The sequence below is a fragment of the Castor canadensis genome, chromosome 3 (assembly GCF_047511655.1).
Source record: "Castor canadensis chromosome 3, mCasCan1.hap1v2, whole genome shotgun sequence".
Taxonomy (NCBI): Eukaryota; Metazoa; Chordata; class Mammalia; order Rodentia; family Castoridae; genus Castor; species Castor canadensis.
Window position 1 is genome coordinate 170,121,855 of NC_133388.1, and position 72,089 is coordinate 170,193,943.

General features: G+C 34.1%; 1 pseudogene; it reads left to right on the forward strand.

Moving 5' to 3' along the window:
- The first annotated feature begins 42,578 nt into the window (after positions 1-42,578).
- LOC109674244 (putative heat shock protein HSP 90-beta-3) lies at positions 42,579-52,420 on the forward strand (annotated as a pseudogene).
- Positions 52,421-72,089: the final 19,669 nt, after the last annotated feature.

The window sequence follows — 72,089 nt, forward strand, 5'->3', positions numbered from 1 at the left end:
CTCATAAAGTGAATATTAATTACTTGTGTTCAGCTCTTAGAATCCTAAATTTAAGTTCCAATGAAGTGTCATGGTCATATTAATTAGCCTACTGATTCACTTGTTATTTATTATGTCCAAAAGCAGCTTTGATATTCAACTGTTTTCCATAGATGAATAGTTTGGCTAATTGGGCCATGAACAAAACTCCTAAAAATGATTTTCATTTGTTTGTAAGATATGATGGAGGGTTGACTATCATACTTTTTCCAAGTACTGTCTAATCAATGGACAAAGCTATGTTCTCTTGATTTATGCCTTTGCTTTTGTTCTCTAAGCACTATTTAAAGTTGTGTTAATGGTAGAGGTGACATGGTTTTCATTTGAGCATGTTTTTATGTGTCTCTTTTATGTTCTATCAGAAGAGAGTGAAGAATGGATGACATTTAAGATCTTTGGTTGCCAATATTCTATGATTACAGAAACTTCAACATACCTGTTTTTTAGTATTACCATGTTAACCAGCCTGTGGACAAAAAAGGAAATAAAAATGACATTCAACATTCTTATAGAAATCACTAAGCATCTGTCTTTCACAATAAAAATCTTATACTAAAGTTTCTAGTACATAGCAATAATGCCCATTTATATTTCTTAGAGTTTCTTTAGGCTTATTGTATAGTCAAATGTCTCAAGAGCATCATAAAAATTTGAGAAAAATCAAGGCATCCATCAGTCAATAGTTATATAACATCATGAACTGGTTTTTATTCAGTGCAGTTATTATTCCACACAAAACCATGATGGAGTTTGCAACTGGACTTCAATGTGTAAAAGCAGTAAAGTGCACATTTTCTTCTACCTCTATATGAGAACTGAGACAATAAAAAGAGGTCTGAGAATGAATAGTCTATGCTAATTATCTTACACTGTGGGTTTAAAAGAAAATATTTTGCCATAAGATAGTTTATAATTATAATTTTCCTATATCCAAGAGCTGACAAAAATCCAAACTGTAGAACATCTTAGCATAAAAAGTAAATACACATAAATATTGTGTATAAGGCGATCATCAGGGTGCCAATAAATAGTAAGCAATAATGTAATCCCTTTCAAAACCTTTCTCTTTTACCTTTAACCATGTCCTTAATTCCACTTTTTTTTCCCCAAAAAGAAACATGAGTCTGTGTCTTATACAAAAACACAGGAAATAAAGGAAGGAATATTAAGACATAAAGTGAGCTCCAAGATTTCTTCATCACAGGAATATTGGGCTTGAAACATTTCTTCTCATTAAACTACAATGAAAGTACAAAATATTATGCTTATTCCACCAGTCTTTAAAAAATTAAATATAGTTCGGTAGGCTGTAATGTGATTTAATCTTGGAGATAATGTGATTTAAAATTTAAAATGCATATTTGTAAAATGTGAATGTTTTCTCAATTTTAATTTCAAAAACCAACCTAAAAAGGTAATATTTAATTTCTTAAAATCTATTTGAACAAATTCTTATTTTTTTAATTGGTAATTGGGTATGAAACAAAGTGTATATGATTTAAAATGTGATGTTTTTCAAATGCTTCATAAGAACCAGTTAACATGGTTTCTGTGGTCCCATTAGTTTGGTCTCTTTCTTCCTGGATTTCCTCAAATTGATCTGATGATCATGTATGAACAGTAATATTATTAGAAACTGATAGAATGATTGCAGTTAGGCTATATCATTCTCCTGTGGAGGATAAACAATATCACAGACTGTTGACACAAAGGCATTATGGAACCCATAAAATACCAAACATTCCCTTCTTTCTCTAAATATGTAACTACTGTTTTTTTCCAATTATAGCTTTATCCTTGCTCTAGTTTGCCCTTTTGGAATGAGTATTATTGAGATACCATGTGGAAGAGTTTCCCCAACTTTCTGGCAACACTCAATCTAGAGTGAAGCTTAGCTTTTATAGACCCTATCTAAAACTACCAATCCAAAACCCAAATTCTTCACAGCTTCCTTATTATATAGGCCAAGTATCCATAATCTCTAAATCCCAAATTTTAAACACTTCAAAATCCAAAACTTTTTGGGTGCCTACATGATGACATAAATGAAAAGTTCACACTTGACTTCATGTGATGGATTTCACTCAAAACACAAATTCTATATAATATTGTTTTCAGTTTGTGTGTTTAATGTTTATAATGACACATTAATGAATATCATGTCCATCTTAGAGTTATGTAACTACATGTATGCAAATATTCCAAAATAAAAAGTACACAAAATCTGAAGCACTTCTCATTCCATCTTACTTTTTAGAAAGCAAAGCTGTATGATAAACTACATTACCAAAATTACCAAGCAGGTGTTTTGGTAAAAGAAGAATTATAACCAGTGGAGGTGAGTGAATAATGAACTGTTATACCTTCAATGGTCTGAGCAGGGACATTCAGTCATTTGGATGGAGGACAATCTTCTTGGAACATTGCTTCAAAGTGAGCTGCTGTGTATATTCTGGTTATTAGTTCCTTGTCTGATGTACAGCTGGCAAAATTTTCTCCCATTCTGTTGGGTGGTCTCAATTTAGAGACCATTTCTTTTGTTGCGCAGAGCTTTTTATTTTTATACACTCCCATTTGTCAATCCTTTCTCTTAGTTACTGAACCATTTGAGTTCTATTGAGGAAGTCATTGCCTATGCCTATTGCTTCCAGTGTATTCCCTCTTTCCTACATACACTACCTTCAGAGTTTTAAGTCTCATTTTGAGGTCCTTTATCCACTTTTGTTTGATATTTGTACATGGTGAAAGACATCGGTATAGTTTCAGTTTTCTGCCAGCAGATACCCAGTTTTCCCAGCAACATTTATTGAACAGCTTGTCTTTTCTCCATCATATGTTTGGGCATCTTTGTCAAAAATTAGGTGAGTATAGATATGTGGATTAATATCTGGGCCTTCTAGACCATTCCACCGGTCTTCATATCTGTTTTTGTGCTTTTGCTATGGCTCTTAACTACAGTTTGAAATCAGGTATTGTGATACCTTCAACGTTGTTCTTTTTGTTCAGCATTGTTTTGTGCTTCCAAATGAAATTTAGGATTGATTTTCAGTCTCTATAATTAGAATTTAGTGAGAATTGTGTTGAATATGTACATTGCTTTTGGTAATATAGCCATTTTCACTATGTTGATTCTACCAATCCATGAGCATGGGAGATTTTTCCATCTTCTGTAGTCCTCTTTAATTTTTTTCTTCAGTAGTTTATACTTTTCTTTGTAGAAGTCTTTCACATCCTTTGTTAAGTTTATTCCTAGGGTTTTAAAATTTATTTATTTATTTAATTTTTATTGTTGTGTTTGGGGTAGATTGTGGCATTTACAAAAATTCTCACAGTGTATCAAATATATCATACTTGAATTCACCTGACATCTTTCACATCTGTTAAATTCTTTCCTAGGTATTTTTTGATGCTATTTTAAATGGAATTATTTTCCTATAATATTTCTTGGTCTGTTCATTATTGGTGTATAGGAAGTCTCCTAAGTTTTGTAAATTGATTTTGTATTCTGGTACTTTGCTGAAATTGTTTATGGTGTCTCGGAGTTTGACCTAATGAAGAAATGGGCAAATACAAATTCCTAATACAAATGCAGGAATATGATGATGAACAGGTCACACTAGGGGAGGTCACATACGTGACGGGTAGAGTAAAAGAAGGTGAATATGGTTTATATACTCTCTATACAAGGATGAATGTAGAATTTTTAAACCTATTGAAACCACCATAAGAAAGGGACTAAAGTAGAAAAAAGAAAAATAGAAGAGATGATTCAACTGTTGTTATAATACATATATACATGGAAATACCACAAGGAAACTTCTGGCGTAGCTATCTTTATCTAAAACAAGCAAAAATATCACTTTTTTTCTTTTTTCTTCTACAAATTCAGAGAACAGGAGGGCGGAACATGTTCTTGGGGGGAGAGGAAGTGCTGATGAAAAGGTAAGTGGGAGGGGAGAAGTGCTGATGAAAGGGTAAATGTGGGTGAATATGAAATATGGTTCAAATGTTGTGTACAATGTATATAAATGCAAAAATGATACCTGTTGAAACTATTCTGAGAATGGGAGGAGGGGAGATAAAGAAAGTAATACAGGGGTAAATTAAAGTAGGATATATTTGGTACATTGTAAGAACTTTTGGAAATGCCACAATGTACCCCTACCAAGCACAACAATAAAAAAAGAGGGAGAAGCAGGAGTGAGAAAAATGTGAACTGCCACTCATGCTGAAGGAACATTTTGATACCACATTTGCTTTACTATCTGATAGGTATATTTCTTCTTTTGAGAGTAAATGTGTGAAAGCAAATTAATTCAAATATTTCTAGCCTAGGGCTATTCTACTTTTAAAAAATTTGCTTCTTTCTTCTGAAAATCATTATGCATAGATTTATGGGCCAAATCTCAGAAGGAATATCATTTCTTTGAAGACACCTAGTTTTTAAAACATATCCCTTTTATTCTCTACTGTTATATAGGATTTCATGCATGCAATAATATTATAATGTAGGTTAGTTCTTTGGTGACCTTTAATTTGCCTAATATTTTATCAGGAATTTAAGTAATTTTCCTGTTATACTGCATATGTCTCAAGTATGCCAAATCCATAGGGACACAAATGATCTCTATCAGTATTTTCAATCAAGATATACATTATTATATGGGCACATGAAAATATGGCATATTTCTTATTTATCCTTTAATAAATGTAATCCTAATATCTATTTTTCCTCTGGTCACTTTTTCTTTACATGTCCAAGTGGACACAGATAAAATTTCCAATTATTACTTTTGTCACATTGATGCTGACATTCTCTAATCATCACATTTTATTTCTTCTCTAAATTGTTTTTTGAGTCTTCTCTCTACTAACTGAAACTGTGTTCCTCTGACTTCTCCATGGAAATCACTTAAAACAAAACTTTCAGGACTGGAGATGTAGTTCATAGATAAGAGTGCTTTCTACCCTGTGTAAGGCCCAGGATTCAATTCACAGATCTGCAAAAGCAAAGTTAAAAAAAACAAACAAAACATTCCTGAAGTGTGATGATAATGGATTACTTCATATGCTACAGGAGAAATAAAACAAAGATTATATTATGCTGTATGCGATGAGTGACATTATACAATATTTTAATAAAGAAAATCATTATGAGATTTAACTTCTCTTAGTGTCCTTCAATTGCATCTATTATTATAATTAGCTTTTGTTGGATAAGCTTCCCACTCAGTCTCAACTCAATTTGAGGTGCTGTAAAATGCTATTCTAAATAGTAAAATGCTATATTTCCTTTATAACATTTTATCCTCTGTCCTAGGCTTCCCAAACACATGTTATATCATGTACAAGGTTAAATTACATATTTTGAAATTATAAATATGTATAGATAAATTCTAGCATCATGTCTTTAACCTTAGATGACATTTTAGTCATAATTCGTATTCATGAATACCATTGTTATACTAAATTAGAGAAAATAAGTATTAATTTTCCATGTATCTACCTGTTCTCCAAATTAGTTCTTCTAAGGAAAAAAAATAGTCTGTCACACTAAATAATTGTCCTTTCATTCTCGCATTGATCTCCAGCAGTAAATTGATTGCTTTTCATTAGGAGTTGTTCATAAATATTGATTCTATTCTAATATATAGGTATTAAAATAAGTATATACTATGAGGTTAATTTACTTTTTAGGAATACTTTTTGAGTGAGTTTAATTTCAAATATTATCCACGCAACCAGGACAAAAGCATGTTCACTTTATTGGGGGTTGTATTAGTAACATCGTGCATTCTAGACCATGTAAGTTATAAAAACTAAGGGGCAGAAACAAGTCTTGAACCATTAATATGATGGACATGACATATATGCAGTGTACAGCAAGGAATTTTCTGAGGTCTAATATTCCATTTCTAGGTGCAGTGTCTTCAGATCATCCATGTGGGAACTGTAGGGTGTGAACCTCTAAAGGCAAAACCATAATCAAACAGAACCAAATAGAATTATCACTCATTTTTTTTGTATTAGACTCTTAAATGTTTCTTCTATTGGATTCTTTCAGTGTATATGCAGTCTGGTGGTTTCCTTCTTTGTGAAACAGAGAACTGTGACCCCAAATTAGTTGAATGGTTAAATTTCATTGTAGTTCTTGGTTCCTTATTTCTCTATTCCTTGAACTATTGGAGACAATTCAATACCTTACAATAACAATTTAAAAACATTTTGTGAACACATTAATTTGAATTAGATATTTATCACTTGCAACCAAATATCTTCACAACAAAAAATATACTACTATGTTTTAACATTTTTGAAATAAGATTCTGGTTTTGAATCAAGTATATAATTACATGACAAAATACATTATTTTTAGTGGTTCTGGGGTTTGGATTCAGGTAGTTGTGCTTGCTAGGCAGACATTTTACTGCTTGACCCACCGTTTCAACCCTAAAATTCTTAGATATGAAACTTTGATTTTTAAGAGGATTAAAGCATAATAAAAGTTGATCAGCATTTATAATGAAAATATATTTTTCTGATCACATTCAAATCTCTTCATAACTATTATAGCACACAATAACTGGTAAAAATGCAATGTATGGGAATATTGACAGAAGAGGACAGATGCAGTGACTCCATATAACACCAATGTGTATAAGAAATTTTCATGTATTCTATCATATTTAATTTGACAAAACTCTTAGGGGTCTTTTTTCCATTTTATGTTTAAGATAACTGTGTCCATGAAATTATTAATGAATTATCACAACACTGCAAAACTGATAGGAGGAAAAAAGTGAATTTTATATCAAATTGGACTTAAATCAATGGTTTCATCATAATCACAAAAATTTTAATGAATTATGGAAGTGAATGATAGATCTCATTGTGTAATAGGGGCTGAAAAGATGTATATAAAACATGAAGTGCATAACATATTAGTGTATCTATGCAATAATAATTGTTACCTATCATTTATTTGATATACAAAGCATACTGCTAAATGATCTACGCTAAGTAGTCACTTAATCATTGAACAACCACATAATAATGTTTGTTGTACAGATGCTGAAGTTAATATTTATAAATATTAACTACTTAATCAAATGTCTCTTATAAAATAGTGGATTTTAAATTTCACTCACATTTCTAATTCACTTATCTGAGAACTAAGTCAAAACTAAGCAAAGGAAAATATATTTACTAATTCCTACATGTGAAGTACATCAATTTAGAAATAAAAAAACACAGATAAAAATATGAAAACTATTTAAACATAAATGATTAATACTGATAGTCATTAAAACAAGTACATGAAGTGCAGGATTACAGTTAATTCTCATGGCTCTGCCCTGCTGGACAACACACAGGAACTGTTTGGAACAGCATTTTGCCAATGAAGATGTTAGGAATGGTGAAGTAACTTGCTCCAACATGTGAAGGAACTTATATTTGATCCAAGGATTCCAGACTTTTGAAAGTAAAAAGTAAGGCATTTTATTGTATTGTAAAATTTAAATTTCTATAACAACATTCTTTGAAATAATGAAACAAGTCCTGTACAAGATTTAATCAAATTGCTCTAATGGACAAGTCAGTAATTTTGCATTATGAATTTCTTGATTAATCCAAGATTAAATAATTACCAACTATCACTTAGAGAGCAAATTTAGTGTTGGAATTGTAAAGCATAAATAGAAGTAAGGTTTCTACCTATATTGAATTGATGATCAGTTCAGGAATAGAGATAACAAAGAAGAAATCAGAAATGAACAAAATAATTGGCTACAGTGATTAATACTAATGAAGCAGGAAGAATAACTCAGATGAGAGTTTTCAATGATTTAGAGAGAGAAGAGAGAAAATGTGGAAAAAAATTGCAGAATAATTTAGATATAGAAAGTGAAAAGGATATGTTCACAGATCAGTTGTTTTACAATTTGAAACACAGGGTAGAATAGGCTTACTGTGCAGTGTAACAGAGTTGATAAGATTGCTTTTTAAAAAATCAGATTTATGACAACACCAATAAGAAATTACTCTGAACTTGAAAATATAAAAGCAGTGCTTCTCTTGTCCTCGTCAAGAGCATATAAAATATCAAGCATTATAGAGGGTATAATTTATACATTGATTTTGCATATCAAACTACATTATTTTGAGTTTTTTCCATGTGAAATTGAATAATTATAAAACATAAATGAAAATACTTCTGTAATTTAAGAGGGCCCATGAGTTACTTATTAAAAAGCAGGCATAAGGGCTGGGATGTAGCTCGGTGGTACAGCGCTTGCCTAGCATGCTGAGGCCCTGGGTTCTATCCCAGCACCAAAAAAGACAAAAAAAAAAAAACACCTCTCTCCAAAAAGCAGGCATAATTGTTTATGTAGTTTATGTTTCTTAAATACACAAATATACTTATTTCATAATTAAATACTATTTTTCAGAAATCTTAATGTGAACTAATAATTTTAGCCTATAAAGACCATAGACATGATCATTTGCACTGCCACAGTCAAAGAGTAGATAATTTTAGAAAATGAAAATATAAAATATAAGATTTAAAGAAGAAAAATTTTACTTTTAAACACTTTCTTCATATTCTTTAAGAATTTGCTGCTATGCTTTATATTTCATTAGAGTTGGAAACCAGATATTTGCTTCAGGAAATAAATTGAACATACCAAGAGCTATTAAATGCTGTGAAAAGTTGTTTACCTCAATTTTATTTACCACAGGTGTCTCTCTAATTATGAGATATTAACATTCATAGCACTCAATATCTTCCAGCATCATTTTTGAATGAGTTAGGACATCAATTAAATATTATTAAGATAACAAGATGACAATATTCCAAGTGGGTTGACTTCTAAGTTATACTTATTTAAGAGCCCATTATTTGGATCCTTGGGGTATTTTTTTCCAAGCAGCATATTAGCAGATAGATTGTTAAATATATGAAGAAACAAACTCTTTGTGAAGAAAAAAGCCAGTGACTTTAATCTGATTCATTCTAATATTTCGTGTTGCTTAGTGGGGATGCATGTTACAGTTGCCTTTGGCCAGGCACTGAACTGAGACTTACCATAGTTTCCATTGTCTACATGCTTACATTCTGACTTGCAAAGATTGTCAGATGCTCCTTATTAGTTAATCCTGGATACAAAAACAGAATACTGTTTTAGGAAATGCCAGACCAGAAATTTACTGATGAAATTGGAGAAATACCTTCGGCAAGGGTTGGGGGGAGCTTAGAAAAGTTAGACTCTGAATATGAGGAATACCTACAAATACTTCAATTTCCCTTTCTACTTCTGTTAAAATATGACATATTTTAACCCATCATACTACACAAAGTAATTTTTAAAACAAGTATAAAATCTCTCTTAGTAACTATAAAATAAATATATTTTCTTTTTGGGGACAGTACTTATAAAATAAATATTTTAAGTAATAAGAAAATGCTGTATTGTGTTTAACTGACAATCTCTTAAAATTTTATTTTTGCTATATATTATTATGATGTGTTTATGATTATGTCATAGATAAATTGAAATAAGGTGTTTGTAGAAGTGAGGTTCTTATTTTTTCTTTCTTTTTTCTCTATTCAGCAGATCATGTCCTCATGTAAACACAGATTTTGACATTTAGGTGAAAAGATCTTGCAAAAATCTCTCAGTGTTTACTTCCTTATTTCCTTAGTTCTGTTCCTTGTAGCATACTCTTTTTGAAGGAAAAGTACTTTAGTTATATTCTAATAACTTTGACCCAATAAAAAACCCGTGTTTTTTTTTTAAAAAAACACAAAAACAGGAAAATCTAACTGCCATAAATATAAACTTCAAAATTATTTCAACCCTTTTAGTGTTCCTATTTATTGTTACAATTAGTTCCTACAATTTAAGATTAATTATGATTTTGGTAGTAAAATTAATTAAGTTCTATTGAAAGTTTGGCAAAATAGTGTCACTTTCTGTTTGTGAGTTATCTGATTTTTCCCCTTTGCTATTTTCTTATATCTAATTAAAGATTTAAAATGCTTTTTAAAGAACTGGAAAGACAAGGCAAGACAGCCCTAGTATTCTGAATTATTTAATTATAAAATTTAATGTAGAGTATAGTGTCACCCTTATGAAAGAAACACTAAGAGTGATGTCAGATGCTATTGTTGTTCATAATACAGATTTTCTTCCTATTATTGAATTTAAAATTTCTGAGGGAGTGAGGTAATGACACTTGTGACTTTCAGAGTTCTCTTTCATAATATTTTTATTCTCTTCCAGTATAAGGGTTTGTTCTCAGGTCATCACTCATGAAAACTGTGTTTATTTCCCAGGCACACTGTAGGATAAAGAAAATTAATAACTATCAATCAATTATGTTGGGCAAACAAAAATTTAAAAACATATTATTTTCTCTCATGCACTTAGCACTTGTACCTCTTCACCAGCACACTATAGATATATGCTACACACTTTAACTAAACCATTTATGGGTAAAACATTTTCCCAATTGGGCACATAGAACAAATCATTTATTGGTTTCCTCTCTGTCTTATTGATATCTTAGGTATGCATGGGTTCAGTGAAAGATTAGATCTTACTGGCTGCCTTCAATGGTTTTGGAAACACATTTTGTTGATGCATGTGAACATAATCACATTCTTCTTTGTGCTTTGGGAAATTTAGAAAATACAAGTTCTACTGAAATTACCAACAGAAACCTGAGGAACTGATTTAAAAGAAACATGCTGGAAGTTTTATAAACTGCAAATAAAAAAAATAGGTACAAATTCTAAGTTCCTTTTTCTCTGGCCACTTTAGATAATGAAAAAGCTGTGTAAATTGTAAATGTTAATGTATTATATAACTATGACTTTATTTAGTGGTTATTTTACTTTGAGAATCTACTAGGTTAGACATAAGGGCAGAATCCAAACTGGCTAAAAATTTGTTTTTGAGTTCCAGTATGAACTTCTTAAGTCTGAATGTCAGCAGTAAATCAAAAACTGAGGAAAAGAAAATAACTTCAATGAAAGTATTCTCTGAAACAAGACATTCTTTTTTTAGATAGTATCCTTCAATCCTTTTCAGAGTTCTGAGCAAGATGGTGCTATGATCAGCAGAATTTGGCTCTAGTTTTTCCTAATTTCTACTAAAACAGTCAACTAGGGAAACAGGGGCTTACTTTTATCTATGCCAGAGACTAAATATTGTATATTCCATACATATGGTATTTCAAAAGGAAATTTCTGCTAATATTTTGTACATTGAAAATTTTGTTGGAAAATGGTGGTTAGGGTAGGGAATCAGAAATCCTAAGCCCCATGACTCCAGAAATCACCTTGAGATGTTAGAGCTACACTTGGGTGATTCTGATTGCTTCTTGCAAAAATAATAACTACCACCACATTAGGGGGCACATAAAATTCAAAGACTGACCTTTAAGTCAACCTTTAATTGCACCTAACAGTTGTGAGAAATCCCACATGTGGCACAACTGGCAAGGCATGTCCTGGCCTGGGAAAAAAAGACTCTGGACACTTTTTTTCTTTTTCTTTTTGTGTTTATTTTTCTCCCAACAAGCAGAACACAGAGCATCAATCAATCAACATCAAAGTATGTGACATTCTGGTCCTCTAACCCATGGAAAGCCTCCCTACATCATGCCCTTTTTCCCTGTCAGACAGATCCAAAGCTGCTGATGTGAATCTGAAGAATTAACATGTGAGCATCATGCACCACAGGTTACTCCCCTACACAACTCCTAGGAACATAATCCAGCATAGCCCCTGGATTATGCTAAAAAGTATTATCAGTAATCTAATGCCAACAGTGGAGGTAAGGGTGGAACACTGAACCTGCCCCAGAGAATGAGGATGGAGCAAGGAAATTAAGTATCAGTGTAGAACTTCCAATGAAAGAACACAGGAAGACCAACAAATAATGAGAGTGGGCACAGAGCAACAAGCCAACCTCCCAGAAGAGCCGCTAGCAGTAGAGGTTGAGAGAGGCACAAAGGCTGAGAGTGGGGGAAGGACAACAAGCCAACATCACAAAGGAGGTACCAGCACCAAGAAGAGGTTGGGAGAGACACAAAGGCTGAGAGAAGAGGTGTGGCTACATGCCAACGTTTCAAAGTTGGACAGGTGGTGGATCCCAAAGCTGATTTCATGGAAAAGAGGGCAGTATTCAAATCTAAATTGCCCCACCTTGCTGGCAGAGGAGCTCACCAAACAGAGTTATACCTGAAGGGCAATGCAGCTGCTGCCTGGTGAAAACAACAGTAGCTCTGACCACCCTGCACAAACTGGCAGACTTACTTTCATCCTCCAAATTACAACTTGCCCTGTGGACAGAAGGAACCAAATACTATTCACAAGCCAGTCACCTGGTAAGACCACATCAGAGTGCCTGCTTGACTGCCAATACCATGATTAGATGCCTAAGGAATATCTCCAGAACTTTTTCCAAAACACTGAAGTTTTTGTTGTTCTTGTACCTGTGGCTTTTTTTGTATTATTAACATCACCATCAATATTGTCTTATCCCTATTCTTACCCCCTTCACATTCCCTCCTTTTCCTGTGCTACAATCTATTGTTCTCTCTTCCATCTACTCTTTCTGTCCCTTCTCATCCACTCTTTCCCCCGCCTTCACCTCCCCCCATCCTTCCCCAACCTGTCACACTATACCTCCTTCCCACACACTCACCACCTGCTGACAAGCTACTGTACCAACTTTACTCAAGCTCAGCCTCCTGCAATCACTGACACCTCCAATACAAAAACAGAAATACACACAAACATGCACAAGAGGAACAAAACAGCAAGCACAGAGAACAGAGAAAGAATATTGAAGACTGTATGAGAGAAAAACAAATAACATATAAAAGTAAACCTATCAAAATAACAGCAGATTTCTCAATGGAAACTTTAAAAGCAAGAAGGGCATTGAGTGAGGTATTTCAGGCACAGAATGAAGATTAAGTTCATCCTTAGGATACTCTACACATTTAAAATTGATGGATCAATAAAAATCTTCTATGATATACAAAAATTAAAACAATATATGACCACCAAACCATCACTACAGAATAGTCTACAAGGAATTTTGCATCCAGAAGATGAAAGCAAACAAAACCACGAGAAGATGGGAAATATCAAACCACAGGGAAGACAAGTAATCAGAGAGTAGCATTGATTTGGCTGCACACAACCAAATCTTAAAACAATAAAAATAACTAAATGGCAGGAATCACCACACACCTATCAATATTAACAATGAATGCCAGTGGACTAAACTCCCCAATCAAAAGACACATCAGGCAAACTGGATTAAAAAGGTAGATCAAACAATCTGTTGTTAATAAGAGACCTGTCTTATTGACAGAAATGAACACTGGATTAGGGTGAAAGGCTGGAAGAAGATTTACCAAGCCAATGGCCCTGAAATGCAACTTCAAAATTGCATTATTCAAATGAGACAAAGAAGGACACTTCATACTAATTAAAGGGGCAACACATCAAAAGGAAATAACAATTATCAACCTATATGCACCTAATGTCCGTGCACCCAATTTCATCAAACATACACTAAAAGACTTTAAAGCTCATATTAACTCCAACACAGTGGTAGTGGGAAACTTTGATACCCCTCTATCACCAATAGATTGGTTATCAAAACAAAAAGTCAACAAAGAAATCCTAGAACTAAATGACACCATAGATCAAATGGACCTAACTGGTGTCTGCAGAGTATTTTATCCAACAACAGCACAATATGCATTCTTATCAGCAGCTCATAGAACTTTCTCCAAAATAGATCATATCTCAGTGCAAAGCAAGCTTTAGCAAATATGAAATAACCACCTGCATTTTACCCAATCACAATGCATTAAAACTAGAACTCAACAACAAAAACAAGAGCAGAAAATATGCAAATAATTGGAGGCTGAATAACACATTGCTCAATGATCGGTGGATCATAGATGAAATAAAAGAGGAAATTAAAACATTCCTGGAAGTTAAAGAAAATGAAAACATGACCTACCAGAACCTATGGGACACAGAAAAAGCAGTTGTAAGAGGAAAGTTTATATATTCAATTGAGTGCATATATTAAAAGGACAGAAAGATCTCAAATAAATGACCTAACTCTAAATCTGAAACTCCTACATAAACAAGAACAAGCAAAATCCAAAACATGAGGAGGGAGAGAAATAATAAAAACAAAGGATAGAGATTAAAAAAAAAAAACCACACAAAGAATCAATGAAACAAAAATTTGATTCTTTGAAACAGTAAACAAGATTGACAAGCACCTGGCAAATCTGAATAAAATGCGGAAGAAAATATCCAAAGAGGTAAAATAGGAATGAAAAAGGACAGATAACAGCAAACATCCAGGAAATCCAGGAATCATCAAAGACTACTTTGAGAACCTATATTCCAATAAATTAGAAAATTTTGAAAAAAATGGACAAATTTCTAGATAGTTATGAACATCCAAAACTGAATGGTTTGAGATAATATTTAAGAAATATTAACCACTTGAACAGATCTATAACACATAAGAAATTGAAGCAGGAATAAAGATTATCCCAAAAAAGAAAAATCCAGGACCTGACAATTTCTTTGCTGAATTCCACCAGACCTTTAAAGAAGAACAAATAGCAGTACTAATATTCCTTAAACTTTTCCACAAAATAGAAAGAGAAGGAATACTGCTTAACCTTCTATAAAGCCAGTGTTACACTCATCCCAAAACTGGACAAGGACACATCCAAAAAGGAGAATTTCAGGCCAATCTCCTTAATGAACATTGATGCAAAAAACCTCAATAAAATAATTACAAATCAAATCCAATAATATATCAGAAAGATCGTTCACCATGAACAAGTTGGCTACAGTCCAGGGATGCAGGGATGGTTCAACATATGCAAATCAACAAGTGTAATATAGCACATTAATAGAAGCAAAACCAAACAGCACTTGATCATATCAATACATGCATAAAAAGCCTTTGATAACATTCAACATGATTTCATCATGCAAACTCTAAGAAAACTTGGAATAGAAGGAATGTACCTTAATGATATAAAGCTATAGGTCATAAACCTATAAGCAACATCATACTTAATTGGGAAAAACTGAAACCATTCCCCCTAAAGTCAGGAAGGACATAAGGATACCTACTTTCCCCATTTTTATTCAACATAGTCCTGGAATTCCTACCCAGAGAAATAAGGAAAGAAGAAGAAATAAAAAGAATACAAATATGTAATGAAATAGTCAAAGTATCTTTATTTGCAGACTACATGATCCTGTACCTCAAAGACTCAAAAAACTTCACCCAAAAACTTCTAGACAGCATAAACAGCTCCAGCAATGTAGCAGAATTCAAAATCAACTTAAAAAAATACATAGCCTCTCTATACACCAACAATGAACAAATTGAGAAAGAATATAGGAAAACAATTCCATTTACAATAGCTTCAAATATATTCAAACAACTAAGAATAAGTTTAATAAAGGATGTTAATGACCTCTATAAGGAGAATTAGAAACCATTGGAGAAGGAGACGGAAGAAGATTGAAGAAGGTGGAAAGATCTCCAATGCTCATAAATTGGCAGAATCAACATAGTAAAAATGGCTCTACTACCAAAAGTAATCTACATGTTCAACACAATTCCCATTAAAATCTCAATGACATTCATCAAAGAGATTGAAAAATCTACCCTAAAGTTCATTTGGAAACATAAGAGACTGCAAATAACCAAGGAAATAATGAGCAAGAAGAGCAACACTGGAGGTATACAATACCCAACTTCAAACTATACTACAGAGCCATAGCAATAAAAACAGCATGGTACTGGCACAAAAACAGAAAGACCGGTGGAACAAAATAAAGGACTGGATATGAATCCACATAGTTGTGTCCACCTTATTTTTAACAAAGACGCCAAAACATACCATGGCAAAAGACTGCCTTTTTAACAAATGTTGCTGGGAAAAGTGGTTATCTGCCTGCAGGAAACAGAAACTAGATCCATACCGGTCACTCCATTCTAGTATCAACTCGAAGTTGATTTAGGACCTTAATATCACATCTGAAATCTTGCAGTTAATAAAGGAAAGAGCAGGGAATACTCTGGATGCAATAGGTACAGGCACTGATTTACTCAGTAGAACTCCAGCAGCCCAGCAACTAAGAGAAGGATGGATAAATGGGACTACATGAAATTAAAAAGCTTCTGCACAAGAAAAGAAATGGCCTCTAAATGAGGGGAATGCATGGATGCTGGTGGAATGTAAGCTAGTATAACCACTTTCAAAAACAAGGTGGAGACTTCTTAAAAAACTAAACATAGATCTGCTATATGATCCACAATACTATTCCTAGGGGTATACCCAAAAGAATGCGACTCAGATTATTACAAAGGCACCTGCACATACATGTTTATTGCAGCAATATTCACAATAGCTAATCTATGGAAACAGCCAAGATGCCCCATTACTGACAAATGGATTAAGAAAATGTGGTATTTATGCACAATAGAATTTTACTCAGCCACAAATGAGAATGAAATTTTGTCATTCACAAGTAAATGGATGGAAGTAGAGAACATCATACTAAGCAAAGTTAACCAGGCTCAGAAGGCCAAAAGTCAACATGTTGTCCCTCATATGTGGACTTTAGACCTAAAACAAATGCAGTAATATTATTAGACATGGGTCACACACTAGGGGGAGACCATGCACAGGAGGAATAGGAAAAGGGAAGAAAACCTAAAACTTGAATGTGGTTGATGTGCTTACTGTAAAGGAGCAAATATCATAATGCTAAACTGGCAGAGGCCACTATGGGAAGGGGACTAAGGAAGTAGTGAAGCTGTCTGGTAGAGATGAGCTAATTTGGGTTGTAATACACATGTGAATGGAAGCAATGCTAGAAATCTCTCTTTATAGCTATCTTTACCTCAAACTAGCAAAAATGTTATGTCTTTCTTATTATCTCTTATGTTTTCTTTTCAACAAAATCAGAGAGCAAGAGGGTGGAACAGGTTCTGCCAGGAAGTGGGGATGGGGGAGTGGAGAGGTTTAGGGTTTGTGTGTGGGTGAGGTGGTCTAAACAATGACTATGCATGTAAGTAAATGTAAAAATTATGAAATAAAAAAATAAAATTTTGATGAATTTAAATATGTGTTAAATGCCCCTACACCCACCCCCACTCCACTCCTAAGCAAGAATCTTAGTGATGAATGAAGGAAATGTTGGTTGATAGGTATTGACACCCTTAGAGGTTGAACATTCCTTACCTAGTTAGGAACATGCATAAGAGATTCATTCTTACAAATTAGTTCATTCCTTCCAGCAAAGTTGAAAGCACATGTAATAATTGCCTACAGCTTCATCTTCTGTCTCTTCTCATATACTGTGATCCCAGGTACCTATATACTACATATTAAGGCCACATATTCTTACTTCTAGACAGGTGCTCTATCACTTGTACCCTAGATCATCATGTTTCTTTCTTCACACATATTCAAAAACTTCAATAGTCATTTTATTCCATGGATGTCCTTACTGGAAGGGTGCAAATATACTACCTGTCATATAAAAAATATTCTATAATCAAAAAAGAAAAAGAATATTTAAAAGTAGCAGTTTAGTTTTAGGAACATTGAAAAATCTTAAAAATTATTGAAGACTGCAAAGCAGTTAGCACCTTTTTATGTGAATTATATTTATTTACATATATAATTTGGCTGGAAGAGGTTCGACAATGAATATAAAGATACAGTAAGATGAAGTTCTAATTTTCTCTTTCTTTTCAAAAATCTTGATAAAGTCTACTGCTCCTGGGAATGTGTATAATTATGCATGTCATACACTGCAGCTGAAATATTGATTAGAACAATTTTAGAACATTGGCAAAATGAATTAAAAATGGAAGCCATATACCTTTCAAACCAGCAATAATACCCCGGTCAATCTACTCTATATGCATAGAAGACCAAGTTCAATTGGATTGTATAATAAATATTTGACAGTATTTTTTAATGACCAAAATAAGTAAAATTATATGTGTTGAAACTGTTTGAGGAATGTGGGAGGGGGAAAAAGGAGAATGGTGCTTTAATGAATTAAAAATAGCATTTTCTTTTATTCAAATTCAGTACAACTGAAAATTCATAAAGCATATGCCAATATTTCTTCATTAAAATGAAGAAAAATGCACCCATAAACATGGGCTATCAACAAGTTCATACAAATACATATAAATATGTATATATGTGTGATTATTACCCATTTTCTAGAGAAACTCTTCAAATTTACTTACAATATTTACTACAATGAGTGACAACTTGCTAGCAAGATGCAGAGAGGTAGAGAGAAGATAGATTGAAGTATATTCTTAAACAAATAAGCAAAGGAATATTCCTATCCAAAAACTACCTACCTATATCAACAATGAGTGATATTTACTACAATGAGTGACAACTTGCTAGCAAGATGCAGAGAGGTAGAGAAAAGATAGATTGAAGTATATTCTTAAACAAATAAACAAAGGAATATTCCTATCCAAAAACTACCTACCTATATCAACATTGAGAAGGATTCCACCTGCTTCTAGTAGTTTTATAGTTTTAGTGTTTACATTTAAATTTCACATCCTACCTGTGTTAATTTTTATATATGGTGAGAAGTACAGCAGTAATTTTTTTCTTCTGAATGTGGATATCTACTTTTTTCCATAACAATTTATTGAAGATTCTGGCCTTTTCTCAATGTGTGTTCTTTGAACCTTCATTAAACATCAATGAGCTGTAAGCATGCTGAGTTATTTCTTTGTTGTCTATCCTGCTACACTGGGCTGTGTGTCTGTTTTTACACTAATACCATGCTGCTTTAGTTACTATAGCTTCACAGTATATTTTGATGTCAGGTATAGCTTGGAAGCAGTCAACACATACTTGAGGGAATTATTCAAAATTATTGCATGCAAAGGCAGAAATATTTACATTGATTTTCTTAGTGTCACTTTAAGACAGTTTATAAGGAACATAAAAATGCAGCAGAATAAAATCAGTGGCAAAGTATAATGAACTGAAGAGTGAATTTATCAAGTCCAGGGTAAGATTATTTATATACCTGCTTTCTTTGAAAGACCATTGGCTTCTCAAAATGGGAATAACAATTAAGTCACACAGAAAGCAGATTATAGATTCAAAAGAGACACACAGGAAAAAAATTATTTTTGTAGCTGAGATAACTTTTTTCTATAAGGAAATGATAAATTTAAGAATATTCCTACAGAAAATGTAGCTGTATTTTTTCCCCTTTGATTTTATTTATTTATTTTTTTGGGTTGAGTTTTTTTTTTTCTTTTATTATTCATATGTGCATACAAGGCTTGGGTCATTTCTCCCCCCTGCCCCCACCCCCTCCCTTACCACCCACTCCACCCCCTCCCTCTCCAGAGAAACTATTTTGCCCTTATTTCTAATTTTGTTGTACAGAGAGTATAAGCAATAATAGGAAGGAACAAGGGTTTTTGCTGGTTGAGATAACGATAGCTATACAGGGCATTGACTCACATTGATTTCCTGTGCGTGGGTGTTACCTTCTAGGTTAATTCTTTTTGATCTCACCTTCTCTCTAGTTCCTGGTCCCCTTTTCCTATTGGCCTCAGTTGCTTTTGTGGTATCTGCTTTAGTTTCTCTGAGTTAAGGGCAACAAATGCTAGCTAGTTTTTTAGGTGTCTTACCTATCCTCACCCCTCCCTTGTGTGCTCTCGCTTTTATCATGTGCTCAAAGTCCAATCCCATTGTTGTGTTTACCCTTGATCTAATGTCCACATATGAGGGAGAACATACGATTTTTGGTCTTTTGGGCCAGGCTAACCTCACTCAGAATGATGTTCTCCAATTCCATTTATTTACCAGCAAATGATAATATTTTGTTCTTCTTCATGGCTGCATAAAATTCCATTGTGTATAGATACCACATTTTCTTAATCCATTCGTCAGTGGTGGGGCATCTTGGCTGTTTCCATAACTTGGCTATTGTGAATAGTGCCACAATAAACATGGGTGTGCAGGTGTCTCTGGAGTAACCTGTGTCACAGTCTTTTGGGTATATCCCCAAGAGTGGTATTGCTGGATCAAATGGTAGATCAATGTTTAGCTTTTTATAGCCTCCAAATTTTTTTCCAGAGTGGTTGTACTAGTTTACATTCCCACCAGCAGTGTAAGAGGGTTCTTTTTTCCCGCATCCTCGCCAACACCTGTTGGTGGTGGTGTTGCTGATGATGGCTATTCTAACAGGGGTGAGGTGGAATCTTAGTGTGGTTTTAATTTGCATTTCCTTTATTGCTAGAGATGGTGAGAATTTTTTTCATGTGTTTTTTGACCATTTCAATTTCTTCTTTTGAGAAAGTTCTGTTTAGTTCACTTGCCCATTTCTTTATTGTTTCATTAGTTTTGGGAGAATTTACTTTTTTAAGTTCCCTGTATATTCTAGTTATCAGTCCTTTGTCTGATGTATAGCTGGCAAATATTTTTTCCCACTCTGTGGGTGTTCTCTTCAGTTTAGAGACCATTTCTTTTGATGAACAGAAGCTTTTTAGCTTTATGAGGTTCCATTTATCTATGCTATCTCTTTGTTGCTGTGCTGCTGGGGTTTCATTGAGAAAGTTCTTAACTATACCTACTAACTCCAGAGTATTTCCTACTCTTTCCTGTAACAACTTTAGAGTTTGTGGTCTGATATTAAGATCCTTGATCCATTTTGAGTTAATCTTGGTATAGGGTGATATACATGGATCTAGTTTCAGTTTTTTTGCAGACTGCTAACCAGTTTTCCCAGCAGGTTTTGTTGAAGAGGCTGCTATTTCTCCATTGTATATTTTTAGCTCCTTTGTCAAAGACAAGTTGGTTATAGTTGTGTGGCTTCATATCTGGGTCCTCTATTCTGTTCCACTGGTCTTCATGTCTGTTTTTGTGTCAGTACCATGCTGTTTTATTGGTATTGCTTTGTAATATAGTTTGAAGTCAGGTATTGTGATACCTCCTGCATTGTTCTTTTGACTGAGTATTGCCTTGGTTATTCGTGGCTTCTTGTGTTTCCATATAAATTGCATGGTAGATTTTTCGATCTCTTTAATGAATGTCATTGGAATTTTGATGGGAATTGCATTAAACATGTAGATTACTTTTGGGAGTATCGACATTTTTACTATGTTGATTCTACCAATCCATGAGCAAGGGAGATCTCTCCACTTTCTATAGTCTTCCTCAATCTCTTTCTTCAGAAGTTTATAGTTTTCCTTGTAGAGGTCTTTCACATCTTTTGTTAGGTTTACACCTAGGTATTTGATTTTTTTTGAGGCTATTGTAAATGGAATTGTTTTCATACATTCTTTTTCAGTTTGCTCATTGTTAGTGTATACAAATGCTAATGATTTTTCTATATTGATTTTATATCCTGCTACCTTGCTATAGCTATTGATGATGTCTACAAGCTTCTGAGTAGAATTTTTTGGGTCTTTAAGCTATAGGATCATGTCATCTGCAAATAGGGATATTTTGACAGTTTCTTTACCTATTTGTATTCCTTTTATTCCTTCTTCTTGCCTAATTGCTCTGGCTAGGAATTCCAGTACTATGTTGAATAGGAGTGGAGATAGTGGGCATCCTTGTCTGGTTCCTGATTTTAGAGGGAATGGTTTCAGTTTTTCTCCATTAAGTATAATTGTGGCTGTAGGTTTGTCATATATAGCTTTTATAATGTTGAGGAACTTTCCTTCTATTCCTAGTTTTCTTAGAGCTTTTATCATGAAATGATGTTGGATCTTATCAAAGGCTTTTTCTGCATCTATTGAGATGATCAAGTGGTTTTTGTCTTTGCTTCTGTTAATGTGGTTTATTACATTTATTGATTATCGTATGTTGAACCACCCCTGCATCCCTGGGATGAAGCCTACTTGGTCTTGGTGAATAATCTTTTTGATGTGTTGCTGAATTCGGTTTGCCATTATTTTGTTGAGGATTTTTGCGTCAATGTTAAGGAGATTGGCCTATAGTTCTCCTTTTTGGAGGTGTCTTTGCCTGGTTTTGGGATAAGTGTAATACTGGCTTCATAAAATGTGTTTGGCAGTTTTCCTTCCCTTTCTATATCGTGGAACAGTTTAAGGAGGGTTGGTATCAGTTCTTCTTTAAAGGTCTGATAGAATTCAGCAGAGAATCCATCAGGTCCTGGACTTTTCTTTTTGGGGAGGCTCTTCATTGCTGCTTCAATTTCATTTTGTGTTATAGATCTATTCAGGTGATTAATTTCCTCTTGGTTCAGTTTTGGATGGTCATATGTATCTAAAAATCTGTCCATTTCTTAACGATTTTCCAATTTATTTGAATATAGGTACTCAAAGAAGTCTCTGATGATTTCCTAGACTTCCATGGTGTTTGTTGTTATTTCCCCTTTTGCATTCCTGATTCTACTAATTTGAGTTTTTTCTCTCCTCATTTTAGTCAGGTTTGCCAGGGGTCTATCGATCTTGTTTATTTTTTCAAAGAACCAACTTTTTGTTTCATTAATACTTTGTATGGTTTTTTTGGTTTCTATTTAATTCATTTCAGCTCTTATTTTTATTATTTCTCTCCTTCTATTTGTTTTGGGATTTGCTTGTTTTTGTTTTTCTAGGAGTTTGAGATATATCATTAGGTCATTGATTTGGGATCTTTCAGTCTTTTTAATATCTGCACTCATGGCTATAAACTTTCCTCTCAGGACTGCCTTAGCTGTGTCCCATAGGTTCCGGTAGGTTGTGTTTTCATTTTTATTGACTCCCAGGAACTTTTTAATTTCCTCTTTTATTGCATCGATGATCCATTCTTCATTAAGTAATGAGTTATTTAGTTTCCAGCTGTTTGCATGGTTTTTGTCTTTACTTTTGTTGTTGAGTTCTACTTTTACTGCATTGTGATCAGATAGTATGCACAGTATAATTTCTGTTTTCTTATATTTCCTGAGACTTGCTTTGAGCCCTAGGATATGATCTATTTTGGAGAAGGTTCCATGGGCTGCTGAGAAGAATGTATATTGTGTAGAAGTTGGGTGAAATGTTCTGTAGACATCAACTAGATCCATTTGATCTGTTGCATATTTTAGATCTTGGATTTCTTTATTGATTTTTTACTTGGGTGACCTATCTATTGATGATAATGGGGTGTTAAAGTCTCCCACAACTACTGCGTTGGCATTTACATATGCTTTTAGGTCTTTCAGGGTATGTTTGATGAAATTGGGTGTGTTGACATTGAGTGCATACAGGTTGATAATTATTATTTCCTTTTGGTCTATTTCCCCTTTTATTAGTATTGAATGTCCTTCTTTATCTCATTTGTTCAATGTAGGTTTGAAGTCTACTTTGTCAGAGATAAGTATTGCCACTCCTGCCTGTTTTCGGGGGCCATTGGCTTGGTAAATCTTCTTCCAGCCTTTCATCCTAAGCGTATGCTTATTTCTGTCGGTGAGATGGGTCTCCTGGAAGCAACAAATTGTTGGATCTTCCTTTTTAATCCATTTTGTCAAGCAGTGCCTTTTGATGGGTGAATTAAGTCCATTATCATTAAGCCTTAGTACTGATAGGTATGTGGTAATTCCTGTCATTTAGTCGTGTTAGTTGTTTGAAGGTTTGATTGTGTGTACCTAAGTTGAGGTTACTCTCTACTGTCTTGCTTTTTCTTTTTCTGTGGTTTGGTGCTGCCTGCCTTTTCATGGTTAAGTTGGGTTTCACTTTCTATGTTCAGAATCCCTTGAAGAATCCTTTGTGGTGGTGGCTTTGTGGTCACATACTGTTTTAGTTTCTGCTTATTCATGGAAGACTTTTATTGCTCCATCTATTTTGAATGATAGTTTTGCTGGGTAGAGTATCCTGGGGTTGAAGTTATTTTCATTCAGTGCCCGGAAGATCTCACCCCACGCTCTTCTTGCTTTTAATGTTTCTGTTGAGAAGTCTGCTGTGATTTTGATGGGTTTACCTTTGTATGTTACTTGTTTTTTCTCTCTTACAGCCTTCAATATTCTTTCCTTAGTTTCTGAACTTGTTGTTTTAATGATGATATGTCGTGGAATAGTTCTATGTTGGTCTGGTCTGTTTGGTGTCCTGGAGTCCTCTTGGATCTGTATGGGAATATCTTCGTCTAGATTTGGGAAATTTTCCGTGATTATTTTGTTGGATAGATTACACATTCCCTTCGCTTGCACCTCTTCTCCTTCTTCGATGCCCATGATTCTCAACTTTGGTCTTTTGATGGAGTTGTTGAGTTCTTGCATTTTCTTTTCACAGGTCTTGAGTTGTTTAATTAATAGTTCTTCAGTTTTTCCTTTAATTACCATTTCATCTTCAAGTTCTGAGATTCTGTCTTCTGTTTGTTCTATTCTGCTGGATTGGCCTTCCGTTTTGTTTTGCAGTTCTGTTTCGTTCTTTTTTCTGAGATTTTCCTTATCCTGGCTGTTTTCCTCTTTAATGTTGTCTATTTTTGTCCTGAGTTCATTTATCTGTTTACTCATTGTGTTCTCTCTTTCACTTTGGTGTTTATACAGTGCTTCTATGGTTTCCTTTATTTCTTCTTTTGTTTTTTCAAATTCTCTATTTTTGTTGTCTTGGAATTTCTTGAGTGTCTCCTGTACATTTTGGTTGACCCTTTCCAGTATCTTCCCGTCGTTGTCTTTGGTGTTTTTACTGTCCCTGTACTGTGTGCAATTAAGTATTTTCTAGCTTGTAATAACAATGGTAATATTTAGAATGGAAGGGTGAGCTGAGATGGAAAGCAAGAAGTTAAAGAAATGGGAAAAACAAATACACAGACTGGAGGGAAAAAACAGAACAAGGTATCAGACAAGAAGATTTCAAAGGCATAAACAGGGAGCTTTAGTGTAGTAATTGACAGTAAGCTGAACAGACATTAGAAAGACAGAGAGAGGATTGAAAATCAAAAATAAAAAAAGAAAAGTAAGAATAAAAATAAAAAAATAAGTAAATGAAGGAAAAATCTATTTAAAAAAATGTATTAAAATAAAGTGAAAAAATAGAAAATTTTAAAAAACCAAAAAACCTCCAAGTTCAAATGCAGTGAAGTTTCAGTCTCCAGTCCTGGAGACGGTGCCTCAGATGTTGTTCTGTAGTTGTCTCATCAAAGGGGACGTATAAAGTAGAGCAAAACTACACACACCCGCACAAAAAAAACCCCACCAAGTGTCCCAAGTTCAAATGCAATACAGTTTCAGTAAGTTTTTCAGCTTGCAAGTGTAATTCAGTTGTTCTCTCATCAAAGGTAGGGAGAAAAAGAGAAAAAAAAAAGAGTCTGGAGACAGTTCTGAGAATGGAATCTGCAGCTCTGTCTTGCCTGCCCACTGCTGTCAGTCTGATGTTGCTTGAGGCATTATTTATGCAGATCTCTGGGGTGAGCTTAGCACTCACCTGGCCCTGCAGGCTTTGTTTACTCAGAGTTCTCCTGTGTGTGAGCCTCTGATACAAGCTTTCCCCTTTCCAAGCACACTGGGAAAGGTGACACTGCACCCACATTCTCAGGCCTGAGTGTTTATTTACAGTTCATGTGGGAGGTGGTCTTCCCCTCTCTTCTGTGAAGTTTTCCTCCCACTGCCACTTTCACAAGCTTTCCTGCTCCTGCTTACTGGGCAGTGCTGCTGCTCCTGCCAGCCGTCATGTTTGTTTACAGCTCACATGGGAAGTGGGTCTTTCGTCCTCTCCTGTGGAATTTTCCTCCCTCCACCACTCTCACCAGCCTTCCCGCTCCTGGTTGCTGGGCACGCTCCCCCGCTCCCACCAGAGGCTCTCCGGCCCTCCCGGCTTGTTTATTTACAGTCCCAGGAAGGATTCCCTTCCCGCAATCTTCAGCGCTCAGGGCGCCCCACCCTCTTTCCCGTGTGTCTTTATTGCTTATTGCTTATTACTCAGTTTCTCTTTTTTTCCCTGGGTGGAGGTCAGTCTGTCCAGGGGGCTATGCTGCTCTGGCCCAGGCTTGTCTGTGGGAGTACTGTGGTACCGTGAAGCTCACCTGGTCCACGTCTTCCCAAGCCATCTGGGAGCCGGCGGCTGGTGGCCCAGGGGCCCTCCTGGTTTCTCCGTTTAACATGAAGTGGAGATTCTCTGCACTGGCTGGAGGTGTGGAGGGTTCAAAGTTATGCCTTTTCTCAGTGATTATGCTTGCAAAATGTGTCTCCAGCGTCTCTCCAAGATTTCACTATAGGAGGCTCACTTTCTGCTTCCTCCCTCTAGCCACCATCTTGGAATTCTCTTTTTTTTCCCCTTTTAAAAATAGTCCTCATTGAAACCTTCCAGGAAACATCAAAATATTGCTATCTGAGGGACTGTGATCTCCAAAAGTTTGGAAAATTATCCAACACATGAAGAAAATTCAGAAGTGTAAAAGTCATTTATAATATAAGTACAAGGGTGTTCTTGAAGTAATTTTCATATGTTTGTGAAAAGGCATATTATATAATATTATATGACCATTAAAATAGATGTCAAGTAATATCAGTAATAATAATGTTGTATTAACTACTGTCTCTATAAAGGAATTTATAGAAAATAGTTATAATTCTATAAGAAAAAGCAGACCACATAAGTATAGAAATAGAGTGCCAATTGTGTTTAAATACTGATAGGAGGTAGATATTTTTTAATTTTTTTTAATTTAAATTATTTTTATGCTAAGGGTACATTATGATATTTACAAAATTCACCCCTTCATCATTCTCCTTTATCCCCTTCCCCCATTTTTGGAGTAGTTTGAACGAGTCTCATTTTTCCATTTACATAAGTGTGTATATAATATTGGCTCTATATTCATCCTCCTACATCCTTTCCCCACATCCTCCCCCTTTCCATTGGTACAAACCTGACAGGTAGGACCTGTTATGCCCTCCTGTTCTCTTTTTACATAAAAAGCAAAATAGTTTGTTTAAGATAGCTACACAGGGAGTTTCCTTGTGACATTTCCATGTATATATGTATTATAATCTGAATTGGTTCATCTCCTCTATGTTTCTCCTTTCTACCTTAGTCTCCTTCTTATGATGATTTCAACAGGCTTAAAAATTCTAAATTCGTTGTTGTATAGGAATTACATCAGCCATATTCACCTTTTGAAGTTCTCTTGATGCCCCTCTTTCATTAGTGACCTCCCCTTAGCATATTTTTATAGAAGAAAATAACACAAAACTGTGAACTGTTCACTAATAATCCCTTTTGATGTCTATTTAATATTTTTTCTTTCTACGTGTTAAAATTTCTCAAAATTTTTATTATGGGATGACATTACTTGCATCAGCAAAGCATTAAAAATTGTATTTAGTCCCCAAGAGTCTCCTATATTGCTACTGGGAGAGTAAAAATGCACAACCAATATTGAAAACAGTTTAGTGGTTTCTTACAAAAAAAACTTCACTTCCCATAAAACTCAGCAATTCAAATCCAAGACAACTATCCAAAAATAAATGGCATATATTTTCACAGACATATTTATTCAAATTATTCACAACAAATTAATTCATAATAGTTTCAACAAGTAACAATCTGAATATCCATCAAAAGCAAATGAACAAACAATTGTGGTATACCAATAAGAAGTAATCTGGCAGCAATAAAAAGAAATGAGACACACAGAAAGAATAATCAGGACAAGTACACTAAGTAATGCTAGAAACTTACTCTGTAATTACAGTTAGATAAAAATCTGAGTCAGGCAAAATTAATCAATAGTTATAGAAAGCAGATTAGTGGTTCCCAGCCTGGAAGAGAAAATGGACAACTAAAGGAAGAATGAGTGTTTGGAAGTGGTTTCTTGATCATAAATCATCATATTTATGCACACAGCAGATTCCTATTACTGATTCTATATCTTTTATTCATACACAAGCTATATTAATAATATCAGGAAAAAAGAGATGTTTATTTTCATTTTTAGAATCAATTTTGAGATTTACAGAATGTTAAAATTCTCCCTTTACCACATTTTTCTATATTGTATCCCAAACATCAGATTATATGGGGAAAGATGAATATTTGGATTCTAATAATATAGAGATATGATATTAAAGTAAATTTTAATAACACACAGATATAAAGTTGAACCACAGAAAAGGTAGGGGTTGGGCATATACATAGAGTGAATTAGTGTCCCAAATCTATTGCTTTCACCTCTGAATGCATTGTTCATTATGCTTCATTAGATTGACAGTAATTGAGGTTTGTGTATTTCAATTTAGTTTATTTAAAATGCAGAATACTTTAAAACATTTTTATAAGCATTTCTGTAATATTCTGTATACGAAAATAAGAATGTCAAAAAATGTCACTGATACAGTTATATTTCATCAAAATTGCTAGAAGTTTTATAAAGTTATAAAATTATTTGTGATCCACAGGGCTACTCCTCATGGTGTCTATAATGGTTAAAATAAAATATAAGGTGTAATGAGATACACATAAGAGTATTCAGTGGAGTGATTCTTCATGATTGAAATGACCTCTTGTTTTTAAATTTTGTGGTAAGAAGCTTAAGATGGTATGTGACTTTCACATTTACTGAAAATATTTACTTCATTATTTTAGTATAAACTTTAAAACATAGGCCTAGAATATATATGTATATATATTCTTAAACACATTTGGTGCTATGGAGAGACAGTCACATGATATTTGCTTGAACACTTGTGTTTGATGAAAATTAAAATGGAGTGTGATATTATGTGCAGTCTTCTCATCCTACTTTATTTATTTATTTATCTATTTTAATGTATAAAGAAAAGAGATTTATTTAGCTCACATTTTTGGAAGTTCAAGGGCATGGAACCAGTTTCTGTTTGACTCTGAGGGTTTTATGACAGATAACATTACAGTGGTAGAAGTGAGGGCAGGAGGGAGAGATCATATGGTGAAACAGGAAGCTGGAGAATGGAAGGGCCCATGGAACAGGAGGAGTCAATCTTGTTCATTTATAACAGCACTTTCTCAAGAGACCTACCCAAGGTCCCATGAGAACTACTTTAATCCCTCTGCAGTGACCTAATGACCTTCCAGTATGCCCACTTCTTAAAGGTCCCACACCTCTTAACAATGGCACACTGTGGACTGAGCTTCTAACACATGAACCCTTGGGAAACACACTCAAACCATCATAGCAATCAGATTTTCTCAAGCTTGAGTTAATAAAAAATTTGATCACCCAGTTTTGGCTTAAAATTATTATTAACATAATAACACCTAAGCATATACAGACACAAAACAGGTATACACTTCTGTGACGGTTAATTTTATGTGACAACTTGAGTGGGCTAAAGGATGGCCAAATAGCTGGTAAACATTATTTCTGGGAGTGTGTGAGGGTGTTTCCAGAAGAGATGAACATTTGAATCAGTGGACAGAGCTAAGACCCTCCCTCACCAATGTGGGTAGGAAACATACAATTCACTGAGGGCCTGACAGGTGCTATGGTATGGGTAAGTGTCTCCCAAAGCCCATCTGTTAAAAACCTTTGTCCCCAGCCTGTGATGTCACTGGGAGGTGGTGGAACCTTTCATAGGTGCAGCCTGATCTGGTGACTGGAGTGTGTCCTTGAACGGAATATTGGGCCCTGAGCTCCTTCTTCTTTCTTTCAGGCATGAGGTGAAGGGGCATCCTTGTCCATGTGCCCCACAAGTATGTGCTGTGATCTGGCCATAAGCTCAAACCAACAAGACTAACTGATCATGGACTGAAGCCTCCACATGTGTGAGCGAGAACAAACCTCTTTGTAAGTTGATTATCTCAGGTATTTGTTACAGAAATGGAAGCTGACTAGCCAAGGCAGGGTGAATTTTCTCTCTTTCCTTGAGTTGAGACAGCCATCATTCCTGTCCTCACACGTTAGAGCTCCTTGTTCTTGGGCTTTCACGCTCTGCCAGACACTTGGGCTGTGGACTCCCCTGGCTCTCTGGTTCGCAGAGTTTTTTGGCCTTCATAATCACTGAACCAATCCAATTTGATAATAAATCTGCTTGTAAATCTCTCTTTCTCTTTTGTATGGATCACACAAACAAACCCAATTTACGAATTAATACCAAAGGGTACCAAGTTCATGAAAGTCAATGTCAAGTCAATGGACTCCTTGGCATTTTGCTGAAATGAAGTTGCCACCCACAAGTTGCTCTTTTATAAGAAGCCATTCTTGAGGGATTTACCCAGGGTCCCATAAGAATGGCTTTATTTCTTTCTTAATCTCTGCATCTTTTATTTTATTTATTTATTTTTGTTCTTTATTCATTTATTCATATGTGCATACATTGTTTGGGTCATTTCTCCCACCACTGATCTCACCTTGCTTCCAGGCAGAACTTGTTCTGCCCTCTTCTCCAATTTTGCTGAAGAGAAGACATAAGCAATAATAAGAAAGACATAGTGTTTTTGTTAGTTGAGATAAGGATAGCTATACAGAGAGATTCCTAGCATTGCTTCCATGCACAAGTGTGTTACAACCCAAATTGATTCATCTCTACCTGACATCTTCATTACTTCTGGGTCACCTTCCCAAATTGACCTCTGTCATTTTAAGGTTACTGTATTAGCTCCTCTGCAGTGGGGACATCAAACACTTTCAAGTTTTGGATTTCCTACCTATCCCCATTCCTCCCATATGTGCTCTCCCCTTAGCATGTGACCCAAGTCCAACAACATTACTGCATTTGCACTAGATCTAAAGTCTGCATATGCAGGAGAACATGATAACATATGACTTTTGGTCTCTTGAGCTTGGTTAGCCTTGCTCAAGATGATGTTCTCCAGTTCCATCCATTTACTTGTGAACAATAAGATTTCATTCTTCTTCATGGCTGAGTAAAACTCTGTTGTGTATAAATACCACATTACCTTAATGCATTCGTCAGTAGTGGGGCATCTTGGCTGTTTCCATAACTTGGCTATTGTGAATAGCACAATAAACATGGGTGTGCAGATGCATCTGGAGTAACCTGAGACACATTCCTTTGGGTATATCCTTAGGAGTGGGATTGGTGGATTATACAGGAGATCTATGTTTAGATTGTAAGGAGCCTCCATACTGTTTTCCAGAGTGAATGCACTAGCTTGCATTCCCACCAGCAATGTATGAGGGTTTCTTTTTCTCAACATCCTTGCCAACATCTGTTGGTGTTAGTGTTTTTGATGATAGGTATTCTAACAGAGGTGAGGTGGAATCTTAGTGTGGTTTTGATTTGCATTTCCTTTATGGCCACAGATGATGAGAATTTTTTCATGTGTTTTTTGGCCACTTGAAATTTTTCTTATGAAAAAGTTCTGTTTAGTTCAGTTGCCTATTTCTATATTGGTTAATTGATTTGGGGAGAGTTTAGGTTTTTGAGCTCACTGGATATTCTGGTTATCAGTCTTTGTCTGATATATAGCAGGCAAATATTTTCTCCCACTCTGTGAGTGGTCTCTTCAGTTTACAAACCATTTCTTTGTTGTGCAGAAGCTTTTTAATTTTATGTAGTCCCATTTGTCCATCCTTTCTCTTAGTTGCTGAGCTGCTGGGTATCTATAGAGGAAGCCCTTGCTTATACCTATTGCTTCCAGAGTATTCCCTGCACTAACTTCAGAGTTTTGAGTCTGATATTAATGTTCTTAATCCATTTTGAGTTGATACTAGTATAGGGTGATAAATATGGATCTAAGTTCAGTTTTTTCCAGGCACATAACCATTTTCCCAGCAACATTTGTTGAAGAAGCTGTCTTTTCTCCATCGTATATTTTTGGTGCCTTGGTCAAAAATAAGGTGGGCATAGCTTGTGGATTCATATCTGGATCCTCTATTCTTCTCCAATGGTCTTCATGTGTGTTTTGCTGCCAGTGCCATGCTGTTTTTATTGCTATTGTTTGTAATATAGTTTGAAGTCGGGTATTGTGATCCCTCCAGCATTGTTCTTTTACTAATTATTGCCTTGGCTATTCCCAGTCTCTTGTGTTTCCCAATGAAATTTAGGGTAGTTTTTTCAACCTCTGTGATGACTGTCATTGGGATTTTGATGGGAATTTTATTGAACAGGTAGATTACTTTTGGTAGTGTAGACATTTTTACTATGTTGATTCTACCAATCCATAAGCATGCAAGATCTTTCCATCTTTTGTAATCTTCTTTGATTTCTTTCTTCAGGGGTTTGTAGTTCTCCTTGTAGAGGTCATTCACATCCTGTGTTAAGTTTACCCCTAAGTATTTGATTTTCTTGAAGGCTATTGTAAATGGAATTGTTTTCATATATTCTTTCTCAATTTGTTAATTGTTGCTGTTTAGAAAAGCTAACGATTTTTGTAAGTTGATTTTGTATCCTGCCACATTGCTGAAGCTGTTTATGGTATTTAGGAGTTTTGGGGTAGAATTTTTTGGATCTTTGAGGTATAGGATCATGTCATTTTCAAATAAGGATATTTGGATAGTTTCTTTACCTATTTGTACTCCTTTTCTTTCTTCTTTTTGCCTTATTGCTCTGTCTAGGAATTTCAGGACTTCATTGAATAGGAGTGGGGAGAATGGGCACCTTTGTCTCATTCTTGATTTTAGGGGAAATGGCTTCAGTTTTTCTCCATTAGGTATGATGTTGGCTATAGGTTTGTCATATATAGCCTTTACAATGTTGAGGTGCATTCCTTTTGTTCCCAGTTTTCTTACAGCTTTTATCATGAAGTGCTGTTGGATTTTATTGAAGGATTTTTCTACATCTATTGAGATGATCAAGTGGTTTTTGTCTTTACTTCTATTAATGTGCTGCATTACATTTATAGATTTGCTCATGTTAAACCATCCTTGCATCCCTTGGATGAATGCAACTTGTTGTGGTGAATAATCATTCTGATATGTTGTTGGATTTGGTTTGCCATTATTTTATTGAGGATTTTTGCATCAATGTTCATTAGGGAGATTGGCCTATAGTGCTCCTTTTTGGAGGTGTCTTTGCCTGATTTTGGGATGAGAGTTATACTGGCTTCATAAAATGAGTTAGGAAGTGTTTCTTCCCTTTCTATTTCCTGGAACAGTTTAAGGAATGTTGGTATTAGTTCTTCTTTAAAGGTCTGATAGAATTCAGTAGAGAATCCATCACTTCCTGGACTTTTCTTTTTTTGGAGACTCTTTATTGCTGCTTCAATTTCATTTTGTGTTATAGATATATTCAGGTGATTAATATCCTCTTGGCTCAAATTTGAAGGATCAAAAGTATCTTGAAATTTGTCCATGTCTTTAAGATTTTCAAATTTAGTAGAATATAGGTCCTCAAAGTAGTCTCTGATTATTCCCTGGATTTCCATGGTGTTGTTTTTATCTCCCATTTTGCATTTCTTATTTTACTGATTTGTGTTTTTTCATCCTCACTTTAGTCAGGTTTGTCAGGAGTCTGTCAATCTGGTTTATTTTTCAAACCACCAGCTTTTTTGATTTATTGATTTTTTGTATGCTTTTTTTGTTTATTTCTATTTCATTAATTTTGACCTTTATTTTTATTATTTCTCCCTTTCTTTTTTTTGCAGGGGTAGTGCTGGTTTTTGTTTCTCTAGGAGACTAAGATGTAGCATTATGTCATTGATTTGAGATCTTTCTGTTCTTTTAATATATGTACTCATAGCTATAAACTTTCCTATTAAGATTGCCCTTGCTGTGTCCCATAGGTTCTGTTTTCATTTTCATTAACTTCGAGGAATCTTTTAATTTCTTGTTTTATTTCATCATTGACCCACTGATCATTGAGCAATGTGTTGTTCAGTTTCCAATCATTTGCATGTTTTCTACTGTTGTTTTTGTTGTTGAGATCTAGTTTTAATGCATTGTGATCAGATAAAATTCATGGAATTATTTATATTTTCTTATATTTGCTGAGGCTTGTTTTGTGCCCTAAGATATGATCAAGTTTGGAGAAGGTTACATGGGTTGTTGAAAAGAATGTATATTCTGCAGAAGTTGGATGAAATATTCTATAGATATCACCTAGTTCCATTTGATTTATAGTGTGATTTAGTTCTGGAATTTCTTCATTGATTTTTTTGTTTGGATGACCTATTAGCTGGTGATAGGGGGGTATTAAGGTCTCCCACAACCACTGTATTAGAGTCTATATATGCTTTAAGTCCTTCAGAGTATATTTGATGAAACTGGGTTCACTGACTTTGGGTTGATAATTGTTATTTCTTTTTGGTGTATTTCACCTTTTATTAGTATGAAGTGTCTTTCTTTTTCTCATTTGATCAATGTAAGCTTGATGTCTACTTTGTCCAAGTTAAATATTGCTACTTCTGCCTGTTTTCAGGAGCCTGTGGCTTGGCAACTCTTCTACTAGTCTTTTACCCTAAGCCAGTGCTTATTTATGTCAACGAGATGAGTCTCCTGTAAACAACAGATTGTTGGATCTTTCTTTTTAATCCAGTTTGACAAATGGCGTCTTTGATGGGAGATTTAAGTCTGTTAACATTCAGTGTTAATATTGATAGGTATGTGGTGATTTGTGTTATTTAGTTGTTTTTGTTTAACAGTTTGATTGTGTGAAGCTGAATCAATGTTACTCTCTATTCCTTGTCTTTTCTTCTCCATGGTTTGATATTGCCTGTCCTCTCATGGTTTTGTTTGCTTTCATTTTCTGTGTGCAGAATTCCTTAAAGAATTTTTTGTAGTGGTGGCTTGGTGGTCATATATTGTTTTAGTTTCTGCTTATTGTGAAGACCTTTATTGCTCCACCTATTTTGAATGTTAGTTTTGCTGTGTAGAGTTTCCTAGGGTTGAAGTTATTTTTATTCAATGCCCAGACTACCTTACTCCATGCCCTTCCTGTTTTTAAGGTTTCCATTGAGAAATCTGCTGTTATTTTGATGTGTTTACCTTTGTATGTTATTTGTTTTTTCTCTCTTACAGCCTTCAATATTCTTTCTCTATTCTCTGTGCCTATTGTTTTAATAATATGTTGTGGGGCAGATCTATTTTGATCAAATCTGTTCTGTGTCCTGGAGGCTTCCTGTATCTGAAATGGGTATAGCTTTCTCTAGATTGGGGAATTATTTGCTATTATTTTGTTGAATATATTATAAATCCCTTTTGCTTGTACCTTTTCTCCTTCTTCAATGTCCATGATTCACAGGTTTCATATTTTGATGGAGTTGATGAGTTCTTGCATATTCCTTTCACAGGTCTTGAGTTGTTTGACTAATAGCTCTTCAGTTATCCTGTAATTTCCATTTTATCTTCAAGTTCTGAGATTCAGTCTTCTCCTTGTTCTAGTCTGCTGGAGTGGCTTTCCATTGTGTTTTGTATTTCTGTTTTAGTCTTTTTTCTAAGGTTTTCCATGTCCTGGGTAACTTCCTATTTAATATTGTCTATTTTCATCTTTAATTCATATATCTCTCTATAATGTTCTCTGTTTCACTTTGGTGTTTATTTAGGACTCTTATGAGTTCATTTACTTGTTTCTGTGTTTTCTCCTATTCTTTATTTTTGGTGTCTTGAAATTTTTGACCTTTGGTACATTTTGGTCAACACTGTGTAGTAACATCTCCATGAAACTGTCAGTGATTACTTGCAGGATTTCTTCTTTGAGTGTGTTCTTGTGGGCATTGTTGGGTTCCTTGGCATCATTTATCAATGAGGTGTGGCAGTTTGAGTTTGCATGTTGGCTTCAGGTTTAGGAGATCCACTCTGTAGTTCACCAGCTGTCCTGATTTGGAGTTGGGTTTTCACTGTGCTTGTTTACTGGGGGCTTATTTTTTTGCCTTGCCCCTTTCTCTGGGGCAAGCTCAATGATCTGTCAGCCAGCCCCCTGTTGTCAGTGTGTTGTGATGGTTTGTTGTTTGTTTTTCAATTTTTCAGGACTGTTTGAGTTTGGATGTTGCTCACTGGCTTAGGAGATGAGCTTAGTAGACAGCTATCTGTCCTATTTCAGGCAGTGGCTTATCACCAACCAGCTGTTGGCTCTCCTGCTTTCCAGTCTTTACTTATCTTTGTTTTGTTGGAATCTTGAAATAGGTAACCATTTTCTTCATTTCCCTCTCACTCCTGTATTAAAGTATTTTTGGGGGGTTTTCATCTTCCAATCACTCCACTTGGTACTATGTAAGCATGTTCTTGAGAGGGTAGTTGGTGGTTTTAGTCACCTATTTTGTTTTCCTTGATTTAATTTTGTTTATGGCTGTATTGGGTTTTTAGCTAAGTGTGTGTGTGCTATTTCTGTCCTTGGTCTGGTTATAATTTAGTATTAACTAATTCACAATGGTAAAACTAACAAAAAAAGAACCCCAAAACCAAACAAACAAAATAAAAAACCCAAAGAAATCAATGGGAAGAGATGAACAAACCAAAACAAACAAACAAACAAACAAGAAACAAAAACAAACAAAAACTTCCAGGTTCAGGAACAATAGAATATCAGTCTTATTTTAAGTTCTAGTGTTACCCTCCAAAATCCAGTCCTGGTGTTGATATTTAAGCCAAAGCTCTGTCATAGTCTTGTCAGGTGGTTGGGTAGTTTGTTTTTTTTTTCCTTCTGTCTTTCAGTGGCAGCTGCTTTGTCATCTCCTCCATTGGTGAGGTTTGTCTGTTTAAGTTTGTGTGTAGTCCTCAGGTTGCAGAATCAGTTCTGTAGCCCACCAGCTGTCCTGTTTGGTCTGCCAAATGTCTCCCAAGCAAGTTTGGAGCCTGAGTCTGGCAGCAGTGGCAGCCCTCCTGTTTGCTCAGTGTAATGTGGCATGGAGAAGCTTTCTATGGGCTAGGGGTTCAAGGTGTCAAAGTTTTGATTCTCTTTGGTGTTTTATTTCTGCCAAGTGTGGCTCCAGCATCTTAGCAAGGTTTTTGGTTTATGGAGCTCATGCTGCTTGCTTCTGTGCCATAGTCACCATCTTGGATGCTCCCTATAAGAATCCAAGTACTTTAAATGTAATACAAATATCTTCTAATTCTGGGAGCAATATTTGATATGAAATACTTGAATTGTCAGTCACATATCTCTTCCCACATTTTATTCTAATCATCAATAACTGTACTGTTAATATCAATGTAGAAAGGAAAAGAAGTGTTTCAGATATAAAAATGCTTCATTTACATATGTCAACACTTCATTTTCATACATGATACTTCATTTGCATACATAATGATGAATATATGTAGCTCATGGTACTTGTCATTAAATGAGCAGTTAGATTTACATTTCTAATGATTTACATGGAAAAGTAAGCCCATCAATGTGATTCAACTAGAAAATTCTTTGATTTGTAAAAAATTCATGACTACCATTTTTATAGTTTGCATGAAAAAATTTAAAACCTCATTTTATTTGCTTAGTAACAAAATTATAGCACTTACAAATTATCTCTTTTATAAATTTTGTCACCCAGATTTATGTATTCAAGAAAGAACTGAATGTTCTATGGATTTAAATATCCTTAAGGCACATTTTAATAATCATAATGCATTGACTAAAACTAATTGTTTAAATGTTTGTATATATAATAAGCCAAGGTGTGTATGAAGATTAAAATCATCTGTGTAACAAATTCTATATTTAAACCTACCCATCATTATGTGGTTCAACAAGAACCAGGATCTTTAGGAGCACTCATTTAAAAAATTCTTAAAAATACATGTTGTTTCCTGTCATATTCTTTTGTGCATTCAAGACATAAATTCTAAGTGCAGATCACTATGAATTTTGAATGAACATAATTTGAATTGTAAAATGCCAACCAACAGTTCTAATAGATGTTAGTACAATTTTAAAGATATCATTCATTAACATGTCACATTTGATCCCTTAGAAAACATTTCATTAGTCATTAAATTAGTTCTTGCTGTAGATTATTTTTCTTCTTGAAAAACAGAAAACTTTTTTAAGTTAGTTTCAGCTCCTTATTTTCTAACTTTGCTGAAGAATTATGAAATTTAGTAAATTTATCACACATCTGTTATAGGAAAAGATTTTTCATTAAGAATATTTTAAAAGTCTGGAGGAAGCTCTTCTTTTCACTGAATTTGTATATTTCTAATTAAGCTATTTTGTCTCTAAAAGATCAAAGACAAAAACCAAGCAACTGGAGTTTCAGTTGAAGACATGTATTTTTTACTTATTGCAAAAAATAACTTAAATTTTCCATAAAGCTCTTAATTTAAAAATTAAGTCTATCATTCCATAGTAATCTCATAAGGGTGAAGAAATGGAAGATAAAAGATAAAAAAGACCTGTCTACTATCACATAAGTGAATACTGGAAATGGGATTCTAACTTCAGTATTTTGATTCTTGATTGCATTATTTAGGACAGTCTCTTCTGTAGTAAATTAAAAGTCATGTTATTGTAATGTTATTCTCATCTCTGTTTCTTTGATTCATGTGTATTGTTGTTACTGTCATAATTTCTGTAATAACCAATTATATATCTTCTGCAAGCCAGGGGCTTCAATTTGAGACAAGTCTTTGCAGAGTTAATAAAATAGATTTTTTTCACCTTAATTCATTCATTTTTACCACCTTAATTATTTTTGATCTTTAACATATGTATGCTTAAAAAGCTGGTTCTTTGAAAAGATAAATAAGATTGACAGCCCATGGCAAATCTGACTAAAATAAGGAGGGAAAAGACCTAAATTAATAAAATTAGGAAAGAAAAATGGGAGATAACAATAAAAACCAAGGGGTTCTAAGGAATCATCAGGGACTATTTTGCAAACCTATATTCAAATAAATTGGAAAATCAAGAAAAAATGAGCAAACTTCTTAGTACATATGATCAAACAAAATTGATCCAAGATTATATTAATCACCTAAACATGTCTATAACATGCAATAAAATTGAAGCAGCAATAGTCTCCCAAAATAGAAAATCCAGAACCTGATGACTTCATCTCTGAATTCTAACAGAACTTTAAAGAAGAACTAATGCCACACTCCTTAAATTTTTCCACAAAATACAATGGGAAGGAACACTGCCTAAATCATTCTATGAAGCCAGTATTACATTCATCCACAAACCAGACAAGGACATAAAAAATGGAATTGCAGACCAATCATTTAAATGAATATAGATGTAAAAGTCCTCAATAAAATATTGACAAGTGGAATTCAACAACATTTTGAAAAGATCACACAACACAATCAAGTCAGTTTCACTTCAGAGATGCAGGGATGATTCAATATATGCAAATCTTTAAATATAATTCAGCATGTTAACAGAAGCAAGACAAAAAACACATGATCATGTCAATAGATGAAGAAGAAAACTTTGATAAAATTCAGCATCCTTTCAAGATAAAATATCTGATGAATCTAGGAGTAGAAGGAATGTACCTCAATAAAATATATGACAAGCCTTTGGTCAATATCATATTTAAAGGGGAAAAACTTGTCCTCTGAAGTCAGGAATGAGACAAGGGTGTCCACTCTCACCACTCTTATTCAACATAGCCTTGGGATACCTAGCTAGAGCAATATAATAATAAGAAGAAATAAAAGGAATACAAATTGGGAAGTAGTTAAACTATCCCTGTTTGCAGATACCTGATCTTACACCTAAAAACCTGAAAACCTCCATCAAAAAAACACCTAGACACCATAAAAAAAACTTCTGCAAAGTAGCAGGATACAAAATCAATTTACAAAACTCAGTAGACTTTCTAGCCAACAATGAATAGATTGAGAAAGAATATATGGAGACAATTCCATTTATAATAGTCTCAAAAATAAAATACTTAGGAATAAACTTAAAGGATGTGAAAGACCTCTATAAGGAGAACTACAAATCCCTGAAGAAAGAAACTGAAGAAGACTATGGAAGGTGGAAAGCTCTCCTGTGCTCATGGGTCAGTAGAATCAACATAGTAAAAATGGCTATACTACCAAAAGCAATCTACATGTTTAATACAATTCCCATCAAAATCCCAATGACATTCATCACAGAGGTTGAAAAAACTACCCTAAAGTTCATTTGGAAGCACAAGAGACTGGGAATAGCCAAGGCAATACTCTGCAAAAAAAGCAATGATGGAGGGATCACAATATCCAACTTAAACTATGTTACAAAGAAATAGCAATAAAAACAGCATGGTGCTGGCACAAAAACAGACATGAAGACCAGTGGAAATGAATGGAGATTCCAGATAGGAAACCACAGAGATATGCCCACCTTATTTTTGACAAAGGCATGAAAAACATAATGGGGAAAAAACAGCCTCTTCAACAAATGTTGCTGGGAAAACTGAAACTAGAATATACAGGGAGCTCAAAAAACTAAATTATCAAAAAATTCAATGATGCAATGGTAAAAATGGATGAAAGAACTGAACAGAGCTTTTTCAAAAAAGAAGTCCAAATGGCTGAAAAAATACATAAAAAAAAGTACTGAACATCCTGGGCCATAAAGTCAATGCGAAGCAAATCCATGTTAAGTTTCCATCTCACTAGTGTAGTGTAGAATGGCTACCAATAAGAACACAAATGAAACAAGTGTTTGATAGGATGTGGGGAAAAAAGGACTGCTGGAGGGAAATAGTATGGAGGGTCTTTAAGAAAGCAAAAGCAGAGCTGTCATATGATCCAGCAATTCCACTCCTAGTGATACACCTGAAGGAATGTGAACCACGTTACAACAAAGGCACTGTACATCCATGCGTATTGCAGCACTATTCACAACCAAGGTTCGCTACTACTGATGAATGGATTAAGAAATTCTCTTATTTATATACAGTGAATACAACTCAGCCACAAAGAAGACTGAATTTTTTTCTGTTCAGGTAATGGACGGAACTGAAGAACATCATCTTAAGTGAAGTTAGCCAGGTTCAGAAGACCAAAAGTCACATGTTCTCTCTTATATGTAGAATATAGACCTAATACAAATACTGCATTATTATGAAAATCTGGTCATTCTAAGGAGAGGTAATATACAAGATTGACAGGGTAAAAGAAGGAAGTTCAGAGGTGAATATAGACGATATACTGTCTATACAGGAATGAATATAGAAATTTTAAACCTGTTGAAACCAACATAGCAAAGGGATTAAGGTAGAAAGAAAATAAATAGAGGAGATTGAACTAATTCAGGCCATAGTACATAGAACTGACACAAGGAAACTCCATGTGCAGCCATCATAATCAAAAATGTCCTTTTTCTTTTCCTTTTCCATTGGAGAACAGGAGACTAGAACACATCCTGCTTGCGTGTGTGTGTGGGAGGATTGGTACCAATGGGATGGGGAGGAGGTATAGAAAGGATGAAGGAGAGTGAATATAGTGCAAATACTGTGTACACATGCATATAAATGAAAAATGATACCTGTTGAAACTATTCCAGGAGTGGGGAGAGGGAAGATAAAGGAGAATGATGAATGGGGTGATTCAATGATATATTGTAAGAACTTTTGCAAATGCCACAATGTACTCCCACTCAGCACAACAATAAAAAAGAAAAAAAAATGAGAAAGGAAAAAAATACTTTAAAAATGCTTATTTCATCAAATCAGTTTCTTTTCTTAATATTCAAATCATTGTCTTCTAGTAGATTTTACTTTATAGGAGGATATAATCACTATTATAGTGCATAGCACAATACTTAGAAAAGACTTATCAAAATGTTTTCTTATTATTTCTTTTAAAGTTTAATATATTTTCAAACATAAGCTAAATGTTTGATCCTAAGCCATTTTGTTCTCTCTCAAAGCACTGTAAGTTAATTCGTTTATATTTTAGTGGTCTGTATTATTGCTGTTCTTATTTTACTCTGATTCTCTTTGCCATGATTTGGATATGGTTTTTGGGTGCTCCCCACTTCCACAAGGGTTCAAGTACTAAAAATTAATCTCCATTTTAAGATATTAAGAGGAGGGAAACTTGCTTTGAATATGGTGTTTATTTGTGGGATCTTTTACACATGATTAGGCATAGAAATGTTAAGTAAGATGAAGCCCCTATTATGGAAATGGTGGTAGCTTTATAAGAAGCGAGGCCCAAAGATAGACTTATGTATGTGCATACAAACTCTCTGACTCTCATTATGTGATGCATTGCATCAGCTTGCAACTGTTAGGGAGAAGGCTGATATTAGATGTAGACCCTCCAACTTGGATCAGAATCAAAAGTCAAATAAATTTATTTTCTTTTTACAGTTATCCAGCCTATGATATCATGTTATAATAACAAAACACAAGCTAATAATTTATATAAATAATGCTTTGTGAATATTTAAAATAATGAATTCAAAATATATTACAGTTATATTTTCCATTAGTCCATGCACATTTTTGAATGTTATTTTAGTCATATATTAACATTTTAGATAAACATGTTACTGAGAGTATTAATTTAGTGGCATTGATATGCAGATGATATGAAGGAACTTTTGGGTGGTAAGGGTCCTTGGTCTGCTCCTTGATAGAAATCGAAGGCAGGCTCAAGTAGCAAAGGTCAGAAAGATGTTATTTATAGAGAAGAGAAAGGAAAGGCTACATGGGGGCATGCAGTGGGACTTGGAAAGTGGTGGTCCCCTGGGTCAGGTTGGAAATCGGGTTTTATACTTTTTTTACAGCCCAAGGGCAGAGATTTTTCCTACAAAGATCAAAGGAGAAGTGTGGTGTGAATAGATGTTTCCTGGGAAGGAAAAGTGTCTTCCTGGCTAATTGACACATTTTGGGAATATGGGATCTTGCACAGTCTGCCTTTCAGTACATATAGATAATTTAGAAAATTCTTCTTGAATCATTGCAAATTGTCAAATGGCTCGAATATTATTTTATTCACTTTTATATTATTTATCTCATTGATTTCCTTTCTTTTATTAAATCAGTTGAAGATCAATTATAGAAACTAGCTATAAACACTAGCATGCAGACCACCAGGTTTATCATGTTTTTGGACCAATGCATTTTGTTATTAAAAAATGATGTGTAAAGTATATGCAACAAAAAACAAAGATCATTTTTGTTTTTCAAAGATCACCAACTTAACTTGAAAAATTACTTTTTAGTTGACTGTTAGTTTCACAATTATATCACGGCCAACCTGCACTGAGATCTCCCTATTTTCGCCTCCCACATAGCTGAGATGACAGCTGTGAACCACCAGCCCTGGCCTCTTGTTTGAGATGGAGTCATGTGAACTTTTTGCCAGAGCTGGTCACAGTCCTCCAGATGTCCACATTTAGAGTAGCTAGGATTATAGGCAGACAGACAGAAATATTCTCATAGCTGAAATTCTCATACATAGTAGCAAGAATAAATAAAAGTCCAAATATTTTAATAAAAAGCTCACTCAAATGCATGAAACAATACAATTTGCATCTCTTTTTTTTTTCAATAAAAAGTACTTCTATTTTTCATAAAAATGTGTTTAGGAATAAGAAACAAATACTTTTGCCAGTACTGGGGTTTGAATTTGGTGCCTCACACTTGCTAGGTGGGTGCTATGCTGCTTAAGTCCTTCCACCAACTCATTTTCTGTATTGGGTATTTTCAAGATAGGGTCTCATGGACTATTTGCCTGGGCTAGCTTCACAGTGCAACCCTCTTGATGTCTACCTCCTGAATAGCTAGGATTACAGATGTGGGCCACTGGAACCTGGCAAGAGATAAATTTCAGTAATATTGTACTGTCTATTGCCAAATTACCACTTCTGTGCTAAAGAGATAAACATACATATTCTTCAAAAATTTTTTATTCACTTATTCACATGTGCATACATCGTTCAGGCCATTTCTCCCCCTACCCCCACACTCCCGCCCTCTCCCCCCACTCCTCCTTGCTTCCAGGCTGAACCTGTTCTGCCCTTTCATACATATTCTTTGTATATCAGAAATTTATGTTTTTATGGACTTTTTGTTTTCCTTTATTTACCTTGTGCTTCCTTTTATGTAGTTGGTAAAGTCATGGCTCTTCACCCTAAAGGCCAATTAAAATTGAAATTAAATTACATCAAAGAATAATGCTATGGAAACTGCAGAAATATTTTGATATTTTGCATTGGGGAGCAATGGTTTCTGACATTTAATGCTTTTATTTTTAAATCAATCATTTATAACTTCAACTATCTATGCTACCCTTTACATAATTAACATAAATATTCAGAGTGTGATCCAAGCTTAAATTTTGTCCTGAAAGAATTATGTTGTAAGTATCAGGATTGAAAATTTTCTAAGAAAAGGTAGAGTCAAAAGCAGTTTTTTCTGAGGTTAGTAGATTGTGTAAAAGTTTGACATTATTCACATGAGAAAAAAAAGAAAACTACAAGTCAGAAATATATCACATCAATCCATAAATTCATGCTGTATAAGAGTGAGCTGGAAATGAGTCTGCAATTCAATACAAAATGTCATGATATTTTCAAATTGTAGAAAATGATCTCTGACAGGTGATATTTGACAAATTGTGGCAAGATGAGCATGCACTGCTGGTCACACTGGCTCCTGAAGCTCTTGCTGTCATGTCCAGGCCACCCCTGTAACTGACTGGACTGAATCTCTGCCTTTTGCTTAGCACATTCAATAGTGCTACACAAGCCAGGTAACATTTTATCCTTCAGAATACCTGTAACCATAACCTTCAGCTTTCCTGCCAGTTGTGAGGCTGCATTGGGGAATTAGAATCAGCTAGAATCTTCTGATCCTTGATAGTTATCAGTCAATTGTTTTATAAAAATGTCTAACATGCCCCTTTTCAAAAACTACATATTGGTCAAAACAACTGAGTGACAATGTTAGAGATGGTTAGAAAATATACAGATATGATTAAATAAATGAATTTTTCAAGCAATCTTTCTTTTTTATTTTGTATTAAAATTCAGGTGTAGACAACATTGAAAATACTTTGAGTTTTACATCATTATTTTGAAACAAATTGTGTCCTCCTCAATATGACTGCATTTGGAGACAGGGCCTTTGTGGAGGTGATTAAGGTTAAAAGCGATATTAAGTGTGATCCTTAATCCAGTAAGAATGCCAAAGAATCCTTATCAAAAGAGAGACATCATTTCTCTCTCTATCTCTCTCTCTCTCACTTTCTCTCTTTCTCTCTCTCTCTCCTCATATGCCTCCATGTGCACCAGAGGAAAGCTCTTGTAAATATAGACAGAAAGTACTAATGTATTTGCTCAGATTTTTCTAGGAGAAGAGGCTATTCACAAGAAAAGGGATCCCAGAAGATTTCCTAAGAGTGATTGACATTGGTGGAAACAAAGAGTGGGTAAATGCAAACCTAAAATGGTTTCAAAGACTCTGAATCATTTTAATTCAGTATAATTTAGAACATAGAGCTGTGGTACTAAGGAATAACTAGGAAAAGGGATGAATAAAAACAATTTTCCTGGGACCAAAATGAACTGCAAAAAATGGATTAAAAAACTCTTGTTGTTTAAATTTAACTAGACCTGAATGACGACCAAAGTATGCTAAGGGCATTTAGGAAAACTATATAATAATTCATATTCAATTAATGGAGCTTAATGAACTGGGTGTAATATAAATGATGAAGTCAATGTAACAGAAAGATCAAGGAAAGGAAGTCAAGGACAGCTCTACTAAAACCGCTGCCATCCAGGGCCATTCCACCCACTCAAGACCATTCCTTGCAAGGAATGACTTCACAGGCTTTCCACTTGTCTAAATAGACTCTAGCAGCATAGGCAATCATAAAACATGTATATTCAAATAAGAATAACAGGAACAAAAGACCCTGAGGCGTGCAATTATAGTATATTATTTAATATATCTGGTTTCAACAACTAATTATGGGGTATGCAAAGACACAAGAATAAGTGATCCAAAGGGGAAAAGAAGAATTAGCAGAAAGTAACTGAGAGGGCAATTTTAAGTAGCCATTATAAGTTTGTTCCAAAACTAAACAATGAATAGAGAATGGAAGGACATTGTTGTGAAAATGTCACATCATATAAAGAACATCAATTAAAATATATAAACTACAAAAAGAACAAAATGGAAGTTGCAAAATTCAAATGAAAATTTAATCAGAAGTCTTATTAGACTGTTTTGGAAATGACAGAAAAATGTGTCAGTGAACTATAAGTTAGCAGAGTATGGAATCTGAAGCACCCAGAAGGAAAATTAGTAACAAAATAAGCAGTTTCAAAGAGATGTGGAATCATTTTACTTTCACTGATATATACATGGAAGGAATATCAGAAGTGAAAAGAGGGAAAGAGATAGAAAAAAAAAAGGTGAGAGTGCTTACTGAGCATATACAAAGTCCTGGGTTCAAAAAAATATTGTGAGAAATAATGCTTTAAAAAGTTTCTGAAAATGTTGACTCACATATTAAAGAATTTCAATGAATTCAAAGGACTCCAATGCCAGATATATCATAGGAAAAATGATTAAAATGAAAGGCAAACAGAAAAATCTTATGTAAATATACTTTTGGTCTTTTGAAGAACAAAAAGTACAGGTTTCTCATATTTCCTGGAAGGGACAGGTAGGTAATGGGCAAGGTGATTCACTTACTTCAAAATACATTAACTCATATCTTCAGTATAGATGATCTTAAACTTATCCTTTTTCAATCTTAGGAGGATATCCTTCTACTCAAAACATACTTTGAGTATGTTTATAATTTTGAGCCACTTTACAATATTTTTTTTCAGTTTGCACATTTTCTTTTCTTTTTTTTAATTTTTATTGTTTTATTATTCATATGTGCATACAATGCTTGGGTCATGTCTCCCCCCTGCCCCCACCCCCTCCCTTACCACCCACTCTGCCCCCTCCCTCTTCCCCCCACCCCACTTTACAATATTAAACTCAACTTCACAATCAATGATTTTATAATTCAACCTTCTGAGTATTAACTATATTTCAAATTATTGAACCTAATTAGATTATAAATACAAGTAAGAGAGTTAATCTTTTAGTTATATATGTTGCACCATATACATAATACCATTTATATATGGCATATTTTATATATATATAAACATACACAGACATACATAGGTACACACATATGTACACTAATGCACAGTTCCATGACCAAAGAATTCAGGTTTTAAGAGCCCTTTACATGCATAAGAATGAAAGCAGTACAGATTTTTAGAACCATTGCATACTTGATCGATGATTTTAGTTACGTTCACTTTATTTCACATCTATATTGAGTAGACAGACCATAAACACTCTTAATCTGTTCATTTCCCCAAATCTATTCATTCCAGTAAGGAAAACATTTCTTGGGTTACCCTAGTTACTTTTTCATTTGTCCATAGTAGCAATAATGCTACACACCAATCAGCAAAACCTTAGTTACATAAAATAATAAATATTTACTGTTACTTATGAGCATATGTGTTCTCTGACTTTTGGGTGGGATTAGCTGGTCTCAGCTGAACTCCCTCACATACATGTAGCCTTATTTGAAACTATTGTTCTGACTTGGCTCTACTCACTGGGTTCTCACTGAACCCTTGTTGAATCCCATCATGGACTATGTGGAGCAATTCTGAGTACTGAGACAAAAGACTGAGAATAATACAAGTATGCGAAACTTGTGAGTGTTGGGCTTGGGACTAATGAATGCATTGTCATGTCTGCTGAATTCTCCTGATGAAAGTAAGCCATAAAATTATTCACAACTTGAGTGGCAATAAAATGGATTTTAATTATTCTAATAATGGGAGTTTCTTCAAAATCTTGTTACAAAGCATTTGAATTCAGGAAGAGTCTACAGAAATGGGCCCATTTCTCCCATCATTTTGCCACATTTCAACTGTGGTAACATATACACCTGGAATTTTTTTCCAGAAGAATAATAGATAATTTCACTTATCAATACATATTTTTAAATCACCAAAGAAAATTATATGTTGTCTATTACTATTTTAGTTTCATGTTTATTGGATCAAGCTATGTAATACAAACTATAAAAATTGATCCAATCTCTCCTTTGGACTTAAAGTATGGGACGTAGAGTTTGGATAGGGTATTGCCAGGAGAACTAGAAGAAGATTGGTTAAAAAGAACCAAAGTGCAATTATATAATAGAAATAGGGTTTAGTGTTCTACAGTATAGTAAGATGAATACAGTTCATTATATATACTTATAACAACTAAAGAGAGGAATTCAAAGGCTCCTAACATAAAGAAATGATACATGCACATGGAGAAGGAAATGCTAATTTCTCTGATTTGATCATTACACGTTGTATACATGCATTGAATTATCACACTGTACTCCATAAATAAGTACAATTGTTATGAATCATTTATTTAAAAGAAAAACATCAGCTGCAGAAATATGGACTAGAGAAAAGAGATTGCTGAAATGGAAAAAGTACATTCTTAATGGCTTGTTTTTCATGTTTTCAGTTGATATTCACCACATAAAGGCATTTTTCTAGAGAAAGAAAAAAGGGAGAGTAATGATTATCGCTAGGTCTCTAAAGCTATTTTTAGAAATAGCATGTTTAGAAAAGTGCTTATAGTAGGAAAATAAAAAGTAAGTGCTTGTAAAAGGGTATATTAAAAATTAAAGAAACAAGTAATGATTTATGCTCAGAGGCAAAAACTAAAACAAAATACTGAAACCTGAATTAGCACATAACTGTTTTGTGACTGATTCTTCAAATCAATCAGAATTCAATTTCTGGGTAAGAGCACAATGATCAACTTTTCCTATTGTATTAGAATAGATCAAGCAACATAGGAATATCCCCTTCCATAAATATTTTATACAAAAAAATGAAATCAGCATAATATAATTTTCACTTCTTATAAATTTTCCCACTGTGAAAACAAATATATCAACTTCAGTTTCATCTTGTGTTTATTCTAAGTTTTCTCTGTCAATAAGAAGCTATTATGCAACAACACAGATGAAATAACCAGGAATCTTTCTCTTTTTAACTGTCACATTGGAAGTTCATAAAGAAAATACTATATTTATTGAGGTAGATAAATTCTAACAAATAAATAGGATTAGGAAACAAAATATAAAATGTGATTTCTAAAGGAATGAGCTGCTTTTATAAATCAGGAGTTGATGTAATATTTTCTTAATTTATTTTAAAGACATTCTTTGAAGAATAAAGTAGTGAAGGAATCTTCACCATGGGATACTGTCATAATAACTTTTACCAGCATATAGTTCCATTCACCTAAAACTGCAGGACTGTTAAAATTTTTAACTTCATGTATGAGCAAAGTTAATCTTTATGAGTGACCACGCTTACGTATAATAAAAACTGCACTGTCTCTAATGGGAGAGGGAGGGTAAAGGAAGGAGGTAAAGAAGGTCAATATGATTGATGTATTTTTTTATATAAGAATGCATGTAGAATTTTTAAACGTCTTGAAATTACTATAAGAAGGGGACTAAGGTAGGAAGGAGAAAAGTAGAGGATATGAACTAATTTGGGTAATAATATATACATACGTGGAAATGGCACAGTGAAACTCCCCTTATCACTCTTAAACAAACAAAAATATAGTTTTTTCAAAAATGAAGAGCAGGAGGGTAAACAGGTCCTTTCTGGGAGTTTGTACATGTGGGAGGAGGGAGGATATTAGAAGAGTGTGTAAGAGGATGAATGCAGTGAAAATAGTATGTACTTATGTTTGAAAATGAAAAAATAAGACACATTGAAGCTATTCTATGACTGGGGGGAGGGATATTGGAGAATGATGGAGGGCTTGAAGTCAACTATGATATATTGTAAGAACTTTTGTAAATGTCACAGTGTACCCCCGGTATAACAATGTTAATATTAAAAAACCTACCCTGTTTTTTCACATATAAGGAGACGAATATTTGGGTCATTTTCAATTTTAGGCAATTGTGAAGGAACTTTGTACAGTTACATAAGTATACTTTGTGTAAATTTGCAATTTCATTGTCCTGGGGCCAATACTTTGGAGCAGGACTGCTACATCAGATAGTAAGTGCAGGATAAATTGAAAACAAAAGTGCTAGATATTTTCCCAAGTGGCTGAACCATTTTCCAACCTACAAATAACATACAAGGATTGCAGCTGTACCTCACCATTACCAGAATATTAACTACTTTTTAAGTATTAAAATTGTTTGTAATGATGGAATACCTTTTAGAAAAAAATACATTGAAAGGAAAATCATGTATTAATTTAGTTCCTAAATAATCACAGTTATTACTAACGTAGATTTGGGCATTTGTCAGACCCTGTGCATCTTCCAAACTTTGGAATCAAACTAAATAACGCTATCACCCTTTTATGTTTCACATAAGTAGATTAAGATCTGTTGAAGTACTATTTGTATCAATGCATTATGCATCAAGAGGTTTGCTTTCTGCAATCTGCTTTGTATAAAGGTTGAGATTAGGTATCTACTTGGTTTATCCATTATTAGAGATGTATAGCACTGCTTCTACTGGTGTGTCCTCTCTGAAAACATAGGAGTACCTATTGTGTAATTCAGAATTTTCATCAATGTGGCAAATACCCAGAAGATACATTTCAAAAGAGAAAAGACTTATTTTCATTCAGTTTCTCAGGTTCCAATCCATTATAGTGGGGACAGCATGGTGGAGCACAGTAGCTAACCTCAAGGTAGTCATCAAGCAGAGAGTGAGAAATCCAGCATAAGTGGCCTCCTTTATTTTCCCCCTTTTAATTCATCAGGATCTCCATCATAATGAATAGTGCCACCCACATTCATAGTGGGTCTTCATGCCTTAGTTAATCCTCTCTGCAAAGGCTCTCACACACACCTGGGGTTTGAAGTTGAAAATGAAAACAGACACACTTAATTGACAGAAACACAAATGATAAGCCAATTTCTTTGTAACAAATGACAAGCTAAGAACCTCTTTACATTATTAAGGAACCCAAAAAAACTGTTGCCTAAATATTTCATTCTCAATTTTGTGTAGTTACAGAAATAATGTAAAATCTAAAATTTATTTGCAAAATATCAATTCACTAAAAATAATCAGTCTTTTACATACTAATGAGTATTCTGAGATAAATATCAGCTGTCTGGGTATTAAATTACCATGAACATGCATTTTATTCACAAGTTATCATATTGTAAATGCAATTGTAAAGCTACTTTACTTTATGACAATATAAACTTGATTCAAAGTGACTGAAGTTAGCAAATTAAAATGAAAACCCATTATTTTTTGTTCTAAACTCTCAGTTCTCTTTAAATGTCATCCTGGAAAAGCTTCCTACAGTCTTCATGAAGGCTTCAAAATGATCAAATAAATATAACATTCAAGTGCTTAGAGTGCCTGGTACAACGAAGCTATTAACAACTTGAAGTATTAATATCCTTCTAAACATTTCAATGATTTTTTGTTCTCTTCAAGCAAAATTCAAAACATCCTTAGAAATAATAATTTTTCAAGGTCTGACCCCAGTCTTTTGAAACTTCTTTACGTACTAACCTAAATTATTCCCAGCCTGAATGTTCATTGTGCCTTTTAAGTCCCCGTATTTGGCACACCCTTCACTTTGAATCTCTGCAAATCTAAATTTAAAAACTCCAGTTTAAATGTCATTTTCTATAAAAAGTGAGTTCTAATGTTGCTCTTCATTTGCAATATATCTCTCTATCAGGTTCATCAAGCATTTTGTCTGTATTCTCTGCACAGTCTGTACAAATACCTGCACCCCTTACATTTTTGTCTGTATAATTTTGTGTTTTGAAATCTATACTATAGTTAGAATTTAAAAAATTCAACTTTGAGGTGGTATACATGATGGAGCCCATTGATGAATACTGTGTGCAGCAGCCGAAGGAGTTCAGTGGGAAGAACCTGATCTCTGTGACCAAAAAGGGTCTGGAGCTGCTGTAGGATGAGAAGAAGATGGAAGAAAGCAAGTTTGAGAACCTCTGCAAGCTCATGAAAGAAATCTTGGATAAGAAGGTTAAGAAGGTAACAATCTCCAATAAGCTTATGTCTTTCCCCTGCTGCATTGTGACTACCACCTACAGCTGGACAGTCAACATGAAGCAGATCATGAAGGCCCAGGACTTAGAGACAATTCTTTGTTGGTTAACATAATTTCCAAAAACCACTTGGAGATCAACCCTGACCCCACTGTGAAGACGCTGTGGCAGAAGGCTGAGGCAGACAAAAATGACAAGGCTGTCAAGGACCTGGTGGTGCTTTTATTTGAAACTGTGCTGCTGTCTTCTGGCTTTTCCCTTGAGGACCCCCGCAGACCCACTCCAACCATGTCTACGTCATGATCAAGCTAGGTCTGGGCATTGATGAGGATGAAGTGATGGCTGAGGAACCCAGCACCTCTGTTCCTGATGAGATCCCCTACTTGAGGGTGATAAGGATGACTCTCTCACGGAAGAAATAAATTAGGCATGCTCCAATTCCCATCTGGAAACCTGTGCTCTCTGTAATGTCCCCAAGACTCCATAGCAGCCTTGAATGGTCCTGTCTTGCCTGGATCCCTCTGCTGATGCCTACTGTATTTTTCTTCCTCTCCTGTCCTTGTGTGTAAGGCAGGAAACAAGGGACAAGAGTCATGGCCCCTCCCTCATCTTGACACTTTTCATTAATATATCAGAAAACCTAAAATTAACATGGAAAAATAAAATTGGGAAATTATATAAAATTAAAACAAAAGATGCTAAAATAATTGATGATCTCTGGTATGAATTGCTAAAAAGTAAAAGACAAAGCTAATTGGTCAGAAAACTATTGGAGGTCAAACAGTAGAAATCTTTACAGCAGAATGAACCAAGGAAATTGAAAGGAGCAAGAGGACGATATCCTCAGCTATATTAATAGTCAAACATTGAATGGCTTCTGTTGATGGTCTAAACATCATGCCTTGACACCATCTTCAGAACTCCCACTGAGACAGCCCTTTCATGTCCTTATCGTGCACTTTCCATCCACAACCTCTGAACTGTAATATTTCCCTTATTTCAGTATAACTCGTAGTGTGAGGGAATGCACCATAGCTCCTTGAATCCTCTTAGGTAAAATCAGCAAATATTGCAGTGACATCCATTGACTTATGTAAGCATATAAATGTATATATGAAATATATGTAAATCAAGGACCAAATCTGTGTTAATTGTGAGTTCTGAACCTTTTGTGGGTATAGTCATATACTCGTGTATTAGTTTTCTGCCTTTGAATGAAAAATTACCAAACACTTAATACCTTAAAATAATTGAAACTTAACATCTTAACATCCTTGTGACACATGTCTAATTGGACTAATTCAGTTGCTGGGAGAGCTGCATTTCTTCATGGCAGCTCTGTGTGAAGGTCTGTTTTCTTCTTGGTTTTGGTTATTTGAAGAACTTAGCTCTTTTTCTAGTATATTTTTTATTAACTTATAATAATTATACATATTAATGGGGTATACTGTGATAACTCAATATATGTATACCATGTGTAAAATTAAACCAATGATAAACTTAGCATTTTTATCTCCCTAGTCATTTATCCCTTATTCTGGAAATCTTTGAATTCCACTTCAATTCTTTATGAAACATACAGGACAGAAGCTATATGAACACTAAAATAACTAGAAACATCGTAACAAGAAGAACTGAAACATACAATTAAAACACAAAGACAGGAAAGCAGAAAGCTTGTGAGAGTTGGCTTAATAACTCCTATTTCATAAATAGGGAGGCAATATCTACTCTCTAAATTTAATCAATTTGGAAATAAAAATGTAATATTTACAACTCAAATAATAACTATTATAATAAATTACCTCCCACAAATGGGTGTTTTTGTAATCATTAAAACTCAAAAATAACCTTTTAAAGTTATAAATTGCCACCCTCAAATGTCTATTTTTATAATCACAAAAATAATACTTTTTAAAATTTCAATGTGTTAATCCTGTGCTTAAAACCAAGACTCCTAGGTCATAAGACCATATTCTTTGTGTTTTACATCAGTTTTTCCCATTCCAAATCACTACCTCTATTTTTAAAATGATGGCTTTAAAAAAAATACAGATCTATTATTTTAGATGTTTGGAGAACTATGAAAATGCTCACCAAGAGAGGTGTTAAAGCTCAAATGAAAAGAAAGAAAACCAATAAAATTTTAACTATGGAATCGAAGTAAATGTGTAGTCTTTCACAGTGCATAATCACAGAAAAGTTATGTCTCTTGTAGATTTATATCCTAGCTCTGGAACACAAGATTTTTTTGTGTAGCCTTTCAAATACTTTTCTATGAGTTTTACTTTACTAAAACAGTGAGTAACAATGTTTGGTGAAAAGATCAAATTTAAAAATACAAAATCCCCCAAGTACTCCAGTCTTCATTTTACTTACATTTCTCTTTTAGTAAGCAATTTCATTAAAGAATTAAGTCAGTACTAATTTCACCCAATAAATTTAGAGAAATAGGTTAAAAGGAAATCTAAATTATTTGAATAGTCCACAAATATGATTCATAAAAGACACTGTATTTAGCACACATTATACAACATTCATTGATTTATGTAATGACAAAATATTACTGAACCAAATAGGCACAGATGCTGCTTTCATATTTTCAAAATGGCGTTTGAAAGAAAGAGACACTTGGGGATTACCAGGGATCAATTGCTCCATGTCAGGACAAATTTTGTGTCAGGTTGATAATGGCTGTCAAAGATATGCCCATGTTCTAATCTCTAAATCCTATAAATGTACCTTATTAGGATAAATAGTAGTTGCAGATGCAATTAAGGGTACTGTGAGGAGAAAATTATCCTGAATTTTTCTCAATAGGTTCTAATTTCCATAGGAACTTGCCCTATAAGGCAACAGTAGAAGGAGGTTGTACACACAAAAGGAGGCAATGTGACCATGGAGGTAAGATTGCAGTGCTGTAGCCATAAGAGGAAGAGGCAAGGAATGGGTTGTCCCTAAAGCTTCCAGAGTGAGTGAGGTATTTGTCACACCACAATTTCACCTGGTAAAGCTGTGTTTAATTTCTGGCATGCAGAACTGTGAAATAATACATTTCTTCTGGTTTAAACCATCAAATTTGTGGAAATTTGATATAAAAGCCACAGGAAACTATTACACTCATCCACACAGCCACAATAAAATGATACTATTTAAAGCATTATTTTGAATATAGAAAAAGGCAAATTGTACTAAAATTCTGCTTATATTGAACACATAAAAGTTATCAAAAGTATCATGAGTGATACTGCCAGTATTCAAACATACTATGCTACGTAAAGGAAAGCTTGTTAAAGGAAATGACAGAAATTATCCGAATTCGATGATAATAAGGAAGAAGAAACATCAAGAATTTTCCTCATAAACAATTCTATTATATATTTGGTCAAGTTTATGTGTTTCTGTTTAGTAATAAAAATGATTTCCTTAATTTTTATTGAAACCCAATTCCATGTAAACTACATGTATTAGGGTTCTGTAGAGGGACAGAGTATAAGATATATACATATTGACTTATATGACTGGAAGACTTCAACCTGGATAATCCCACAATTGTCATCTCCATGTCAAGAGCCAGAAAACCCAGTAGCTGCTCAATCCAAGAATCTGGAAACCTCAGAACCAGGGGGACAAATGATGCAATGCCAGTGTAAGACTGAAGGCCTGGAAGTTCCCAAGAGGGTTACTAGTGTGAGTCTACACTGAAAGGCTGAAGAAGCTAGACTCTGATGAATACAAACTATGGCAGCCACAATAGAAGTAGTTTCAGAAATAATGTAACTTGCTCACAATGGCTGGCTTTCTCTTCTTCCACTTATATTCCATCTGGGCCCCAGTCTATTAGGTGGTGCTGCTAACAATCAGGGTGGTTATTTCTCCCTCAGTTGCTATTCCACATGTCACTCATCTCTAGAACTTTACTTAACCCAAATGCATGCTTTACTAATTTCCTAAATGTCTCTCAAACCAATCCAATCCAATTGATAGGATTAACCATCACACATACAGTATTTTTGTTTTTTTGAGTTGATTAGTCATATTAATTAATTAATATCAGACTTAATGACATTTAAAAATATTTTGATTTTTAAATGCAATATTTAATTGTATTTCTGTCTTTATGTTATGAATTTTAGAAAATAATTATGCAAAAATAAGCAAGCCACAAGACTCTTCTAAAAATATTAAATATATTTAATATACATATTAAATATGTATGTCAATTATCAACACTGTGGAAGTGTTGAGTATCAATTTAGATGATAACTAGAATGTTCAGGGTGGCTTAACCAATGCTATAAGTTTAGAATAAATAATTGAAATCCTAAGGACTATTAATTAATTACTATTAACTGATTGCTATTGTCTTAGCAACAATTATTTCATCTTATTAGAGTATATATTAAAATATGATTTCTCAGAATTATACCAGTGTATACCTGTCAGAGCCAGCAGTGAGACTGTGCCTGTGTGATTTGGAATCTGGCCTTGTGAGAAAGCTCCAAGGAACTGAGGCAAAGATCTCAGAACCAGATGTCCAGAAAAATAACAGCGCTCAAGGTTCCCCAGATGACTTCGTGTCCTTTAGATGTAAATAAGAAAGTTATGCTTACCGTGTGCTTCTCCTGCCTCTCTGTTTCCATTTTAAAAGAGACATAACAAAGAGTTAATTATAACTGTGCTTCCTTGCACTAATGTAAAACCTTGACACATAATACTTGGCATGCTTTTTCTAACCAAATGCTCTCTGTGAAAAAGGAGTTTATAAAAAGCAGAAGTGGCTATTGAGCACAACTCGATAGTCCCCCCCCCCATGTTTTTCAGCTCCGGTCAGGCAGGTTCAGCCTATAAACAACATATATCCACTTTATTAAAATAAGATTCATTAAACAAATGCAATAATGCATGTATGTTTTAAATATTTCCATAATGATAGCATAAAATTGATTACAGGTAGTTGTATAATTAAGAATCTTGTTGAACTCTTATGACCAAACTTACTAAAGTATATTTCACAATTACATAACAGATAATCTGAATTTTAAACATTCTTTGGAAGTTGAGTGATAGGGAAATATTAAACAAAGAAGACTAAGTTGGGTTTTAGCTGTGTGAGCATGACTAATGGTAGGAGCTATTCTTATCCCCTGAAAAGAGATTCAGTATAAGCAGTACATGTATGTACGTACTAAGAATAAGAGATGGTCTTGGTTTTCCAGATGGCCAGAGACTATAAGAAGTCATTCAACACAGTCCTTCTCAAAGTATTCCAGAAAAAAGAGACTATTCACTAACTTATTCAGAGAGGCCAGCATTGTTGCCCTGACATTAATGATAGTCAAGCATGTCATGGAAAAAGAAAGTTAGAGATCAATAGGCATTATGAGTGTCAATTAAAATTAAAAAATCAAATATACAGTGTATAAAAATGCAAATACACCATGACCTAAAAATGCAATGGTAATTCAACACATGAAAGCTATTCAATGCAATGCAGCACATGAATAGAACGAGGAGGAAATATCACAATTTGTGAAGAAGACACATTTTACAGAAATTTCAAACCTTCTCTGAAAAGTAGTAGAAGAGATTTTTCTCATCATGAATGAAATTTATGAAATACCTACAGCTAATATATATCATACCCAATGCCAAAAGATTGAAAGTTTCCCCCTAAGATCTTGAACGTGAGTTTGTTTACTTTCACCACAGCTTTTCAACACTGTGTTCAAAGTTCTTGATTTGCATAGGACTTAGTAGTCCTATGCAATAAAAATAAATAAAGAAGTATAAGAATTGGAAAGGAACAAGAAAAACATCTCCATTTCAAATGACATGATCACACAAATATCTATCTGTTCCTGAATTCACCAAAATTAAAGTTAAGAACTAATAAATTTGGCAACATTTCATGGTAAAAAGCAACAAACAAAAATCAGTTGTCTTTTTATATACCACCTGTGAATAATCTTCAAAGGAAATTAAGAAACAAATTAAATTCTCAATACTATTACAAAGAATACATCACTTAGAAATGAACTAAGAAAGTACAATATGTATATATACTGAATATTATACTGGCAAAATAGGTACTTATGGAGGAAAGACTTAAGACAATAATATTACTCAAAGAAGTCTACAAATACAATACAATCCTTATCAAGATCCCAATACAGATGGAAAACCTAGCTTTAAATTTAATATATAATTGTGAGGAACCCATAAAGAAAGAAATAAGATTGAGAACACACTTCTCCAAATAGATTACTACAAAGGTTCAATAATTTAAAAAGTGTAATAATATCATAAGACTAAACATAGGGACCAATGAAATAGAATTGAAAGTGTAGAAATAAGCCCAAACATATATGGCCAATTTAGTTTGGATAAAATTACCAAGAACTGTCACTAACCTTTTCAAACGTTTGTTTAGGGGCAATTGAATATTTACATTCAAAAGAATAAGCTTAGACATGTACCTCACACCATATACAAAAATTAACTCAAATTATAAAATTATTAAATTATTAAAATGCAGTAAATGAGTAATCTTCCCAACCTTATTTGGTAGAGGTGTCTTGAATATGAGAAGAAAACCAAGAGCAAATAGGAAAACTGAGATATACTGGACTGTATTGAAATTGAAAGTTTTTGTACATCAAAGAATATTAAGAAAATGAAAAGGCAAAAATAGATTGAAGAAAATATTATATATATATATGTTTAGTATCTACAATCCATAAAGAACTACAACTAAACAAAATGACAAATGACTCAATTAATAAACAGATGTCTCTCCAAAGAAGATACACAAATGATAAAAAAGCACATGTAGATCTCACCATCATGAGTGAGTAGAGAAGTGAAAAGCAAAACAATAAGATTATACTTCACATCCAGTAATAAGACACCACCTCACACCTAGTAGGATGGATATAATAATAATAATAATAAAACAGCTACAAAACTGAAAATTACTAGTGATGATGAGGATGTAGAAAAATTGAAACCCACATTGTTGATGGTATATGAAATGGTTCAACCCCTGTGGAAGACATTTTGATGATTTTTCATTAAGTTAAAATAGAATGACCATATGGCTCAGCAATTTCATTCATTTGTGTGTACATTTGTGTGTACAATTTCATTCATTTGTGTGTACCAGGACAACAAACAGACCAGATCAAAATAGAACTACTCTATGACATATCATCATTAAAACAAGTTCAGAAACTAAGGAAAGAATATTGAAGGCTGTAAGAGAGAAAGAACAAGTAACATACAAAGGTAAACCCATCAAAATCAAAGCAGACTTCTCAACAGAAACATTAAAAGCAAGAAGAGTGTGGGGTGAGATCTTCCGGGCACTGAATGAAAATAACTTCAACCCCAGGATACTCTACTCAGCAAAGCTATCATTCAAAATAGATGGAGCAATAAAAGTCTTCCATGATAAGCAGAAACTAAAACAATATGTGACCACAAAGCCACCATTACAAAAGATTCTGCAAGGGATTCTGCACACAGAAAGTGACACCCAACTTAACCATGAAAAGGCAGGCAGCACCAAACCACAGGATAAGAAAAAGCAAGACAATAGAGAGTAATATCAAGTTAGTTACACACAATCAAACCTTCAAACAACTAAGACAACTAAATGGCAGGAATCACCACATACCTATCAGTACTAACACTTAATGTTAATGGACTTAATTCACCCATCAAAAGACACCGTTTGACAAAATGGATTAAAAAAGAAGATCCAACAATTTGTTGCTTACAGGAGACTCATCTCACCGACAGAAATAAGCATATGCTTAGGATGAAAGGCTGGAAGATTTACCAAGCCAATGGCCCCCCAAAACAGGCAGAAGTAGCAATACTTATCTCTGACAAAGTAGACTTCAAACCTACATTGAACAAATGAGATAAAGAAGGACATTCCATATTAATAAAAGGGGAAATAGACCAAAAGTAAATAATAATAATCAATCTGTATGCACCCAATGTCAACACACCCAATTTCATCAAACATACCCTGAAAGACCTAAAAGCATACATAAATGCCAACACAGTGGTTGTGGGAGACTTTAACACCCCATTATCATCAATAGATAGGTCATCCAAACAAAAACTCAATAAAGAAATCCAAGATCTAAAATATGCAATAGATCAAGTGGACCTAGTAGATGTCCACAGTACATTTCATCCAACCTCTACACAATATACATTCTTCTCAGCAGCCCATGGAACCTTCTCCAAAATAGATCATATCCTAGGGCACAAAGCAAGCCTCAGCAAATATAAGAAAATAGAAATAATACCTTGCATACTATCTGACCACAATGAAGTAAAAGTAGAACTCAACAACAAAAGTAAAGACAAAAAATATGCAAACAGCTGGAAACTAAATAACTCATTACTTAATGAAGAATGGATCATTGATGCAATAAAAGAGGAAATTAAAAAGTTCCTGGAAGTCAATGAAAATGAAAACACAACCTACCAGAACTTATAGGACACAGCTAATGCAGTCCTGAGAGGAAAGTTTATAGCCATGAGTGCAGATATTAAAAAGATTGAAAGATCCCAAATCAATGACCTAATGATACATCTCAAACTCCTAGAAAAACAAGAACAAGCAAATCCCAAAACAAAGAGAAGGAGAGAAATAATAAAAATAAGAGCTGAAATGAATGAAATAGAAACCAAAAAAAACCATACAAAGAATTAATGAAACAAAAAGTTGGTTCTTTGAAAAAATAAACAAGATTGATAGACGCCTTGCAAACCTGACTAAAATGAGGAGAGAAAAAACCCAAATTAGTAGAATTAGGAATGCAAAAGGGGAGATAACAACAAACACCATGGAAGTCTAGGAAATCATCAGAGACTACTTGAGAACCTATATTCAAATAAATTTAAAAATCTAAAAGAAATGGACAGATTTCTAGATATATATGATCATCCAAAAGTGAACCAACAGGACATTAATCACCTGAATAGACCTATAACACAAAATGAAATTGAAGCAGCAATCAAGAGCCTCCCCAAAAAGAAAAGTCCAGGACCTGATGGATTCTCTGCTGAATTCTATCAGACCTTTAAAGAAGAACTGATACCAACCCTCCTTAAACTGTTCCATGAAATAGAAAGGGAAGGAAAACTGCCAAACACATTTTATGAAGCCAGTATTACACTTATCCCAAAACCAAGCAAAGACAGCTCCAAAAAGGAGAACTATAGGCCAATCTCCTTAATGAACATTGATGCAAAAATCCTCAACAAAAAAATGGCAAACTGAATTCAGCAACACATCAAAAAGATTATTCACCACGACCAGTAGGCTTCATCCCAGGGATGCAGGGGTGGTTCAACATATGAAAATCAATAAACATAATAAGCCACATTAACAGAAGCAAAGACAAAAACCACTTGATCATCTCAATAGATGCAGAAAAAGTCTTTGATAAGATCCAACACCATTTCATAATAAAAGCTCTAAGAAAACTAGGAATAGAAGGAAAGTTCCTCAACATTATAAAAGCTATATATGACAAACCTACACCCAGCATTATACTTAATGGAGAAAAACTGAAACCATTCCCTCTAAAATCAGGAACCAGACAAGGATGCCCACTATCTCCACTCCTATTCAACATAGTACTGGAATTCCTAGCCAGAGCAATTAGGCAAGAAGAAGGAATAAAAGGAATACAAATAGGTAAAGAAACTGTCAAAATATCCCTTTTTGCAGATGACATGATCCTATACCTTAAAGACCCAAAAAACTCTACTCAGAAGCTTCTAGACATCATCAATAGCTATAGCAAAGTAGCAGGATATAAAATCAACATAGAAAAATCATTAGCATTTCTATACACTAACAATGAGCAAACTGAAAAAGAATGTATGAAAACAATTCCATTTACAATAGCCTCAAAAAAAATCAAATACCTAGGTGTAAACCTAACAAAAGATGTGAAAGACCTACAAGGAAAACTATACACTTCTGAAGAAAGAGATTGAGGAAGACTATAGAAAGTGGAGAGATCGCCCATGCTCATGGATTGGTAGAATCAACATAGTAAAAATGTCTATACTCCCCAAAGTAATCTACATGTTTAATGCAATTCCCATCAAAATTCCAATGACATTCATTAAAGAGATCGAAAAATCTACTGTGAAATTTATATGGAAACACAAGAGGCCACGAATAGCCAAGGCAATACTCAGTCAAAAGAACAATGCAGGAGGTATCACAATACCTGACTTCAAACTATATTACAAAGCAATAACAATAAAAACAGCATGGTACTGGCACAAAAACAGACATGAAGACCAGTGGAACAGAATAGAGGATCCAGATATGAAGCCACACAACTATGAGCAACTTATCTTTGACAAAGGAGCTAAAAATATACGATGGAGAAATAGCAGCCTCTTCAACAAAAACTGCTGGGAAAACTGGTTAGCAGTCTGCAAAAAACTGAAACTAGATCCATGTATATCACCCTATACCAAGATTAACTCAAAATGGATCAAGGATCTTAATATCAGACCCCAAACTCTTAAGTTGATACAAGAAAGAGTAGGAAATACTCTGGAGTTAGTAGGTATAGGTAAAAACTTTCTCAATGAAACCCCAGCAGCACAGCAACTAAGAGATAGCATAGATAAATGGGACCTCATAAAACTAAAAAGCTTCTGTTCATCAAAAGAAATGGTCTCTAAACTGAAGAGAACACCCACAGAGTGGGAGAAAATATTTGCCAATTATACATCAGACAAAGGACTGATAACCAGAATATACAGGGAACTTAAAAAACTAAATTCTCCCAAAACTAATGAACCAATAAAGAAATGGGCATGTGAACTAAACAGAACTTTCTCAAAAGAAGAAATTCAAATGGCCAGAAAACACATGAAAAAATGCTCACCATCTCTAGCAATAAAGGAAATGCAAATTAAAACCACACTAAGATTCCACCTCACCCCTGTTAGAATAGCCATCATCAGCAACACCACCAACAACAGGTGTTGGCGAGGATGCGGGGAAAAAGGAACCCTTTTACACTGTTGGTGGGAATGTAGACTAGTACAACCACTCTGGAAAAAAATTTGGAGGCTACTTAAAAAGCTGGACATCGATCTACCATTTGATCCAGCAATACCACTCTTGGGGATATACCCAAAAGACTGTTACTCCAGAGGCACCTGCACATCCATGTTTATTGCGGCACTATTCACAATAGCCAAGTTATGGAAACAGCCAAGATGTCCCAGCACTGACGAATGGATTAAGAAAATGTGGTATCTATACACAATGGAATTTTATGCAGCCATGAAGAAGACCGAAATGTTATCATTCGCTGGTAAATGGATGGAATTGGAGAACATCATTCTGAGTGAGGTTAGCCTGGCTCAAAAGACCAAAAATCGTATGTTCTCCCTCATATGTGGACATTAGATCAAGGGCAAACACAACAAGGGGATTGGACTATGAGCACATGATAAAAGCGAGAGCACACAAGGGAGGGGTGAGGATAGGTAAGACACCTAAAAAACTAGCTAGCATTTGTTGCCCTTAACGCAGAGAAACTAAAGCAGATACCTTAAAGCAACTGAGGCCAATAGGAAAATTGGACCAGAAACTAGAGAAAAGGTTAGATCAAAAAGAATTAACCTAGAAGGTAACACCCACACACAGGAAATCAATGTGAGTCAATGCCCTGTATAGCTATCCTTATCTCAACCAGCAAAACCCCTTGTTCCTTCCTATTATTGCTTATACTCTCTCTAAAACAAAATTAGAGATAAGGGCAAAATAGTTTCTGCTGGGTATTGAGGGGGGGAGCGGGAGGGGGTGGAGTGGGTGGTAAGGGAGGGGGTGGGGGCAGGGGGGAGAAATGAACCAAGACTTGTATGCACATATGAATAATAAAAGAAAAATGAAAAAAAAAAAAATAAAGGAGTTTGGCTAACATACAGTAAAAAAAAAAAAAAATTATATCTGGATCTCAAAAAAAAAAAAAAGAAAATGTCAATGGATGAGTTAAATGGTGCAAAAAAAAAAAAAAAAATTACAAATGGATCTTTAAACAAAAATTTATCCTGAAAGTTCACAGCAGGAGATATAAGAACAAGAGGAAAATAACTCAAATATCTATTAATGGATCAATGGATAAAGAAAATGTGATATATACATACAATGGAACATTATTTTCAGCCATAACAACAACAAAGTACCAATAAATACTACAGTGCATATGAAGAAGTGGGGGCATGGTTTGAGTAGTAGAACACCTATCTAACAAGCTTGAGGCTCTGAGTTCAAACATATATTATTATTTAAAAGACTATACTCAATAAAAACATTATACTAACTGTGGCAAAGAGCCAGATATTATATGACTTCATTTGCATGAAATATGTAGACCAGACAAATCTATAAGAACAGAAAGCAGATTAGGATTTACCAATGCCTGGAAGTGGGGTGGAGGCAGATAAGGAAAGAATGCTTACTGAGTATAGGGTTCCTTCCAGATTGATAAAAATTCTCTGAGACTAGATAGTTGGGATCATTGCACAACATTGTGAATGTATGGAATGTCAATTAATTGTGTACTATAAAATGATTAAAGTGATAAATTCTTTAATATGTGAATTTTACTTCCATAAGAGAGAAAAACAAAAATAATTAAAGACTATTAATCATATTTATGAATTTATTATTATGAAGTAATTATGGTGTTGTGATTTCTACAAGTGCTTTTTGCTAATAAGTAGAGCTATATTCAGATGTTAATGTCAATTTCTAGCTAACTTTTTCACATAAGTAGTGGGGTTGCATTTTGTCTGGGGAAGATGGGTTAATGGTGATTCATATTGGAAATAACAGTACCCCAGTTTTGTTTCTCCTAGCTATGTGTGTGAAACCTAAATTGATAATTAAATAGAAGGAAAGAGCAACATCATAGGCTTTTCCATACTTTTTGATCTTGCCCTGCTACTACTTACCACCTGGAAAGCTGTCTGAAGACTTCAAATGGATTTTTAAAATATTTTCTAAACTTTTCTATTTATTATCATTAGGGAGACTATTCTGACACAGTCTGCTACTGTCAAAAAAAATACTTTGAGTCTTGGTTATTAAAGAATTCATTTGCATAATTCATCTAACATTCTGAATTTCAATTCTGTCACTAATTTACCTCAAAGATGTTTCCTTTCATCTCGTATCAGCTGTCATTTCCATGGTTTTAACTTAGATTATAACACTAATCACACTTCCTCCAAAATTTAAACTATGTACATGCCATTTCTGACCATTTCAGAACATTTTTTACCTGCATAAACAACCTGCCATCTATTAACATTGTCTACTGATTCGCCTCCATTTCCTGTTCCCATATTCTCACTTCATTCTCTACTACGTTGTTTTCAAGACCTATCATTCGAATATATATATGTATATATATATATATACATATATATGTATGTATATATATATATACATATATATATATATATATATATACACACACACATATGTAAATACTTGATACTCTTTCTCTCCTCTTCCTAATTATTTAGGTGGGAAAAACCTCATATATCCATCTTTCCATCTGTTCTGTAGGGTAATTTGACTGAATGCAAACACAAAATCAGGCTAATTTTAATTATTTATTCTGTGAAACTCTCTATTGACATTCATCCTTTAATTAAGTTTAAAAACAAACAATCACAACAAAACAAAACAAAACTTTCTACTCAAGAATATACTTTTTATTTTACTGGGAAAATGAAACAATCAAAAGAAAATCTTCATTCATCCATCTGTCACAAATCTGTGAAAGCACTTGCATCTTTTTCAGATACTTGACCTTGCACATTGTTTTGATAGCTGAGTCAATCCCATTATAACCTAAATCCAAACTCACCTGTGCAATAGATTTCATCATCGTCTCCTATTCAAATAACTGACACCTGTGAGCATTCTTTTTGCCCTGTGAATCATCTCCCCCATTTATTGAATTACTGCCATTCTTAACAGATACACTGTAGTCAGAAATTCTGTCTGACTTTATCTTTCATGTTAAAAATAAAAATGACTATTTCTCATTATAAATCACTCATGTGTATAATTTCACTGAAAGCAATAATATAAATATAATTCTCAAGTCTTCTTTAGACATTCTGTCTTGAACCCACACTTACTTAACACTTCACACAAGTTTCTTTTCCCAAAGTCACCAATTACTGCAAAGTTTGAACATTCCAAAATTTGTTCTGAATTGCTTGCTTGCTCCTTTTTCAAAAGTACTTTCTCTACTTGGTGTCCAAGACTCTTCTGGTTTATTTCCACCCACCATGTCAGTTTTATCCTAGTATCATTTTCCATATGACCCTCCTGTTCCCTGATTGTGAATGGTGGAGTAACCTAGAGCTAGTTTCTCAGACACCCTTTTTACTTCTTTATACTCACTCCCAGGTTATCACTACCAGTTCCAGAGTTGATCACTTCGAAATTAGTCGCATCAATTGTGATTGTTCCTAGAAGTACCACATTCCCACAGAATGGCATATATGAGATGCATGGTTTGACTTCTAAAATATATATTTGTTTTAACATAAACTTTTTTTTTATCCCAAATCTACTCCTACTCCAATCTTCTCCTTACAATGTGGACCATATTGGACATTAGGTCCAAACTAATTTCTATATTTTTCTTTCATACCTCAAATGTAAGTGCAAATAAGTACCCTGTTGTAAACTTTCTGATGACTGAACTGCAGCTGCCTGATACCATCATCTGCTTGAACTCCTGCCACCTAATTTCAAAGCTCTGTTCTTATCTATGCTCTTGCTTACCTTTATCATTTGCCTTAATTTTTTTCTCATTTCATCAAGGATGATTCTGTAAAAACAAAGTAAAGTTTTTGGATAATATCCCAAACCATACAAGAGTGTTCAAAGGTCATCATTCTCTGATTACTTTGAATTGTCACTTCTTTTCTCTTGTTTATTCTGATATAGTAACAACACTCATCTGTTTTATTGCAATTTACCAACCATTTTCCCTCTTTAATATTTTGCATAGGTTGTTCTTTTAGCCTAGAATGATGTTCCACAAATTCTACAAATGTAAGCTTCATTTAAGTCACATTCTGCTTAAATATTATAATCTAGAATATCCTTATACAGTTGTGTATATTCTTGGTTGATTTATATTCCATTTTATTTATTTATTTTTTATCCTTTAACAATTTTACTTGGAATTGAACAACTCCGTTTTCAATGGAGTTAATGAAAAGGTTATTCTCTCACCCTTTATCCTGCTTCATTTTTCTGAAATTTAATCTATCTTTTATTATATTAAATTTTGAATCAAATATTGTTTGTTTCTGTTGCTTGCTCTGGGACCTACCTACTGGTATTCTATGAAGTGACATTGCCTAGAATCAAATGTTAGCTCCATCTTGTATATTTTTTCTTAATGTCTACTAAGTCACTACAAATAAATATTGAATCAAGAGTTTGAATATAAATTCTGATAACAATTATGCTTTCTACCTTTGAATAATTACTTATTTAAGAGAAGTTTTAGTTCGCTTTGAAGTTTTGATTTGTGGAAATAATCTTTATAATCTCAAATAATATAATTATGTGATGATGACAAGTGAAAATGTATGTAAAGTATTTATTTATTGTTGTTTTTCAGTGCTGGAAATCTAACAAAGGCATTGTGCATGCTAAACAAGCACTCAGCAACAGAACTACATACAAACCCTTAGCTCATTTTTTAAAGAGATAAGTAATAAAGAAATTAAAACAATAACAGCAAAAGCAGACCACAGTAATTTCATAAAGGCAACTATTGGAGATACAAATAATCTTAATTATTACTTTCCCAATAAAAATGATTACAAAAATTTTTGAAAACAGGAAAGTACTTGGGATTTTGATGGGCAAGAAACAGAACTGAGAAGCAAATGTAGTTTGAAGTTACTACCTTTAAACAAAATTAATCTTCCAAATTGATGTAATGAACCACCTGTGGCACTGTTGGGAGGTGGAGGAACCTTTAGAAGATAGGGTTTAGTAGAAGAAAATAGGGCATTGAAGACAAGCTCTTGAAGGGGTTATTAGGTCCCCACACCTTTTATTCTGTCTGTTTTTTGCTCCCCTGTCTCTTTTTCCTTCCAGGTCACAATAGGTGAATCAAACTCTTCCACCACATATTTCCACCACAATGTCAGACCCAAAGTGATTAGGCCTAATAACCAACTATGGACTGAAACCACTAAAAACATGAATCAAAATAAGCAATTCTTCTTTTCAAGTCAATTATCTGGGGTATTTTTTTCTGGTGATAGAAAGCTGAAACAGATGTCATAGATTAAATTTTGTTCAATTCTTATGTTCAAGTCCTACTTAATCCCTAGTACTGAAGACTGTGACCTTATTGGACATATGGTATTTACACAGGTAATCAGATTAACAAAATGTCACTTAATTTAGCCCTAATTAAATATAAACTGGTTTCTTTATTAATAAAGAGTAGACTGGGGTATAGGAAGGATATGAGAATATAAAGGGAGAAGATGATAATCTATACGCCAAGGATAGAGGACTAGAAAGTTAGTTCCCTCACACCATTCGGAAAATAAGAAACAAAACAAAACAATGCTGCTGACACTTTGATTTCAGATTTCTAACTTCAGAAGTTTGAGACAATAGATTTGTGTTTTTTAGCAAACTAATACTAAAAGCAAATTCTGTCTTCAAGATTTTTTCAAGTTGTGGTAAAGAACAGGCATTTATTGGTTAATACCCATGAAATGCATCTTAAAAGTTCTCTCTTTCTATCTACAAGCTTGAACATGACATTTAATCGGATATCTATCTTTTCTCTCACTCATTTAGTGCCTGCGCTCATTCCCTCTCCTGCAAACGGCAGATCTCTTCTCAGTGGAAATGACTTCTAATTTGATTTGGTTCAAAATGCAAGAATGATGGCACCACACACACAATGAAGGAATCAGAAGGTTTAGTGCTTGCATAATGAGACATTCTGGAAAAGCAGTCATTCCGCCAAGCTGACCTTAAAAGTAGCTTCAAAGAGCAAACAGGGAGACTTTTTTTTTTTTTTTAGTTTAAACACAGGTAAGAGTGTGTGTTATTTGAATCTCTTACTGATGCCAAATGCTGAGCACTCACGCATTCTTACTAGCTTGTCCAGATGCAGGAAATGAGGGTGGTTAACTACCCAACATGGAGTTAGTCTCCTTACTAAAATGAGAAAATAAAGGAGCCAGAAAATATCAGTACACTTCTTCCTATAGCTTCCTTAGCTTTCTGCATTATTATGCTTTTTCAGGAAAATTAAATTCTGATTCTTTATATCATACTCCATTCAAGCAAGAAAGAAAAGATAACTGGACTGCAGAGAATATATTGTCAAATTGGCAAGGAAAATTAAAGTATCCACATGCTCCTCAAAAGAGAAGATGGAGCTTATAGAACCTAAATTTTTTAGTTAGGAGACATATCTTTGAAGGAAAAATTATCAGTAGTCTATATTGCTTGAGGCATGGACACTGAAATAATAATACTTAATACAAACTTTTGTGGACCCTAAAATTTGATAGCAAAGAATACCAGTCACCAGAATGATGCACTTAAGTACAGGAGGCAAATCTATTATAGTATTTGTAATGTGCTTTATTACATTAAATGTTAAATAATTGAGGCACTAGAAAATGTGTGCCATAGGCTTAATAAAAAGTGCCCTTTTTTATCAGCTAAAATGTAATAGCAAACTGTCTTTGAATAGTAAAAAGAAAAAGGTCATAGAAGTAACATTAAATCATGTTCCAAATATAATGAGCTATATGGAAATCCCATGAAAAGATAATGGTTTAATAAAGCAACTTAATCCTTACCTTGCGGCAAAAGAAATGAACCAGGTCTAGATTCAAATTTAAATATTATGTTCAAATTTAATGGGCAGTTAGATGTTCAAGTCATAATAAAATAATATGAAAAAACTGCATGTTTATGTTTATTTTCAATTTCTTCTTCTATGAAAGTGTCTTTGATGCTATCTAACTTTTAAATAGGACTGATACAGTAAATTTTTCTTTTTAAAAAAATTGTTTATACATTTATTCATATGTGTATACATTGTTTGGGCCATCTCTCCCCCTTGCCCCCACCCCTCTTCCTCCTCCCCATTACCTTGCTTCCGGGCAAAACCTGTTGTACCCTCTTCTCCAATTTTGTTGAAGAGAAAAATGTAAGAGATAATAAGAAAAGCATAGCATTTTTGCTAGCTTGAGATAAAGATGGCTATACAGAGAGATTCCTAGCATTGCTTCCATTCACAACTGCATTACAACCCAACCTGGTTCATCTCTACCAGACCTCTTCACTACTCCCTGGTCACCTTCCCATAGTGACCTCTGCCAGTTTAAGATTACTTTACAAGCTCCTGTACAGTGGGCACATCAAACACTTTCAAGTTTTAGGTTTCCTTCCCTTTCCTTATTCCTTCTGTATGCATTCTCCCATTAGTGTGTGGCCCGTGTCCAATAATATTATTACATTTAAACTTTTTAAATTGAGATGTACTCCTTATAGTCATTGTTCTGACTGCTTTAAAGATAATATAAATCTTATCTAAAACATTTTTTAAAAAGTGGTCTAAATATGTTTTTAATAATTTCATTGGTTTATGTAAATTAAAGATGTATAAGGTTATTAAAAATTAAACAATATAGACACAGTAAAATGCTCTGCCACTCTTCATCCCCATTACAAAGTAAGTGATAGAAGATACATGTTTTGTGTTCTCAGTTTTTCAATCTTCAGAGATGGGTGAAAAAAACACTATGAAACTGATCACATAATCATAATTTCAGATTTATTTACAATAAACAGTCCAGATGGAAAATGTATGTATATTCTGCTAAAAGAAATTCTAAAGAAAATAATGTACTACTATGGGTCCATTGAAGAACATCACTTATCCTCTAACTCATCAATCTTATTTCCTTTTACAAGAACAGGTAAGATTTTTCTGACTTCTGTGTTCCCTAAGATAGAAAAAATAAGTCACATACCTACTGTTTTTTAAAAATAATAGTTTGACATGGCATTTACATACATAAAACTCAATCTTTAAAGTGCTGAATTTATAGATTTTCAGTATAGCCACAGAGTTGTGAAACCAGCCCATTCCTAATTGTGTTTTCTCACTTAAAGAAAGAAATCCATCTCCATTAGCAGCCAATCATCAAACTTCTTTTCCCTCTCTACCTAGAAACCACTAATTTACTTTGTCTGTAAGGATTTGTCTATTCTAGGCATTTTATATGAATAAAATACAACATGTAGTCTTTAATGATTGAATTCTTTCATAATATAATGTTTTCAAGGCTCATCCATGTAGAATGGATCATAACTTCCCTCATTTTATTGACAAATAATATCATGTTATGTGGAGGCACCAATTTTTTTTACCCTTTATTTCATCTACTTGTGGATATTTGGGTTGTTTCCACATTTTATCACTTTTAAATAATAGTACAAATACTTATGGACCATGTTTGTGGTCATTCTCTTGGTTTAAGTCTACAAGTAAAAGTATTGGATATGCTAACTATATCTTTAACTTTGGAGAAATTGGTAGACTTTTTTTTCAATGTGGATTTAACATTTCATATACTGAACAGCAATGTTTGAAATTTCTAATTTGTCTGCATTCTCACTGATCCTTGTTATTATCTGTCTTTTTTACATAGCTATCCTAATGGGTATGAAGTAATATCTTACTGTGGATTCCATAAGTCTTTCCCAAATAGCTAATGTTATTGAGTACATTTTTACATGTTTGTTGACCATTTAAATATCTTCTTTTGAGAACTGCCTATCAGATCCTTTGCTCAGTTTTTAATTATTTGTGTTTAATTATAAGTTTTTAAGATATATGCTATAAATGGATATGTGATTATAAAATATTTTCTCCATTCTGTGGGTTGTTTTTTTCAGTTTCTGCATGGTATCATTTAATCACTAATTTTGAAGAAAA